The sequence below is a fragment of the Oryzias latipes genome, chromosome 18 (genome assembly GCF_002234675.1).
Source record: "Oryzias latipes chromosome 18, ASM223467v1".
Classification (NCBI taxonomy): Eukaryota; Metazoa; Chordata; class Actinopteri; order Beloniformes; family Adrianichthyidae; genus Oryzias; species Oryzias latipes.
Genome location: NC_019876.2, coordinates 24234694 through 24306266, shown reverse-complemented (window position 1 = coordinate 24306266; position 71573 = coordinate 24234694). Strand labels below are relative to the sequence as shown.

At 41.6% G+C, this 71573-nt stretch overlaps 3 protein-coding genes, 3 long non-coding RNA genes and 2 pseudogenes across 10 annotated transcripts in view; 5 read left to right on the top strand and 3 right to left on the bottom strand.

Moving 5' to 3' along the window:
* Positions 1 to 1097, top strand: part of LOC101164291 (immunoglobulin kappa light chain-like) — a 1923-nt gene extending 826 nt beyond the window's left edge. Inside the window, exons 2-5 of one of the 2 annotated variants that reach the window (XM_020701957.2) lie at positions 1 to 147; positions 246 to 368; positions 438 to 475; positions 564 to 1097. The exon at positions 1 to 147 is cut by the window's left edge and continues 561 nt beyond it. In XM_020701957.2, the coding sequence (XP_020557616.1) occupies positions 1 to 147; positions 246 to 368; positions 438 to 475; positions 564 to 692 (437 nt within the window). In that variant the 3' untranslated portion in view covers positions 693 to 1097. Of the gene's footprint in view, positions 148 to 236; positions 369 to 437; positions 476 to 563 lie in introns of both variants that reach the window. The other variant, XM_004086751.4, reaches the window with a different exon arrangement.
* Positions 1098 to 1192: 95 nt separating this feature from the next.
* On the top strand, positions 1193 to 2441 carry LOC110014851. The gene is made up of 2 exons (XR_002289854.1): positions 1193 to 2047; positions 2125 to 2441. It is a non-coding gene; the product is annotated as an uncharacterized LOC110014851 (long non-coding RNA).
* Positions 2442 to 9574: 7133 nt separating this feature from the next.
* LOC111949287 lies at positions 9575 to 10434 on the top strand. The gene is made up of 3 exons (XR_002875299.1): positions 9575 to 9679; positions 9823 to 9971; positions 10185 to 10434. It is a non-coding gene; the product is annotated as an uncharacterized LOC111949287 (long non-coding RNA).
* Positions 10435 to 19949: 9515 nt separating this feature from the next.
* On the top strand, positions 19950 to 52995 carry LOC101164541 (uncharacterized). 4 transcript variants are annotated; one of them, XM_020701939.2, is made up of 5 exons: positions 19955 to 20211; positions 20316 to 21023; positions 21111 to 21242; positions 21312 to 21349; positions 52786 to 52995. In XM_020701939.2, exons 1-5 carry the CDS (start codon positions 20088 to 20090, stop codon positions 52912 to 52914), a joined length of 1131 nt encoding a protein of 376 aa, XP_020557598.1. In that variant the 5' UTR covers positions 19955 to 20087; the 3' UTR covers positions 52915 to 52995.
* Positions 26860 to 28414, bottom strand: LOC101164787. The gene is made up of 5 exons (XM_004086753.3): positions 28315 to 28414; positions 27496 to 28200; positions 27275 to 27406; positions 27168 to 27205; positions 26860 to 27079 (listed from the first exon to the last, which is right to left on the bottom strand). Exons 1-5 carry the CDS (start codon positions 28361 to 28363, stop codon positions 26951 to 26953), a joined length of 1053 nt encoding a protein of 350 aa, XP_004086801.1. The 5' UTR covers positions 28364 to 28414; the 3' UTR covers positions 26860 to 26950.
* On the bottom strand, positions 52177 to 67114 carry LOC111949290. The gene is made up of 2 exons (XR_002875304.1): positions 67068 to 67114; positions 52177 to 52301 (listed from the first exon to the last, which is right to left on the bottom strand). It is a non-coding gene; the product is annotated as an uncharacterized LOC111949290 (long non-coding RNA).
* Positions 60246 to 63496, bottom strand: LOC101169278 (annotated as a pseudogene).
* LOC101165291 lies at positions 66071 to 68213 on the top strand (annotated as a pseudogene).
* The last annotated feature ends 3360 nt before the right edge of the window (positions 68214 to 71573 follow it).

The window sequence follows — 71573 nt, the reverse complement described above, 5'->3', positions numbered from 1 at the left end:
AGAGAAAGAACAACACACAAACACACAGCTGTGTCTACAAGCTGCACATGAAGAACCTGACAGAGTCTCATGCTGGGATCTACTACTGTGCTGTTGTCTCATGTGGACACATACTGTTTGGAAACGGGACCAAGCTGGACCTCACAGGTGAGTTTTACTATTGAGGAATAAAGTCAGTGGATGAAACAATAGTCTAGGGAATTTAAAGTTAAATCATTATTTTTATCTGGTTCCAGACTCTGCAGCTCCTCTGAACTCTGTGATTCTGAACACTTTGGTTGGATTATTGACGGTCATGAGCGTCCTCGTTGCTTTTCTGCTTTTTCTGCTGTCGAAAATCAACAAGAGCAACAACTGCACCTCCACAGGTACACATACTTCTCTCACTGTTTAACAAATGTGTTCTTGAATTAAACTTTTCTGTGTTTAATAACCAGAGGAAAGATCACCTGCTGCCCCCTTAAGAAGCACAGAGGTGAGACTCAACTCTCTTCAGTTATCATGTTAATCTTGGATTCCCACAAAGTTCACACTGTGATTCTCTTCTGTTAATTTGGTTTCAGGCTGAGAACAAAGACGCAGAAAGCCTCCATTATGCTGCTGTTAATGTTAAGAAGTCCAACAGATCAAGAAGACAGAATGATAACTCCAACAACGACTGTCTGTATGCGAGTGTGAGACAGCAGAACTGAAGCTTTAAATCACTGAACAGATTTCAATTATCTTTTTGCTCTATAGATTTTTAAAAAGTAAAATCACCATCACAAGGAATTCCTACATTCCATCAGTTTATCACTCTTTTTATTATGGTGTGTGTATGTGTGCATGTTGTTGGCATTGTGCGGTTTTTAGACAAAATATTTGTTGGTCTTGTCCTTTTGTTGTTAAATTTAATTATGTTTTTGTGTGAAGCACTTTGAGTGACTGAGTTGTAAAAGTTTTATACAAATAAAGGTTTGATTGACAATATCTTGTCATATAATGCTGATAATATCATGTTAGCAAAGATTTTTTTTTCAAATAGCTGTTTATAATGCTGTAATTTTGAATTTTGTGTTTCTGTGAAATGAAGACTGTGTCTATTTCAGTCAGACAACTCATGCAGTAGAGAATGCTTTATTTTTTCTATTTTTCTTTTAGTTTGGCATAAGGCTCCGTTCAGATACAATAAAACAAGATCTCCATAGAAAAACTTCAGGTATAAAACTACCCCTAACGGAGCTCACAGGTGGAAGCTGGGGAGGAGGGTGGGGCGACAAACGCAGCGCTCACGGAAATGAATGACTGAAGGCGTGGAGTGCACACCTGGTTCTTCAGTAGGACGTGGAACAGGTGAGTTAATTGGGCTGATCCGCCCGTGGGGAAGTTGTAAACAGGTAAACGCACTGCTGAGCTGCCTTGCCAAAATTCTCCCAGGATCGTTCATTTTGTCAACAGGAAACAAAAAGAACAGATGTTTCTGGGATTTTGTGTTTGTTCCTTTAATTCCTGTTTTCCATTTGGTGCTGTTACTAACCTACATGTTTGCCTTTCTCCACATCTTCCTGTAATTTGCATTTGTGTCTTATGGTGGAAATGTGGTGTTAAGAATACAACAATCAATGGTTGTGTTATTTTAAAGATTCATAAAAAATTTCAATCAGATAATAGATTTTATTTATAATGCACCTTTCATTAAATGAAACCTCATAGTGCTAGCACAAGATGTGAAAAATAAAAAAATATAAAAGAAAAAACTCAATAAAAATGTGCACATTATAATACAAAGCCACGACAGAGTTTCAGGGCCAGTTTACAAACAATTTATTTTTCTTAATTACGACTTTTAAATCGTAAATTTATGAGAAAAAAATCCTGTAAATTTCCAAGTTTTTTTCTCTTACATTTTTGAGTTTTTATCTCTTAAAATTGTCATGGTGGCCTGTCAGACTCCTCCCCCTCCCAGCTCTGCTCCAGATTCACAGCTGTGCCCACTCATCTCTTCGCCTCACCTGCTTCTTAAGGAGACTCACCTCTAGCATTCTTCGCCAGTTCGTTAACACTGATGGTGCTTAACTCCGCTTTGAGCTACGTCTGGCCCCTTTGTCTTGTTCCCTCGCTCACCTTGTTTTGCTGCGCTCTCAGGTCTTACCTTCCACGAGTGTCACCAGAGTCCTCCATCCTCTTGAGCAGAAGCTGCACGCCTGACGTCTCTCAAAAACTCCAGCCACGCCACAGCTAAGATCCTCGGCGCTGCCATCATCGAGCCTATCCTCCTTCCTGCTGACTGTCCACTCCTACACCTCCCTGAAGTTGGTTCCAGCGTTCCGGCTCACCCAAGTCCCTCCCTTGAACTCTGAAAATCCTGAGCCTTGTTCAAGTCCGCTATATCAAGTCCCATGACGCATCTCACTACAAGATCCGCTGGCTCCTACAAAATAAAGCCACTTACTTACCTTTCACTTACCTGCCTCTTCCTTCCGGGTAACAGCATCTGGGTTTGTCACATGATCAGATCATGACAAAAATCATAGATTGGGCCGTCATAGATTGATGAGGTTATCTGTTTATCGGAACCTAGCTTGAATATGAAAGATGTGGAGTATGACTCAAAATCAGATCATTGTTCGTGTAGCCGTCTTTCTGGGTTTGTTGTCGGTAAAGTGGAGTTTCGTAAAATACGGAGCTCAGAGACACGTTTGGGTGTAAAGGATTGCTACTTTATTTTCCTTTTCATTAACGTACCCGTCCATTTGTCTCATTACGTCATGAACCTGTCATGCGCAGAACATCAATGTGTAAACAGTTCCATATGCCCCCTCCTCCTGATGAAACGTCCCGTTTCAATATAAAACAAAGATGAATGAAAATAGTCTGTTATATTAGCAGAAGAACTTTGAAAATGCCAAAAAGTGCTCCTCCTCTGACCAAAGCGTCACACAGACTTAGAGATATTGGTTTCATGGAGGAAGAAAGGATTGAAGTGGACAGCTGCAGGGACACCGACGTCTTCATCAACAGCTGCAGAGATCCTGCAAAACACCCATCAATGAATAAAACATTGATAATCAAAAAACAAATGAGCTTCCAAACATTTTTAACGTTATCAATGAACATTCAGCTCACCTGTTCAATTGAGTTTAGTCGCTCTGCTCTGCTGTACTGTTGCTCACTTTCACTTTAATCTCTTAAATTTACGAGTTTTTTTCTCATAAATTTATGAGAAAAAAACTTGTACATTTACGAGTTTAAATCTCGTAATTTTACTTTTTTTTTGGTGGCCCTAAAACTCCGTTGTACAAAGCTAACTTAAAACTATAAAAACTATAAAACTAGCACTTAACAAGCACGCAATAAAAACCATCAGCAATCATAGGCTTTTTTAAAAAAAAGAAATGTCTTTAAAAGAGCTTTAAAAGTGTCCAGGGTCTGGAATTTTCTGAGATGGATAAGAAGGGAGTTCCAAATACTTGGCGTAGCAGAGCCAAATGCTCTGTCTCCCATCGTGCAGAGCCTGGTGGGGGGCCCTGAAGAAGGAAGCTGTCTAAAGAACGGAGGGGAACAGGTATGTTTCTGGGGAATGAGGAGTTCCTGGAGGTATGGTGGTGCATGACCAGCCATGCATTTCTAGGTGATGATGAGAAGTTTGGATTCAATCTGGGATGAAACAGGAAGCCAGTGCAGCGATTCAAGATAGGGGTGATGTGCTCATATATTTCCTGGCTCCATTTAGGATTCTGGCTGCACTGTTTGGGAATGCCAAAAAAAGGGAGTTGCAGTAGTCCAGGCTTGAGTAGATAAAGACATGTACAATTGTTTCTGCATCAGGAAATGATAGAGGGGGCCGTAGTTACGAGATGTTTCATAGGTGGTGAAACGAGGTCTTGTATAGATCCTTTATGTGGTTGCTGAAGTTTAGCTGAGGGTCATACTGTACTACTAGATTGGTGATTGAGGAGGAGACAGTGATGATCTGACTTTTTAATGTGAACTGGGATATTGAGGAGGAATGAATCTGATGGGGGGTGCAAACAAGGAGTGCCTCGGTTTTGCTGCTGTTTAGCTGTAGGAAATTGCTGTTCATCCATGCCTTTATCTCCTCAAGGCATGCAGTGAGATGGGATGGAGCTGCAGTGGAGTTTGAAACGTTTTTTTATGTAGATCTGTGTGTCATCAGCATAACATTGGAAGGACAACCCATGTTTACAGATGACACGTCCAAGGGGAAGCATGAAGCAAATTATGAAGAGAATAGGGCCGAGAACTGACCCCTGCGGGACACCACATGTCACACGGAGCGGTCTGGACTTGCATCCTCCCATGAGCACATATTCAGTTCTGTCAGTCAGATATGATTGGAACCACTGCAGCACATTTGCTGACAGTCCTACAGAGTTTTGGAGGCGATGCAGAACAACGGTGTGGTCCACTGTATCAAAAGCTGCTGTTAGCTCCAGAAGAACAAGCAGAGATGGTGATCCTGAAAAAGCTGCCATCAGCAGATCATTCGTCACTCTGAGCAGAGCAGTTTTCATGCTATGGGCTGATCGAAGACTAGACTGGAACTTTTCAAAATGGTTGTTTTGCTTTAGATGGTTTTGCCGCTGTGAAGTGACTATCTACTCCAGTACCTTTGATAGAAAAAGGAGGTTGGAAATAGGCCTGTAACTGGCAAGCGCTTCTGCGTCCAGCGAGGCCTTCTTGAGAGCAGGATGGATGACAGCAGTTTTTTAAGGAGGGTGGGATGTAGCCAGTTTGTAGTGAGAGATTTACAAGCTTGGTGATAATTGGGCTCACAGTAGGGAAAACAGACTTGGCAAGAGCTGTCGGAAGGAGATTCACAGTACAAGTGGATGAATTCTTCCAGCAGAGTTTTCTCAATGCGGGATCTTGAAACCACAGGGAAAAATAGAAAGGGTGGTGAGCTTTCAGACAATGGGACAGAGAAACAGACACAGGGAGGCAGGGTCTGGCATGGAGGAGCAGATGTTGAGAACCTTGGATCTAGCTTCAATTTGAGCAGACAGTAGGGGTTTCAGAAAATGGCCTACAGTGGAAGAAAGCTGCTTTGAGTTTCCAGAGTTTTTGTTGATTTCGCTAGAATAGAATTTACAGCGTGCATCCTTCAGGGCCTGGCAGTAGGCCTTTTGATGGTTATGGTAGGCGCATTTGTGAACGGTAAGATTTTCCAAAATGGTGTTCCAGAGCACAACCAGCTGTTTTCATTTGGCGTAATGCTGGTGTGGAGCAGAGCATACAAAACTGACTTCACGTTTCCTAATAGGGGAATGGAGGTTGAAAACACTGATCAGGGATGCATTGTAATGTTCCACCAGTTCATCTGCAGTTTTGAGGTCAGGGCAGATGATCTGCTGAAGGCAGCTATAGAAGTTGGGTCAATTTTTTTTCCAGTTCCAGAGGGACATTTGGCGCTTAGGTCTAATTTTGGGTAGTGGAAACATAAAGTCCATGGAAACCTGAACATCTGATCACCAAGAAAGTGATCAGATGTTTAGCCCATCAACAACCTGTAGGTTGTGAATGGGGGCTGAGTCAGTTATGACTAGATCTAGGGTGTGACCCCTGGTGTGTGTGGGCGCCTCCACACGCTGCTGGAGACCAAGACAGTCTAGCATGCTCAGAAATTCTGTTCCATAATGACTGGAGGGGTTGTCAACATGAATATTTACATCACCAACAATAACAATGCTGGTTGACATGGAGCAGAGTGATGTAAGTAGACCTAGTATTTCAGGAAGAAATAATGAATTTGGTTTGGGGGGCCAATATTTAAGAAGCATTGTTATGAAAGATGGGGGTTTGCATTAAAAGTCCATGGCAGTGGTAGTGGGGAAAGTTTTAGATCAGCCCGATGAATGGCGGCTAAACCTCCCCCACGTCCAGAACTGCAGGCTTTCTCCATGTGGCTGTAAGAACTGAGAGGTCCCATGTTCTGTGCCAAGTTTCAACCAGGCACATAAAGTCCAGTTTCTTATCCAAAATATGATCATGGATAAGGAGGGTTTTATTTGAAAGAGATTGTGCATTAAATAATTCCATTTTGGCATGAGACAGATCTGATGGTTGATGCCGCTGTAGACTGCTTAGCACAGTGTAGTCCACTCCATGATTTCTGTTCTGCTCAGAGCTTCTTGAAGAGGGGGGGACGAATGGCTGCTACGTAATGCAGGTGCGCCAGTGTTCTGATGATTGTAGGCCAGGGACCAAATGGAAGGTATTTTTGTGCCATCATGCTCGAGATAGTTTAGAGCCAATAGTTGAGAAACGGAGTACGTGAACATAACGCCTGTTGCTGTTTGGAGTTTGCCCGCTTCCAGATGAAGTCGCTCAGCTAGTGTTCGTCTCCAGGTGAAGTTGCTCAGCCGGTCTTCGTCTCTCCAGCTGAGTGTGAAAAAATAAAAAATAAAGAAAATAAACCTCAGAAAGAGGAAACCTAGTGCATCCTCTCCGCACCTGGAGAGTGATTGCAAACAAGCTGCTTGATCCAGGGTAAAAACAAAGTCCAAAAGTTTGCTATATATGAGGAATTAAAAAAGACACAGCATTTTGATAGGAAAAAACAATATAGCTCATGCGAACCTAATACTGGATGAAGTCATAACACCCCTGCCCCTTGTATAGAGGTTATAAAAGCAGGTGACACAGCGTCAGCAGGTGACACAGCGTCAGCAGGTGACACAGCGTCAGCAGGTGACACAGCGTCAGCAGGTGACACAGCACTCATGGCGGTTTCTACGGTTTGTCAAAACTGCTGCTGTGACCAAATGAATGAAACTGTCACTAAGCTTAAGGATGAACTAGTAAAACTCGCTGATGCACTCACCGAGAAAGAGACTCTCCTCTCCAGCGCCTATCAACTCGCTGCTAAGCAGTCGCAGGTGATCACCCGTTTGACGGTCGCCCAGGACACGCTTCCGTGAGACGCCGAATGTGTGCGGCCTTCCTCCTGCTCCACTCCGAGAGACCATCCATCGTGGGCTGAGGTTGTTGTTCGGGGTGCAAGAAGACCCCAGACGAGGCCGACACCACCATCAACGCCTCCCCAGCTCACCCTCTCCAATCGGTTCACCGTTCTGGGAAACGAAGACGTGGTCGTAGCTGGAGCGGGCAGTGTACCAGGACTATTTCCCGCCCCATCGGCACGGTTGCCCAGCGGAGCGAAATGCTCTCCCACAGCTTCAAGTGGCAACCACACTGGGGGATCTGGTGCAGACAGCCCGGCCGCCGTTTCCTTCACCGGGGCCCAAGCGAGGAAGCGAACGCCGGAAGCGGCTCAGACTCGGCGCCCGGCGCGCGGAGTAGCAGCTTTAGACAGGAGGATAAAACTCCTCCGGGACGCGGTGACTGAACGGTGCACCGGCCGCGATCCATCACAATCCGTGCGGCCCCAAAAACGCCCCCCCGCCACAGGAGCAGTCCCAAGAACAGCGGCGGAGGAGCGGGGTGGCTCTGCTGCCACACCTGTCGAGTCCCACAACCCCCCGCCTCTACCACTCTTTGATCAACTTTGATCATCGGAGACTCCATCACGAGGAATATAAGATCCTTTAATGCAGTCACCAGATGCTTTCCAGGAGCCAAAGTGATGGACATTCTTCAAAAACTTCCAGACCTTCTGCATTTCCTCCCATCCACCATTACCCGGATTATTGTCCACGTTGGGACTAATGACACCACACTGCAGCAGTCAGAGGTAACAAAACTGGACTTTCTGGACCTCTTTGTCTATTTAAAAAATACTGGGAAAACTGTTTTAATTTCTGGACCCATCCCCACACTCTCTAGAGGATCCTCTAGATTCAGCAGAATCCTCTCCCTGAACACCTGGCTGCAGTCCGCTTGTTGCAAATTCAGGTTTGGTTTTATTGATAATTTTAATCTCTTTTGGAATCGGCCCTCTTTTTATCGACCTTGACGGTTTTCACCCCAGCTCTCTCGGAGCCAATATTTTAAAGTGTGGATGCCATGCTTTGAACAACTTTGTCAAATAAAAAAGCCTTTTAAACGCTGATTCTATTGATACCAATATTTCGCGTCGAAAAAAATCCGAAGCATATGAATAATAGACATCTTTCGAAGGAATCAGAGATTTTAATTTGCCGCTAAGAGCGCAGGCTGGAAGTGACCCCGATATGACCTGTGACGTCAAGAAAGGCATTGACTTTCGTAGTTCCGCTTCGGACAGCATGTAAACAAAACAGGTAGTCTTCGTTTCTCTCGTTAATCATCGTTAATTCGTTAATTCTCGTTAATTCTCTGTTAATCATCAACATGCCAAGTCGTTGTGTGGCAGCTGGATGTAGCAATACATCTAGTGAAAGTGTATCTGTGTATAAATTCCCAAAACGAGAAACGCTGCTGAAACAATGGACAAAACAAGTTCAGCGAACGAGGGCGAATTGGGCCAACTGCTTCGTCAACTTTATGCAGCGAACATTTTGAGGCAGACTGTTTTGAAGAAACACCACAGCTCATGAAAGATATTGGAATGCATGTCAGATATAAAAAAGTATTGAAACCGAACGCAATCCCCACCATTTTCAAGAGATCGCTAGTGGCAACGTCCGAAACAGAAACGCCCAGTACCAGCACTGGCAGGAGTCAGTACAAAAAGAGAAAATCTGTGACCGAAAAGCTGGCACAAAAGAGAGTGAGTTTAACGTTTATTACATAATGTATTTATTACAAAAGAGAGTGAGTTTAACGTTTAATATATATACGGTATATATATTGATATAAAAATTTCCCTATTATACATTTCCTATTATACAGAGTAACAGATCTTTATACTGAATAATCCTTCATTTAAATTAAATGTTGCCTGTACACATTTCACACAATTAATTAGCAATGAAGTTAATTATGAGCAATGAAGTTGGTGGTGCCTCGCATATGAAAAAGGAGGGCTTCATAAGATCAGTTAATTTCTTGGGAACACAACAGGGTCTAGATATAGATGTGATAATAACAGACAGGCATGTCCAGTTACGGAAATGGATCAGAGAGAATTTGCCAGATGTTCAACACCTTTTGGACGTTTGGCATGTTGCGAAGGGTATTATTCATTTCCTCAAGTCTTTTTTCTTTATCAGAAGTTGTTCCAGTTGTAAAATATCCAATATATTTATTATTATTTCCAGGTCTCAGAAAAAAACTTGTGGCACTTTCCAAAGAAAAAGACTGCACAGACTTGAAAGAGTGGATTGACAGCATAATCAATCACCTTTATTGGTCAGTCATGTCAACAGATTCAGCAGAGCCAAACCTAGTTGAAGCCAAGTGGACGTCTGTGCTGAATCATATTGTAAATATTCATATGCACAACAATGAGTTATTCCCTAAATGTGAGCATAAAAGGCTGAGAGGAAGAGCAGCTAGAAAGAAGTGGTTGAAACCATGTAAGTATGTTTTGTATATTTTACACAGCCGTATCTTTTTTTTTATTGGAGTCATCTGTAGAAGTAGAAGTAAGTTTGGATGATGTACATCCAATTTGCTTGCTTACAGGTTCTACCTTGATGGTGAAATTAGAAACACTGGCAACAACAACATACCTCATCAGAGATCTAAAAAAGGCATCAAACCGGGAGCAGACCTCCTCTCTGGAGGCGTTCCACAGCCTCTTGAACCACTACGCTCCGAAAATGTATGCCTTTTCTTATGAGGGCCAGCTTTGCAGGTACATACATGTTATATGCTGGTACTTGAAACATTGCTTTATCAGCTTATCAAAGAAAAAATAGTTGTCTTTAGCGTAACATATTTTCAAGATGTTAGTATTTTCAGGTGAATGTTTATGTCAATACATATTTTTTTTAATAGAGGACTGTTAGCAGTGATGCATTTCAATGAAAATAGTGGGCGGACTCAACAAAGTACCAGATCAGGTGAACTCCAGTATGCAGTGTCCCTGCCAAAGTGGAAGAAAGGGGGACACACAGTGAGGAAAGTTTTAGAAGAACCTACATTTGGTAAGTTGTATTTTTTCCATTTTTCAATAAACCTATGTTCATATTATTTATATGAAAAAACACGATTCTTTATTTATAATATATTGCTTTATTTCTATATGTATTGGCTCACTCCAATGAACAGGCATGTAAATTTTTAGAATACACGTACATTTGTTTGGTATAGGTAAAAATATACATATACATTTATATGTGTTCCACAATACATTTCAGACTATGTCAATGAGATCATCAAGGATGTCCTGGACAGACTCGTACACCCCAGAGAAGATGTGGATGTCAGAGATGTGCCTCCTCCATTGAGTGGTGAATACCAAAGACCAACCAAAGAAACTGCTGTCTCACAGTTCAAATCCAGATACAAGTCCACTTGAATCAGTCTAATGCAGGATACAAAAATCCAACATACTGTCCAGTTGGTGCGGAAAAAGTTGACCGTATTTTTTTCACAGCACAGGATGGCAGGGTAACACGAACCGCTCTCCCAAGATGTCCCCAGCACAGCCTCACAAACTGCCTGTATGCGATATATAGATATCTTCTGAAAATAGAATAAAGACTTGATTACATGTCTGTCAGTGTTTGAAATATATTGACGTGTTTACATACAAGTGTTTTTATTGTTGATGGAAGTAAATAAATATATCATATCCTAGGCCTGACCGAGAGTCTGTTTTTACCAGCTACTAAATTAACTTTAACTCAATTGCTATGCTACCAATGTATACCCTGGTAATTAGATCTATTCTGTGTCAACCTTCGACATGTAGAGTATACTCACTCATGTGATGTAGCTTCTTCCATTCTACCATGATGATCAACATAAGCATAGTATGCTACCCTCAAAACATCAGGATTCAGGCAGCAGGTCTGGAAACTATCCACTTCAGTGATGCAGGATGCATTTACCCCTCTGCGCAGCATTTCTCCTTGGACTTCATCTATTTCACGGCAGCAAATACACTCCATCACTAGAGGCATGACAGCACAACATTGACACTGGCACCTATGACAAAAACTTAGTTTTAGTTCATCTAATTCATTTGTAACTTACAAACTGAATCCAGCTGTCCTACATATATACTGTTAGGAATCACTGAAAAAATTTCACCATTAGGCCCTATTAGATTGACTTTTCAATTCTGCGTGTACTTTTACAGATGTATACACAAGGCCTAGTCTACGTAGGTTCCAAAATCACGAAAGGCAACTAACCATGCCGTGTTCTGGAGTCTAGCAGAATCTTCATGCTGGCTATCGTCATCGGCATCACTAGACCTACTACTTTCTGCTATATCCTCCTCACTTTCGCAAAAGGGTTCGAATCGATACGGTTGCAAAAGTGACTCATCATCATGATAATCTCCGCAACTTTCCTCTTCATCTTTCTGTTCATCTGATGATAAATCGCTAATAGAGACGGTAGCATCACTCTGTGCTTCGCTATCGGTGCTAGCCATGTTGTCTGCCTTTCGTTACGTCACAAACAGGGCGGCGCGAATTCGGCGGAAGCGTGAAGCCGGCGGCCGTCCTCGTTGTTTATATCGCGTTTTTCGCTATTTATTCTTTTTCGAAAAATATTAAAAACAATCGCAACATGAAATAGAGACTATTTACTATATTTTGGCTTATTAAAATAGGCCATGTCACCCACACTTTAACTGCTAATATCCAACACACTGTGCATTGTTTTAAAGAGGACTGACTAGTAACTCCGAATACTCCCTCAGAACCAACATCTGCAGTGCCACAGCAAAACTCTGTCCCCTCCCTCAGACCCCCCCTGCCAGATATCCCTCAAGCCATCAACACCACATGTCACCTTCACCATACCCTCTGTTATATCCACACGAGCTATCTACCCTAAGAAACGTATCAAGAACTATAATAACCTTAAAGTGTGGATGCCATGCTTTGAACAACTTTGTCAAATAAAAAAGCCCTTTAAACGCTGATTCTATTGATACCAATAGTTAGCGTCGAAAAAAATCCGAAGCATATGAATAATAGACATCTTTTGAAGGAATCAGAGATTTGAATTTGCCGCTAAGAGCGTAGGCTGGAAGTGACATCGATATGACCTGTGACGTCACGAAAGGCGTTGACTTTCGCAGTTCCGCTTCGGACAGCATGTAAACAAAACAGGTAGTCTTCGTTTCTCTCGTGTTTAAATCTGTTAATCATCAACATGCCAAGTCGTTGTGTGGCAGCTGGATGTAGCAATACATCTAGTGAAAGTGTATCTGTGTATAAATTCCCAAAACAAGAAACGCTGCTGAAAAGGGGAAAGTTCAAGAAGGTGGACGGCGAAGGATTTTTCCCTCCAGATCTGCAGGAGAGAAGTCTGCGTTTTCGAAGGGACAAAAACCGGGACACAAACGAAGAATTTTGAACGGAGAGTTGGGAGGAGGATCTTGGCTTCTGAGTCGAGGAAAGGCGGGTGAGCTGGAAGCGAGCGAGCCGTTTTCTGGGTCGGAGAGGACGGCGCTGGAGTCGGGAGCGGAGGCTGCTAAGCTAGTGTGCATCACGATGGATCACATTGAGGCGAAGTAGTCGTGTTTTCTGTTGTCCTTGGATCCAACTGGAGTATTTCAACGCACTCAATGTTTTGCAAGAGAAGCAACAGGCCTGCAACGTTTTTTTTTTCTTTTGCTTTTGAGGTGCCGGTACCGTGAGTAAACTGAACTGTGTGTGTGTGTGTGTGTGTGTGTGTGAGCGCGCGCGCGCACGAGAAAAGATTTCAAACTGGTTCAAACAGGTAAAACTGTTAATGTTCCACAGTTGTTAATGGTATACAGTGACTTTGTTAACTAAAGAGTAGTAATATCTGGGAAACTTTTATTTTGTGACATTTATTTTGTAAATTGGGTTGAAAACCAGTGTTTACCTTTGTTTAGATTAGGCCAAAAGGGGACATTTTGAGTATATTTTAGGGTAAGTGGAGTAATTTAATTTTATACATTTTTTAGACTTACTGGAGTCTAGCCGAATCTTCATGCTGGCTATCGTCATCGGCATCACTAGACCTACTACTTTCTGCTATATCCTCCTCACTTTCGCAAAAGGGTTCGAATCGATACGGTTGCAAAAGTGACTCATCATCATGATAATCTCCGCAACTTTCCTCTTCATCTTTCTGTTCATCTGATGATAAATCGCTAATAGGTAGCATCACTCTGTGCTTCGCTATCGGTGCTAGCCATGTTGTCTGCCTTTCGTTACGTCACAAACATGGCGGCGCGAAGTCGGCGGAATGCGTGAAGCCGGCGGCCGTCCTCGTTGTTTATATCGCGTTTTTCGCTATTTATTCTTTTTCGAAAAATATTAAATACAATCGCAACATGAAATAGAGACTATTTATTATATTTTGGCTTATTAAAATAGGCCATGTCACCCACACTTTAAAACAGTACACATCCAGAACTCAACCAATCACCATCAATCCAGTCACAGCAATAAATCAACCGATCTGAATTTGGCACTCCTAAATGTTCAATCACTTTCAAACAAATCATTTCTTATACATGACTTTATTTTAGATAACAATCTTAATGGCCTGTTTTTAACAGAAACCTGGAACTCTGGTCCACCAATCTCTCTGTCAGAGGCAACACCCCCCCTTTTTAACTTCACAAATAAGGACAGAAAACATGGCAGAGGTGGTGGGACTGCTGTAATTTTATTGGGCGACAGTGGCTCAGGTGGTTGAGCAGGTCGTCCAATGACCGAAGGGTTGGCGGTTCGATCCCCGCTCCCACCAGCCAAAAATGTCATTGTGTCCTTGGGCAAGACACTTCACTCTCCTTGCCTCCAGTGTGGCTCCACTGGCGTGTGCATATGTATGAATGATCCCGGTGATGGTCAGAGGCACCGTAGCCGCAAAATGGCAGCCACGCCTCTGTCAGTCTGCCCCAGGGCAGCTGTGGCTCCAACCGTAGCTTACTGTCACCAAGTATGAATGAGGAGTGAATGAATAATGGGCACACTGTAAGCGCTTTGAGTGTCTTGAAAAGTGCAGAGAAATCCAATCCATTATTATTATCTGCAGGTATTGGTTTTAAAGACATCATATTTAATGAATATTCTACTTTTGAATATCAGGCCATTGTACTCAATATTCCCGTCATGTTGTGTTTGATCGTGTACAGACCTCCTAAATATAATTCATCTTTTATTTCTGATTTCTCTGATCTGCTTTCCTCAGTATACATGGATTTTAGGAAAATAATGGTTCTTGGGGATTTTAACTTACACATCGATGACCCTTCAGAAATGTATTGATTTTGTGAATATTTTAACAGTTATGGACTTTGTTCAGCATGTGAATGTGCCCACCCACAACAGAGGTCACACTCAGGATCTTATCATTACTCACAGGCCACAGTGACCTCTGTTGTGGATGTGGGCATTACAGACCATTCATGTCTGTTTTTTAAGGTGCATGACTGCATAATTGAGAAGCTCCCTGAGAGAACCATTAGAAGGCGCCGTCTACACCCTGAAGTGGCTGCAAACTTCATCTCACATTTGGAAAATCAGCAACCAACTTTTTCATATCCATCTATGGACTCATCAATTGAACATTTTAATAATAACCTCACAACAATTCTGGACAAAGTTGCCCCATTAAGGTTGCATACAGTTAAGGAGAAAGCTCCACCTCCCTGGAGAACAGAAGATATTAGGAAACTCAAAAGAATGACGAGGAGGGCAGAATGGCATTGGCGGAAAACAAAACTCACCATACATCACCAAATCTTTAGAAACACCTTAATGCATTACAATAATTCCATTAAAAAGGCAAGGCAAGACTATTTCTCAAAGTTCATCGCAGAAAAGCAGTCAAAGCCAAAAATCCTCTTTGCCACAATAGACAAAATAATAAACCCAACCTCTGGCCCACCATCCACCTTTGGCAGTAAAACCTGTGAGGAGTTTGCAGTCCACTTTACTAAGATAGATGGCATTAGATCATCTATCTTACAGGGGAGGGATCAACAACCCCCTGTTGACCTTTCCACTGTACGTCCTCCTATCAGTGAGAAAACGCTCGACAGTTTTGTCTTGATTGACACTGCAGGACTCAGAAAAGTGATGTCCCAAATGAAACCCAAAACTTGTTCTCTTGATCCCATCCCCACCTCACTTTTTAAGTCAGTTTTCACATCATGTGAGGAAGAGCTACTAAACATTTTGAATTGCTCTCTTCAGACTGGAGTCTTCCCTGCATCCCTAAAGACTGCTCTGGTGAGGCCCAGTCTGAAGAAGAGTGGTTTAGATGTGTTCAATTTAAATAACTACCGGCCGGTATCCAACCTGTCATTTTTAAGTAAAATTTTAGAAAAGCTTGTTTTTACTCAGCTGAATGATTTTATTAATGAAAATAACATTTTAGAAAAGTTTCAGTCTGGTTTTAGATCTCATCACTCAACAGAGATGGCACTTGTCAGGGTCTTAATGATCTCAGGTCCAATGCGGACATGAAGAAAGTATCTGTACTAGTTTTACTGGACCTGAGTTCAGCCTTTGACACAGTTGACCATTCAATCCTTTTAAATAGACTTCATGACATGGTTGGAATTACTGGCACAGCTTTTAGTTGGTTTGAATCTTACCTCACAAACAGAGATTTTATTATTAATCTAAATGATTTTTCATCTGAAAGGCACAAACTGACTTGTGGGGTGCCTCAAGGCTCCATCCTGGGTCCCACACTTTTTAATCTTTACATGCTTCCACTTGGTGATGTCATCAGGAGACACGGCATTAACTTTCATGGCTATGCTGATGACACTCAACTGTATGTAGCTGTGTCTCCTGATGACAATGGACCCCTGGATAGCCTTTTAAACTGTATTTTAGATATTAAAATGTGGATGGGAGAGAACTTTTTGCGGCTCAATCAGGACAAAACTGAAGTCTTGGTAATCGGTTCTGAAGCTGAGAGAGATAGGGTCCAATCTTATCTGTCAACCCACTCTATGACTACACGTGACACAGTAAGGAACCTCGGTGTGATTTTAGATGCAGATCTTAGCTTTGACCAACATGTGAATCAACTAACTAAATCTGCATTTTACCATCTAAGGAATATCGCCCGAGTGAGACCCTTTCTCTCTAGAGGCAGTGCTGAAATCCTAATTCATGCTTTTATTACATCAAGAATAGATTATTGTAATGCCCTCCTTTCTGGTGTAAAGAAAGCCACTCTCAATCGCGTGCAGCTAGTCCAGAACTCTGCTGCACGCCTTTTAACGAGAACCAGGAAGAGGGAGCACATTACATCAATCTTAAAATCTCTGCACTGGCTCCCCGTCAGCTTCAGGATTGATCTTAAGATTCTTTTAATAGTTTTTAAGAGTGTCCATGGTGTTTTATATCCGACTTGCTTTTAACGTATAAACCTCCTGAGCCCTTAGGTCCTCAGGTGCAGGCCTGCTGAAGGTCCCCATGGTCAGGACAAAAAACCAGGGCGAGGCCTCGTTTAGAAACTACGGGCCTCGTCTGTGGAATAGTCTACCTGAAGATGTGAGGGCTTCATCAACTGTGGAGGTTTTTAAAAAGAAACTAAAGACACACCTTTTTAAATTAGCTTTTAATTAGATTTTATGCCTTTTTATGTTTTATGATGTTTTACTACATGAGTTTTAGCATTTTACTGTTTAATCCACTATTTTATATTCTTATATTTTCTGATATTTTATCACATATATATTTATTCTTCATTCTTTTTTACATTTTATGATGTTTTTGCTCATCATTTTATTATTTTATTTGCTTAATCAAGATTTATGATATTTTACCACACATTCTTTTTATTTCAAATTAGACTGTTTTCGAGTGTTTTCTCACCCTCGGCTGGGGTGTTTGGGTCTATACTGACACCCCTGCCGAGAGGAGGACAGGGCAGACGGCGCTTGCTGGTTTCTCTTTATTTTGGTTTCTCTTAATTCTGGTTTCTCTTTATTTTAATCACTTATTTATTATCCACTGGTGTTGTCTTTGTGTATTTTATTGCGCGGGGCTAATTGAATGTATTTTATTGTATTTTATTGCATTTGTTTTTGTTTTTATGTACAGCACCTTGTGCTTCTTCTCGTCATGAAAGGTTCTATATAAATAAAATTAATTTAATTTAATTTAATTTAAAATATAAAATGTAATACTATGGCATCCTGGGCATCCCGAAATCTAGCCCCAAACATTTTTGAATCAATCCCCAAATGTTTTTTCATTCCAGAACTACCCTATAACTTTAATGATGAAGTCAGTCCTGTATTTTCCTGGCTTTAGTGAATGCAACACATGCAGAGTGGTCTCACCAATCAGAGAAAAGCTTTTTATCCATTGACAACCCCCAGGGTCCAGGGTTGGCCATCCCTGTTCTAGAATGTCAGCAAGGTTAGACTTCTTTCCAGTGTGGAGGCTATCTGTGTCACTCAGTGTTCCAGGGAAGGACTCGAATTGCACCAACATCACCGTTAACAACAGCATTGGCCTGTGCATGTGCCTGATCAATTGCTATGCCTGAGAATTCCCTGTGTTTATTGTGGACAATAAACTTTTCCAATCGTTCATCAAGCTTTTATTAATTCCTATGTGATTTTTAGGCCATCCGGGTTACTAAAAGCCCCTTAACCCTTGGCTTGACGTGCTGGCACACCCTGTCAAGTCAGGCGCGCCTATCTAACTAACACTACTCTAGAATTAATAACTAAACATTGTGCATGCGGGGCATACTAGATAGCCTTTCGGACACTTATATAAAATAACACCGTCTGGAAGTAGCACTACTACAATAGTCGTATCAGTACCTACAACTACAGCTAGTACGCTAGTACATTACAAGCCAATGCTGAAACCCATGCTGAGTTACACAGCAGTGATGTCATCAGTGTGCCCTGATTGTGCTTTAACATTACTCTATCGAAGAAATAAAACAACTACATACATGAATACAAGAAGCAATAGTAGACATTTTTACGGCAGTTATCAAAAGTCTAAAAAAACATGTTTTTATTGAAGAGAAGTGATTGCAATTTCAGCAACGTAGCAGCCGCCATTTGGAAAACTGGTGGCCTTTTAAATTTGTGGACGCACCACTGGGTATTATATATAAGAATACATTCATAATAATGTTGAGATACATGATTAAATTGTATAGGTTGAAGTTCTATGTCGATAATAGCATTTACCAGGATTGACAAGTTGTTCACCTTGAAAAATGGCAGCTATCTTGGATTTGTAGCTATTTAAAATACTTTTCTTCAAACTTACGTCCTGAATGTCATTGGTGTCAATTTTGGTGCACAAAGTAAAGGATTTTCATGAAAAATGTGTGTAATGTTCCTCACTATTTCTAGCAACCCCGACTCCCAATAAAAAATGGACAACAGACATTTTTTGTAAAAATAAAAATAAAATGGGCATTCTTCTCTTGTGGTAGCTGCAGGGGGTGGCAGGACTCTGTCCCAACACATGAAACAGATAAACACACTAGAAATATGAAAGTCGTGTGAACATCTGGGAGGTTAGTTCTTTAAGCTTAAGTCTTATTCTACACTATACTAAATTCTACTAGGAAATTCAGTGTAGTACCTATGTGACATGGTGATATACTCACTAGCAAATCTCCCGAATTTCTCTGTAATTATGAAACAAATGTCCTGTGTTTTCTTTAATATTATTCATATAAGAAAAAAAATTTTAAACACTTTTAAGACCTGCCCAAGACGTTTTCTGCAGCTGTTGATTATTTTTGTAGTTAGCCTGCAGTTTGCATTTTTTTATGTTGAGATTATATGGTAACTGTTTAAAATTATGAATGCTGCACATTTCCTTAGACTAAACCACTATATTTGGATGTTATCAAAAACAGATGTGTTGCATGGAGGAATAAAGTCCAAATATCCAGAAAGGAGAAAGTTTACACGGTATAATTTTTGAGTGTCATCTATGATATTTCATAATTAAAAGTTTACAATTCCAAACATTTGTCTATAATTTAAATGCTAATCTTTTTACAAAGGCCAGTTTTCTATTATGTTTACCTTTGTTTACATCTATTATGAAAAGAAACAAATCTGATGTTATAGTCTGTTTACAGATGACGTCGATAGAAGATAGGTTGAGGAGAAGAGAGCAACAGACAGCAAACAGAGACAGATGGAGAAGGTGACGAAGAGTTCAATGAGGAAGATGACAACAGGTAGCGTTCTGACTTCACTGTCACCCTCCTTTTTCCCTTCACTCTGATTTTACTCACCTGTAATGGGTGATAACTCATTTTGCTCCAGTATTTAATAGGCTCAGTTTCCCTCCTTCACTGTCAGTTCATTGACTCAGTTCACATCCCAGCACGTCCTAGTTAATGTCTACTTTCACGTTTATGACCCTGTTTCTGGTTTAAGTTAAGTGTTCTCCCTGTTCCGTTTGGAATTTTTTTGCTTGTGTTTTACCCCTTTGCTTTGGCCTCGGAGTTGAAGGAATGTTGGGTTCTTTGCCTCACTATTCTGTTGAGAAGCATTGCTCCACACCTTCAATCATTGGTTCTAAGAATTCCAGCCCTGTCTTTTAGGTCTGAAGGAATTTCCTGCTCATCCAATTGACGTCATCTGCTCTGTGCTAAAGGATTATTCTGTAGCCTCTGTAGTATCAGGAAACATTTGCTGTAACCTATCATCTTGCAACTTGGATCTGAACTCAACAATAACATTGACTTCAGTTGATCTGACTTTCAGGCTCACCTGTGCATCTGGCCGCAATCAAACTTCCTCCCAAATTTACTAAAAAACACTATAAACTTAGCTTGCAGTTGGTAAAAAAGACAACAACTTGGCATGTCTGTGAAAATTTGAACCTTTTCCTAAATTAACCTGAATAGTTGATGGATTTGCTAAGATTAATTTAAATGTTACGAAAATAAATGTCATTTACTTTTATAATCTAACAATATGTTTGACTTTACTTCTAGAACTTGAACCAAAGGTTCCTCATCTTTCTTTCCATCCCTGCACTGATCTTGTTTAGATAAAATCTTGACATGGTTTGTTTCTGTGAACATGTGATCATATTTCCTAAGAAGGGAAAGCGTGTGACTTCAGACGGACCAATCAGATGCAGTCTCTCGTCTATAAAGTAGAGAGAGTCAAGCTTTTTGTCATTCAGCGCCAGAATCCAAACATGGGGACACCTGCTCAGTTTGTGGTCATTCTGACATGTTTGCTTTCAGGGAACACTGGTGAGTTATGATATTTCATGTTTAAAAAAAGTACAATATTTTTATTTGTGCCAAGAGAGTGAAAAAAATTGAAGAAAAGTTTGATTTTTAACTCTTTCTTTCAGCACAGAGCCCTCCACTGGGATCATCTTCATCTGATCACCAAAAAAGTGTTTTTCTATCAGCTCACATTGGAGAAACTGTGACTTTACAATGTTTCTATGACGGAGTTTATTTGCAATATATTCTATGGTACAAACATATCCTGGGACGCAAACCAAAGCCTATCTCTCTTTTCAGTAAATATAGTGCAGAGTTAATTTATTACAATAATTATAAGAACAATCCACGCTTTACTTTAACAACATCAGACCAAAGCATCAGTTTGATCATTTCAAATCTGAAACAATCAGACTCAGCAATTTACTTCTGTGTGGCTGGTTATCAAACACACATGAATTTCTCTGCAGTTCTTACAGTCAATGTAAAAGGTTCAGGTTTAACCATCCAGGCTTCAGTGGATCAGTCGTCCTCTGAGAACATCCATGCAGGAGACTCTGTGACTCTGAACTGTACAGTCCACACTGGGAGCTGTGATGAAGAACACAGAGTTTACTGGTTCAAAGACTCTGAAGACTCTCATCCAGGACTCATTTACACTCATGGAGGCAGGAATGATCAGTGTGAGAGAAAGAACAACACACAAACACACAGCTGTGTCTTCAAGCTGCACATAAAGAACCTGACAGAGTCTCATGCTGGGATCTACTACTGTGCTGTTGTCTCATGTGGACACATACTGTTTGGAAACGGGACCAAGCTGGACCTCACAGGTGAGATTACCTTTGAAGAATAAAGTTGTTCATGAAACAATTGTCAAGTGAATTTAAAGTTAAATCATTATTTTTATCTGGTTCCAGGCTCTGCAGTTCCTGTGAACTCTGTGATTCTGAACACTTTGGTTGGATTATTGACGGTCATGAGCGTCCTCGTTGTTTTTCTGCTTTTTCTGCTGTGGAAAATCAACAAGAGCAACAACTGCACCTCCACAGGTACACAATCTTCTTTCACTGTTTTACAAATGTGTTCTTAAATTAAACTTTTCTGCCTTCAAAAACCAGAGGAAAGATCACCTGCTGCCCCCTTAAGAAGCACAGAGGTGAGACTCAACTCTCTTCAGTCATAATGTTAATCTTGGATTGCCTCAAAGTTCACACTGTGATTCTCTTCTGTTAATTTGGTTTCAGGCTGAGACAAAAGACACAGAAAGCCTCCATTATGCTGCTGTTAATGTTAAGAAGTCCAACAGATCAAGAAGACAGAAGAACGACTCCAACACCGTCTGTGTTTATGCGAGTGTGAGACAGCAGAACTGAACCTGTTTTTCCTTAAAATTAGCGGAATTTATCTTTAATAAAACTTTAATGTACTTTTGGCCCGTTCTTTATTAATACACATCCTATTGTTTGGATAGTCGCAACCCAGTCTTTGTGTTGGTTTATCATTTTTTTACAGTGTTCTGATTTGTTTTAATTTTTTACAAACAGTACATAATAAATGTAATTTAATATCATTCTCCAGCACCAGTCAGGATATGAAAAGCTATTTACAAAGTAAATGGTAAGTAAACTACAAGACCAAAAAATTTAAAATTCTCCCTTTAAAAATATTGACCTAGCCTTCATGTAAGAAATTTAAGGTTTAAGGAATGAAAGCTTTATTCAAAACACATTTATGATTTAACTATTAAACTGATTTAATTCAGACGGAAACCATCAAACTTCCAACATTTAAGCTAACTAAATAATCTTCTTTTCTGGTTTTGTATTAAAGCTTTTTGGATAAAAGGCTTTTCAGTTTATGAGCTTTAAACTAGTAGCTATTTGGACACCTTTGGTCTGTTTATCTATGGTTTAGGAGTGTGTTTGCAATTCTGTGCATTTTTAAACATGTTTATTTTCTAAAATATGTGTCACTGTGATGGACCAGTCATGATTGAGTCACAGGTTTGATTAACCGGAATGTGGATTTTATTTACCCTCCAAAAATATATAATTCTAAACATTACAAAAATGGACTCACCACAAATATGTCTGCCAAACAATTAAAGCTACCAGAACTGATTCAGTCAAAGAACATCCGTCTCTCTGTATTCTTAGCCTACTGTATCCCTGTCGGGGTCACGGGGTTGCTGGAGCCTGTCCTGGCTACAGTTAGGTGAAGGCGGGTACACCATGAACTGGTCATCAGACTGTTGTAGGGCCTCAAAATCACATATTCACTCATAGAGGCAATTTAGAGTCATTATATATCCAAGAAGCATTATTTTTGGACAGTGGGAGGAAACCGGAGTACCTGGAAAAAACCCACACATGCATGAGGAGGACATGCAAACACCACATAGAAAGATCCCAGCCGGGATTTGACATGGTCAATTTTTGTTATTTAGGGCCACATTTATCATTAATTGTCTATTTTTTGGGATAGTGAATAACTAAATAATGAAAATGATGTTTCTTTTCATTCACTACCAGCAGAGGTACTTGTGTAAAAACTAAAATCTTAATGTGAGCAGTGAATGCTTTCTCATGAGGTGGAGAAGACTGCTGTGCATTTATCCACCACTTAGGGCACCACTGCATTAAACTCAACACAAATCAAAGGATTCCCATAGGTTCTCTGTTGTGTTTCAATTTGCTCTTTGTCATGTTTCAAAGTTGTTCATCAAGAGCACTTTCTGCCACCAAAGGATTCTTCTGAATTTGAATTCTTCACAGATAGGATTTCGTGACTAAAAGATCTGGCATCTCTGTTGGAAATTCTTTGCACTGCAGTTCATGTCATGCCACCCAAGTGTTATGAGAAGCCACATCTTAAGCCTTAGTCAAATGAACACGTGCGGAGGTCGTCCTTTGGGTGCTACAGGTTTCAGAGTTGTTTAGGCCCGTAGATGGTCGTAGACAGGAGCGGCTGCATCCTAAAGGGAGAGCAGATGTGTCTTCCTTGTGGCCAATGCATCCATGTCAAGCATGTGGTAAGTATAATGTGAAGTAATAGTAAGGATAATGTAAGTTACACACTTATGACGTACAGGTGATGCTTATGGCGCCCTTTACGCAGCACTCCAGTCGCTAGTAAAGTGTGCGCACTGGCTTCTCACTGACTGTGTGCAAATGCTGCATGCACGAGGTGTGCATAAGTGCCCTTAAGATGCCCAAACTTTGCTCTGCCTAATTTCCTCCTTTCTAACAGCAAGGCTGCACGCAATGAGAGAGCAACAGACACTCAAAGAGGGCAGACCCATCACTGGAATGCCACAAAATGTCCCCTTGTGCAATCCACAGGGTTTGGGGGGTAAAAAAGGTTTCAAAAAATCCAATAAACATGCTTGCATTTAACGTACTTAACCCTTACTTATTCTAAAGTGTTGCCTATGTGTTTTGCTACAGGTTGTCGCCTGCAACACGACGGTAGTAAAAAAAATTGCATGAACATTTTAGCCATGGGGTTTCAGCGAGTGGTTTATGATCTTGATGTTTTGCTTGGACCGCCTGTGTGCCCTGTTCAGATTTGACCCTTTTTTCAAATCCTTTTTCTGAAGAGATTGCTGGGCCAAGTCTGTTTCATGTAAAACTGCACACTTGCACACAAAACTTCGCTTGCACATTGAACATTTTGTTTTTGTTCTGGATATAAATGTTTCATTTTACACAAAGATAGTACATTTTGCAGTGGCCCGTTGTTCCTCTCCTTTCCAGAGCAAACCTCCAACTCTAGATGTTCCTCCATTTGCTCCCTGCTCTCACTATAGATCACAATGTCATCTGCAAACATCATGGTCCACAGAGATTCCTGTCTAACCTCAATTGTTAGTCTGTCCACAGAACCAAGAGGGAGTTTAAAGTTGATCCTTGATGTAATCCCACCTCCACTTTGAACACCTTTTACACAACCACCGGTCATCTCAACACTGTCATCCAGCTCTTACTCATGTCCTGCACAGCTCAGAAAGGTGTATGTTTCTCCTAGACTTGATATTTGTGACACACCTCCTCCTAACTCCTGCGACTTTCGATTGACAGCTACCCCTCTCGTGATTCCTCTGAGAAGACCCGGATGTGGTTTGTCATTTGTTCTTAGCATTCATTTGTCCTTTCGTGGGGCATTGTCTTCTCATTTCTCTGCTCAGACTGTTGAACTTGAGGCTTTGACAGAAAATGTTAAGTGGTAAACGGTGTATATTTATATGGTGCTTTCCTACCTTCTCAAAAGGCCCAAAGCACTTTACACTCATAGTCCCAGTCACCCATTCACACACACATTCACAACACTGCAGAACACTGGCAACTTATAACCACCAGCACCAATGTGGGTTTAAGGGGGTTTTAGTCAAAGACACTATGACACGGGGCACATGACATGGGTGCATCACACAGAACGGGAACTGAACCTGCGATCTTGCTCTACCTCTGCTCCATGACCGCCCCATGAAATCAATAAAATGAACGACCGTGGGAGAATTTCTGGCAGTGTGTTTACCTGGTTATTCCCCGTGGACGGTTCAGCCCAATTAACTCAGCTGTTCTGTGACCTACTTGAAGAACCAGGTGTGCGCCCTACGCCCTCTGTCATCTATGAGTGCTGCGTTTGTCGACGGTTCTCCATGCTCGCTGTTAACCTTCTCGCTTTTCTCAGCATCATGATGTCCCTCGTCCTTTTCAGACAGCGATCATCTCTCCTCTTCCGGTGTGGAGGCGTTAGTGATTTTAGTGTTCTTAACACCATATTTCCACCACGAGAACATAGGAACAAAACACTGGAGCACGTGCAGAGAGGCAAACATGCAGTAACAGCAAGAAATGGAAAAAAGGAAGTAAAGGAACAAACAAAGCATCTGTTCTTCTTGTTTTATGTTATTAGAATAAATACAGTCTCCATATCACAGAAACACACAATAATTAAAAATTAGAGCATTATCAGTAGCCAATAAATAAAATCTTGACTAACATCCTATGTTTTATCAGTGGCCTTTCATAGTTATTCCACCAATATTCTGTATACTTGCTAATTTCAGTTCAAGGTGAAGCGTGGAGATTCTGTTGGAATGAAAGCACACAGACGGGGGTTTCCAATTCAAGCCAAAGATTTATTACCCTAACAATATTTCTAGTACAGATAAACGGGCTCATTCAATTTCCCTGAATGCCTTTTATTAAAACAGGGCTCACAGCAGGAATACAAAGAATGAGCACTGATTTATACAATGTATGTATGGATATGTAAATGCAGAAAATGAGGGTGCAGAATCCGCCTGGTCAGTGGTCTCCACGGGTCCCAGGGCCATTAGCTGTCAGGTAACCATCTGCACAGAGAGAATCCAGAACACAACCTACAAAGAGCCTTCCCCCCACCGTGAGTGCCTGGCACCCACCTCCCCAATCTGACCTCCCATGTGTCTGCTCCTCAGCGGCTGTACTTTCTGAGGAGGCTGAGGAGGTTCGGCATGTCCCCAAAGATCCTCAGCAAGTTCTACAGCTGCATGGTTGAGACCATTCTGACCAGCTGCATCACAGTGTGGCACGGCAGCACTACCGCCATGGACCGCAAACGCCTGCAGAGAGTAGTGAAGTGCGTCCAAGATCACCAGGACTCCTCTTCCCTCGCTGCAGAGCATCTACAAATGCAGGGTCTCCAGGAGAGCTGCCTCCATCATCAAGGACCCCACCCATCCACAACAAGGTCTGTTCACTCTCCTCCCCTCAGGACGGAGGTACAGGAGTGTGAAGTGCAGGACCACCAGACTCAGGAACTCTTTCCCTCTGCCATCAGACTCCTTAACAGCTGACAGGAGTCTGAAACAACAAACTGCACCTTTGCACATCCTCATTGTTCGCTACTGTTATTATCACTTTTTGCAAATTTGCACTTTTAGAATTGCCATTCGACATTTTGTGCTTTGTGTGTATGTTGTGTGTGAATTGTTTCAGTTTCCTCTATACTTTTGGCATTCGGAGCAGACAACAAAGAAAGAATTTCATTGTCCAGGGAAACCCGTTTCTTACTGTGTATATGATAATGAACCCTTTGAATCTTGAATCTAAACTGCAGTGGAGCCTCTCACATGTATAGCATGCATGATGTGCTGCAAATGATTCTGAACCAGTTCTATGGGTTACATATTGTTTAAGTTCTATGTGTTATGTATTTTTCAGAGGCCATGATTGCTGGAGCCTGCGCTTCTAAATGGCAAAGGTGAGGTAAAATTTAGATAAGGCATTATTCTAAATTCATTTTTCATACACAGTGTTTAATCTCTCAATGTTTCTTCCTATTCTGCAGATTTCTCCCTCAGAAAAGTTGAATTGCTCTAGCTTTAACACAGCATGTAGTTGGTCGGCTCAAAAGAAACATAAAAAAAAAACTCATTCTGATGTGGAACAACCATTTAGAAAAAATCAAAACGTGTGAAAGCACAAAACAGTGGATCCTAAAAATCTTTGTTTGCCCTCTAAATAATTTGTCACAGACAGATATGTCATATCTAAAAAAAAAGATCTTTTACATTTAAATAATGAGCAAAAGGACCATAATTCACTATATAAAACACAACTATCAAAATTTTTCAAATTTACAAAAGACATTTATTCAGAAAAAATCCAGTATTTCTATTTGAATGATAAAAACTTAGAAAAAAATACAGTTTAACATTTTTTGTTTTTAAGAGAAAAAAATAATTTAAGCTCTTCAGTGACCTAAAGGTTCAGTTCTGCTGTCTCACACTGGCATAAACACAGTCTGTGTTTATGTCGTTCTTCTGACTTCTTGATCTGTTGGACTTCTTAACATTAACAGCAGCATAATGGAGGCTTTCTGTGTCTTTGTTCTCAGCCTGAAACCAAATTGACAGAAGAGAATCACAGTGTGAACTTTGTGAGAATCCAAGATTAACATGATAACTGAAGAGAGTTGAGTCTCACCTCTGTGCTTCTTAAGGGGGCAGCAGGCGATCTTTCCTCTGGTTATTGAAGACAGAAAAGTTTAATTCAAGAACACATTTGTAAAACAGTGAAAGAAGATTGTGTACCTGTGGAGGTGCAGTTGTTGCTCTTGTTGATTTTCCAAAGCAGAAAAAGCAGAAAAACAACGAGGACGCTCATGACCGTCAATAATCCAACCAAAGTGTTCAGAATCACAGAGTTCAGAGGAGCTGCAGAGTCTGGAACCAGATAAAAATAATGATTTAACTTTAAATTCCCTGGAATATTGTTTCATCCACAAAATTTATTATTTAAAGGTAAAACTCACCTATGAGATCCAGCTTGGTCCCGTTTCCAAACAGTATGTGTCCACATGAGACAACAGCACAGTAGTAGATCCCAGCATGAGACTCTGTCAGGTTCTTCATGTGCAGCTCATAGACACAACTGTGTGTTTGTGTGTTCTTTCTCTCACACTGATCATTCCTGCCTCCATGAGTGTAAATGAGTCCTGGATGAGAGTCTTCAGAGTCTTTGAACCAGTAAACTCTGTGTTCTTCATCACAGCTCCCAGTGTGGACTGTACAGTTCAGAATCACAGAGTCTCCTGCATGGATGTTCTCAGAGGACGACGGACTCACTGAAGTCTGGATGGTTAAACCTGAACCTTTTACATCGATGGTAAAAGCTGATGAGAAATTCAGATCTTTTCCAAAGTTTGCTACACATAGGTAAGTAGCAGAATCTGAATATTGTAGATCTAAAATTGTCAGGTGATTATTTTGGTTTTCTGTATGCAGTAAGAAGCGTGGATTGTCATTAAAGTCATGGAAGAAATTGGGTTGTTTTCTATATCTGAAAAATCTTGAGACCAGCTTTGGTTTCTGTCCCAAAGCTTGTTTGTACCACGAGACCCATATTAGATCATCCACTTCATAGATACATGGTAAAAACACAGTTTCACCTTTGTGAGCTGATTTGAAATCAGTCTGTTGATGCAACAACGAGGACGATGTCAGAAGAATCTTTCCAACTAAAGTGAAATGCAGAAGAAACATTAACAACTAAGTTTGCAGCCAACATTTCTATCAAACTTTAGTGAAAAGCATCTAACATTTGTATCAAAAGTTTTTTAAAAGAAACTCACCTGAGAGCAACACCGTCAGGAATAAGACAAACTGAGCAGATGTCTTCATGTTTGCATTCTTGCGCTAAATTGCAGACAGTTGGACTCTTTCTCCTCTTTGGCTGAGAAGAGAAAGTGTCTGATTGGCTCATTTCATGTCACAACCTACCCACCTCTTATGACAGGAAGAAATGATCAAAGTGACAGGAGCTTATATTAAAAAGGTGAATTTAGTTCAAGAAATATTGGAAACATTGACAACATTTGAATTCCTTTATGCTTTACTAGCTTTTGCAAATTCTTTTCAAATTATATTACATGCAATATCTTGAAGTCCCAATGTGCAGGCTTGGACACAAATGGTCAACTAACAGCTCTGGGAGCTCTGTATCTAGCTGTATCTACCTGTTTTTTGTGTCCTCCTCATTGAGGTCTGCAGTGCTCAAGTTTCCACCTCAATGTCCCCTCTCATGCCTGCAGCAGAGCTGAAATCAAGAACCAGCATTCTGTCTGAGCTTGAGCCAACATTCATGCCACTCTGTACAACAAAATTCGATTAAGAGGTTTTTTTTGGTTTGTTTAGCAGAATCTTTTCTTTGCCACATATTATTATTGTATTCCTTGTTGGGGTGTATGATAATTCTTTAACTTGTTTTGTTCAGCAGTTGAGCAAACAGAAAAGAGCTGAAGGCCTCTTGTGTTGGACACATTTTACTGTTACAATCGAGGTTCATGAATCTTCTGACACACAAGGTTTATACAGGGGGCAAAAAAGCATTTAGTCAGCCACCAATCGTGCAAGTGCTCATACTTAACTCTTGTGCTACCCAACTCCCACTTTAACATTGGGAGTTGGGTCATCTAGACCCACTAGACAGTGCGCTGAACCTTTTTTCTTCAATGATTTGTGATCTTCACTGGTGTCCATGGATTACATGAAATCTTTCCACCTTTATCCACCTTTTTCATGGTAGGGAGAACACGTCAATGTAAGGGTGGGGTCATCTAAGATAGGACAAGGGTTAAACAGATGATAGAGGCCTGTTATCATAGGCATAATTATGAGAGACAAAATGAAATCTAGAAAATCACATTGTCTTATTTTTTAAGATTCTATTTGTGACATTTTGGGTAAGAGTGCTTTAGTGCCGCTGCAAAGACCCTCCTGGAAGGCAGAAATAAAAAGATGAACTCACTGACAAAATTATACAAATCCTAACATCGTCCACCTCCACAATCAGAAGATTGGAAATATTAGCAGCTATTGTGCTTTCATTAGCCATTGATGAGTCTACAGATGTCATATATAAGGCCCAGCCTTTGGTCTATGTGAGATTTTTTCAGAAACAGACCAAAGAGATTTGGGAAGACTTGCTGGGTGTAAGGCCGCTTGGGATGCACGCAGTAAGGGAAGACATTTAGGAAACTATTAAGGAGATGCAGATCAAGATAATCCACCTTCCGGGCAAGCCAACGTCAGCCACCCAACCAGGGCCAGAATGATTGCCACAGGGCCTCCCAGCACCAGAGAGCAGGAGGGCACAGGGGACAATGAGCTAGAACCTAGCCCAGCCAGAGAACAGACATTTGGCCATGGCAGACAGCACCCCCAGCCCCAGGAAAGCAGCCCACCACCACCAGGGAGTTCTGAGCATCCGGCCACCGCAACCTCAGGCATGAATTAGGGCGCCCAAGGGAGACACGCTTCAGGCAACCACCGTAGCCCTGAGTGAAGTCTGGCATTGAGTGAGGATGGGCCTCTCCCCCCGTGCCCAAGAGTGGAAGAGGTCCCCGACTAGAGTGGTAAACATGGGCCCACCAGTCTCCCCCAGTGTTGGGATTTAACCTTTTTTTTTAATTAAATCCAGACTTTTTTTCTTCTAAAGGCTTTAGGTTCGTTTTTAGAAATGATTAAACAGTGAGAAATTTTTACCAAAAACAAATGTAAACGCGATAGTAGGCAGCACTTTGTTTCAGTTCAATTGAATTGATTAATAACACGGCATTTCACAACTGAAGCCTTATACACAACTGTCCTTACGGGTGGATAAAGGCTGTCTGCAAGTGAAAAAAGGGCAAAGGGGCTCGCAGGTGGCCCTCACGGAAAATATTAAGATTGCAGAGAGCTTGGAGAGCCGTTGAAGACAAAATGTTCATGCACATTTATTTATGGGCATGCTGGGGGGTCGGGTCATAGTGAATAATTGAACAACACATAACATTTAGTAAGGGTGAAGTAGGTGAAAAACAGACAGACATACAGATTTTAAAAAAGCTTTTGAACTCTGCGCACTGTGCAAAGGGCCAGTGAGGGTTCATGTGACAAGTATTCAAACTCTCTTGCCTGAAAACCCTCATTAGCAAGTACAGAGGTGAGACGTTTCTTGTATTTGATAAGGAGATTTCTGCACACATCAGGAGGACTTTTGGTCCCCTCTTCTTTGTAAATGACATCTAAATCTTAAAGATTTGGTGGCTGATGCTGAGCTTCAGGTTGATGTTATATCAAGGGCACTCCATAACCTTGATACACGTCTTCAGCCACTCCTTGGTTGTCTTGGCTGTTTGTTTTAGGTCATTAACCTGTTAGAAGACCCATCCACAACCTGATTTTACCCTCCTGGCTTAAGGAGGGAAGGAGGTTCATACTCAGGATTTGGTGGTACATGACTGTCCATCTTCACATCCACATATTGAAGTAACCTTGTGCAGAAATACACCCCCAAAGCATAATGCTTCCAAGTCCATGCTTGAAAGTGAGGATGGTGGTCTTGAGGTCAACTGGCTTGGAGCCCCAGACCTATAGGTATACTGATGGTCAGGTTCTTCTATTTTGGTACAATTGCACCAAAAGTTGTCACCTTAACCCCCAGCTTGTTGCTGATGGTTTTGTACCCGATTCCGGTCTTGTCCAGGTCTAATCTTGAAAGCTTTTTAGTCTTTCCCATGTTGGAGAGTTTGCAGTCTGACTGATTCTGTGGACAGGTGTCTTTTCTACAGGTGATTAGTTCAAACAGGTGTCTTCAATTAAGGTTGATTAGCAGAGTCTAACTGTCTGTGAGCCAGAACTCTAAATGGTTACAATGGGATCAAATACTTAATTTGCTCAATGAAATGCAAAACATTATATAAATTCTTTAATGTAATTTTTTAAATTGTCTTTGTGATTTTCTATCTGTCATTGTTCAAATGAACCCACCATTAGGATGACAGAAGGTTAGTTTCTTGTAACCCTTGTGCTATCCTAGGCACTTTAACATTGGGAGTTGGCTCATCTAGACCCACTAGACAGTGCGCTGAACCTTTTTCTCCAAACAGAACAAGGGTTAAAGTGAACAAATTCACAAAATCAGCAAGGGGTCAATTACTTATTCCCTCAACTATGAGGGAAGTCAAGTCAGATGTTCCGGTCTCTTTCATGTCCTCTGTGAAAGAACATTTATTCCAAAGCTACGGTCACATATACAACTGTCACCACGCAGTGGAAAGTCATTGGCAGAATCTTCAACGTTAGCCCAATTTTTCTAACAATTGTTGGGGTGGTCATAGATGCACCCTGCAGCAGTCAGGTGGGGATGACGTCATTACAAAAACTGACAGCTGGGCGGTCCCAGCCGGGTGCAGCTCTGTCTGGACGATGTATAAATGTCCCTGGACGGCGGCCGTCAACATTAAGCGCCCCCTGCTGCCAGCAGCCCTGGGCAATGTTCCCTACTTGCTTGCGCAATCAGCACTGCTTGCACTTTCTCAGTGCACAAAAAATATGAATAAAATATATATATATGTATATGTATATATATATATGTATATGTATATATATATATATATATATATATATATATATATATGTATATATATATATATATATATATATATATATATGTATGTATAAATATATATAAATAAAATTTCACACTACTTACATACACAATTATACTATTTACATCAAAAAGCAAAGTTACAAAATCAAGTTCACTAGAGATGTGGCGTTCACGAACAAACCAAACGGATCATTAATGTGACCGATGGGAAGGGACTTGAGGTCAAGTGGGAACTGTTCTGTATTTCTGTTTTTACCTACTTCCACTGAGTTTCACATGGTCACTTAAATGCTTAAACAACCTCATTCTTCTTATCTCTTATCTCCAGTGCACACCCCAAAAAAAGGAGAAAAGGTAAGCCTCAGAGTTGCAGTGCGTACAGCGCCGGGGGGGGGCAGAGGCCACAGTGCATTTAGCTTGTGTGTATGCACAGACTCATGAACAATTGGAGGGAACATTCTTGCATCCAGACTACCACCCCGCTACCTCCAAATGTGTCGGGGGGGTTGTTGACAGATGAAAAAAATCGTCCGGTCATCGTTGATTTCTTTTTCCTATTCTTTTTTTAACTTGTCCTGTCCAACAGCTGAGCAGATAGATGAGAGCAGAAAGCCTATAGTGTTGGACATATTTTACTGTTACAATAGGGGTTATAAATCTTCTGACACACTAGGTGTGACTCTTCTCATGACAACACAGGTCGGTTTACAACGGGCGTTTATTTGTACTTCTGCAGGTCATCACACTTCTTGTGGGACATTGCGTGCCTTCGCTTTCATTGCGCCTTCATTACGCCGTGAAAACTATAACAAAACATTATACATGTTTGAGGAGAAAATAAACAATACAAAATAACACAAAACAAGCATAACAAATACCTCGTTTCCGCTTGTCAAGTAAAAGAGTCTCTTTGAGTCCAAGGTATTTCTTTTTGCAGCTCTTTCTCCCAGCTTGAACTCCTAATTGTTGCAACCTCGTGAGCAAAAGACCGTGCTCACCTGCGGCCAACATAAAAGGCTCAAATTCTCCTGAACAAAATCAAACAAAATTCACTGTACACTCCAAAGGAATAAAAATTAAATCACCAATTATTAAACGTTTCACAACCCATGAACTTCAATAAAATATATAAATTTCAGCTGCATTTACACTCCCACCAAAATCACTCCTATGAAGAATAAATGGGATTTTCATGTCAAACCACTACTGCTTTGGTTACTCACTCTGCTTCTACAAGCGTTACAACCTTATGAACAGGTCTATCTAAATGCAGTAGTCTAGTGTGTGAATTTCCTTTATTCTGTGTAGTCTCACTGACAAGTAGAGTTAACTTTCGTACGATGCCATCTTGACTAGGATAGGTTTGTAAGACTCTAGCAAGCTTCCACTCATTTCTTGGTGTGCTTTCATCTTGTAGAATCACAATATCATTCACTTTCAGGTTTCGTGTTGAGTTTTGCCATTTCTGACGTTGTTGAAGGTTTAGCAAATACTCTCGCTTCCATCTTTGCCAAAATTCATTGGCCAGGAATTGCACTCTTCTCCATCTTTTATGCAGATATAAATCTTCTTTGCAAAACTGTCCAGGAGGAGGCAGTATGACTGAAGATTTCATAGTCAGTATATGGTTTGGTGTAAGAGGCTCTGGTCCGGTGGGATCATTCAGGTGCTCCACAGTTAATGGTCTGCTGTTGATTATAGCCATTGTTTCATAGAGAAAAGTTCTCAGAGATGTAGTGTCAAGTCTGGTTCCTGTCTTGTCAAGCATGACTGCAAGAATACTTCGGATCGTTCTTATTTGGCGCTCCCAAACTCCACCCATGTGACTTGAAGATGGGAAATTTGCCACAAACTCACAACCAAGAGCCCTTTGACGTTCTGGGTCCACTTTCTTGAGCAACTCAGAAAACTCCTTTCTGGCTCCCATGAAATTGGTGCCTTGATCACACCTTAGTTGGCGAACTGGTCCTCTGATTGCCACAAAGGTTCGAAATGCATTTATGAAAGCATCAGTCGTCATATCATCCAGTGTCTCAATATGAACAGCTCTCGAGCACAAGCAAGTAAACAAGAGGCCATATCTTTTTAATTCTTTCCTTCCATCCTTTACTATAAATGGACCAAAACAGTCAAGGCCACAATATGTAAAAGGAGGGGTTGTTTCCGTCCGCTCTCTTGGCAGATCAGCCATCTTCTGAACTTCTGTATTTCTCCTGTATCTCCTACATTTCACACATTTGTAAATATGTGAGGAGACCATGTTTCCACATCCAATTATCCATATCCCATTTGCTCGCAGTTCATTCATGGTCATTCCTCTGCCCTGGTGACAAACACGCTCATGATAGTGTTTCACAAGCAAGGATGATACATGAGACCTTTTGGGAAGTATAGCTGTATGTTTTACACTAAAGTCCAGGGTTGATCTGCAAAGCCTTCCTCCAACTCTGAGGACTCCGTCGTCATCAAGAAAAACATTTAAACGGTATAACTGATTGTGTTTGTTAAGAGAGTTGACTTTTCCTTGTTTTAATTTCCTTATGTCTTCTGCGAAGGCTTCTCTTTGTTCCAACTTAATTATAAGCAGTTCGGCTTGTCGCCTTTCCTCAAGACTGCTTGTCTCATTTGATCTTGGTTGTACTCCCTTACGTTCTTGGACAAATCTTCTCAGCCTGGCAACAGCTTTCACAACTCTAGACCAGTCTGAAAACTTGGTGAAGCGGCTCAGAACTGAACCCGTTTCTGTTTTCACAGTGTTGACACAAGACTTGCGAAGCTCTGGGTCGGATATTTCCAAAACTCCCACCATCTCCTCTTCACCAACTTGCATTTCAAGTGTCTGTTGCCAGAGATAATCTGGACCCGTTAGCCAGTTAGATTCTCTTAACTGTGATGCAGTTAACCCCCTTGAGGCATGGTCAGCTGGATTGTTTTCTGAACTGACATAATGCCATTGCTTTGGTTCTGAGCTCGACCTTATGCGCTGAATGCGGTTGGCTACAAAGGTGTGGAACCTCTTTGCATCATTGTTCACATATGCAAGAACAACCTTTGAGTCTGTCCAGAAGTACACATCCAAATTTTCAATCTCAAGTTCCTCTTTGACAGTATCACTGTTCCGAACTGAGGTTACTGCCGCTGACAGCTCCAGTCTTGGTATGGTGATCTGCTTGGTGGGGGCCACCCTTGCCTTTCCCATTACAAGTGAACAACACACCTTTCCTGATTCACTTACTGCTCGGAGATATGAACAGGATCCGTATCCATTACAACTTGCATCTGAAAAGTTGTGGAGTTCATACTGTATGAACTTGCCAAAGCTTGAAGATAAGTAGCACCTTGGTATCCTGATTGTTGGCAGTTGGGATAAGTCTCTCAGCCATTACTCCCATCGAGACTTGATTTGCTCTGGGAGGTCTTCGTCCCAGCTCACTTTCTCTTTACAGAGCTCTTGAAGAATTTGCTTCCCAAGCAATATGTAAGGAGCTACAAATCCCAAGGGATCAAAGACTGAAGCAACTGTTGAAAGAACTCCTCTTCTTGTCATGGGCTTGTCCTTGACAATAACTCTGAACTGGAATTCATCAACTTCAACACACCACTGGACACCTAAAGCACGCACGATGTAAAGTTCACCAAGAGCCATGTTTATGTCTTCACTCTGTGCACGTTCTGCAGGTGGTATTGCAGCACAGACTTCTGGATGGTTAGAGACAAACTTGTGGAGACGAAGATTCCCAGTTCTACATAGAGCTCTTGCCTCATTCACCAGATGTATGGCTTCAGCTGGAGTTTCACAGCTTATTAGGCCATCATCAACATAGAAGCTTCGTTGAATGAAATTGATAGCCTCTTTGCTAAAGGTTCCGTGGCCCTGTGATGCCAAATATTTGAGTCCAAAATTAGAACAGCCTGGCGATGAGGCAGCTCCAAACAGGTGTACTCTCATTCTATATACTGCAGGTTCGGAGCTTAGATTTCCATTTTCCCACCACAAGAACCTGAGGTAGTCTTGATGGTCTCTTACAACATGAAATTGATGGAACATCCGTTCAACATCACACATGATAGCTATTGGACCTTTTCTGAACCGGCAAAGCACACCAACTAAGGTGTTTGTGAGATCTGGCCCAGTAAGAAGATGGTCATTTAGAGAGGCATCTTTGTATCTAGCTGAGCAGTCAAACACCACACGGATCTTACTTGGCTTGTGTGGATGGTAAACCCCATGGTGTGGAATGTACCATACAGGCTGGTTATCCAACTCAGAATGTGGAACCTTTTCAGCATCTCCTCTTGATATTATGTCATTCATAAAATGAACATAATCTTTGAAGTACTGTTCATTCTTTCGCAGCCGTCGCTCTAATGAGGCTAACCTGTGCAGTGCATAACTTTTGTTATCTGGAAGCTCAGGCTTGTCCTCCCTGAATGGCAGTGGGAGTTCATAGTGGCCATCTTCTTTCTGCCTGATGCTTGCCTTTACCTTTGACAAGAAGAGAAGGTCATCTTGAGAGACTTGATTAACATCTGATGCTTGATCTGAGAAATCTGACTCTAATGCTCTGATAATTTCTGTTGAAGTGATTTCTCTTATTTGAGTTTGACATGCAAAGCTTACTTCTCTCCTGAGTTCAACTGATGACTGTGCAGACGGTGTTACTTGGCAGACTATTATTCTGTGGCTGACTCCTATAGAGTCAACGCAATCACTTGAGGATTGTGAGCAGCCAACAATGCTCCAGCCCAGATCAGTTCGTTGACCATATGGCTGAGTTTCTTTACCAGGCAGAATCTCCTTTGGTTGAAGGGCTTGGTGGCAGTTATACCCAATAAGAAGGCCGACTTCACAAGACAGCAAAGGTGGGATCTTGTCAGCCAACTTTTCCAGATGAGTCCACTTTAGAGCAGTAGCTGATGTTGGGATGTGTGATCTATTTGCTGGAATATATTCTCGTGTGAAGACTGGTGGCAGTGAGATTCTTCTTTCCAAGTTGTATCCTCTTACTTGTAGGTTTGTTAGCCTTTGACATGAAATACTTGCTAACTTGGATGACATTGTGGACAAACGCAGACTTACATTTTCCTTGTGCGTGTTGAGATCTTGTGCTACTTCATCTAAAATGAAAGTAGTATCACTTTGGGTGTCTAATAATGCGTAAACAAGAATCTCTCGATCTGGTTCCTTTGAGGATGATACCCAAACTGGTACTATGGAGGAGGTTTGTGAAATTTGACTTTCTTGTATCACTCTGTTTGATGTTGCTGCTTCAGTGGTTTTCTTCGTGTTTTCATTTTCTGTTATTTTATCCTTTGGATTTTGAAGTGTTGACCTTTGCTGCTCTTTAAAGTCATCATTGTGCAAACAGGTGGGATGCTTCTTCTGACATTTTCCACATGTACTTCTTTTGTAGCACCTTTTTGACTGGTGGCCAGCCTTCAAACAGCCAAAACAGAGCTTTTCTGCTTGCACAAACTTAACACGGTCTTGCAAATTCTTTTCACAGAACTTTTTACATTCTGCGATGAAATGTCCTGAATGTTTACAAAATGCACATGGTGGGTTACTTCTTTCTGTTGTGTTTGTGAACAGAGTCTTAGCTTGAACTGGTATATATTTTGGTTGTTTGGGTTTTTCTCCTTCCACACTCTTTAATGCTTGTACTGAAAATACAGGATCACAAGCAAGATCTGCTTCTCTTGAGAGGAAGTCCACTAGTTCTTTAAACCTTGGATACGTGTGAAAGGTTTCTCTGGTTTCCATAACCTTGCGGTTCCAACTGGAAACTAACCAATCTGGAAGTTTGAGCAAGATCTTTTGGCACTCATTGCAGTCATTGAGAACTTCCAAGGTCTTTACATGTGACATAGCCTTTTCACAGCTCTGGAGGAAGTCTGCAAATTCTCTAAGTTCATGTGCATCCTTTGAACTTATTTTTGGCCAACTGTAGAGTTTATCACTGAAAGACTTCCCTATGATGAATGGATCACCAAATCGTTTTTCCAAAATCTGCCACGCTGAGTCATATGCAGCCTCTGTTCCGAGCATGAAAAATCCTTCTACAGCCTTTTTTGCAGAACCGCCTACATACCTTTGAAGGTAAAACAGCTTTTCATTCTTTGGTATATTTTTTTTGTCTATTAGTGTCTGAAAAGACACTTGCCAATCTTTGAATTTCAAAGGATTTCCAGTAAAAACTGCGGGCTCAGGTGTTGGAAGACGATTAGCACTTATGCCTTCTGCTAAAATACTAACAAAGTTTGCACTGTCTTGCATATGAGTCGTTGTTGTTAGGGGTGTCGTCATTTGGTATGTGATTGCTTGTGGAATAAATGGAGGACTTGAGGCATCAAGTGTTTGAACAGGGGCTGGAAAAGACTTAGGAATCACAGGAGGTCTTGGTCTTTGAAGCATAGATGATGACTTTGTCAAAGGAAATTTTTGAGAAGTACTTACTCTTTTAGTGTTACCTTGTATGAGGGAAACTTCTGCTTGGTCGTAGACTTCTACTCTAGCTTTAGCAGCATTTAGCCTTTTGACTTCTTCGAGTCGTTCAAGTTTTCTACGTTTGTCTTGTATAGCCTGAAGTCTAGCTTGTTTCTCTGATTCAAACTGAACAAGACGCTCCTTATCTTCAGCCTCCAGCCTTTGAAGTTCAACTGCTTCCTTTTCTTGTTCCTCCAACACTGCCAAAACCTCTTGACATGCAGCAGCTTCTGCAGCAGCTTCTCTTCTTTTAGCTGATTGGACACTTGAGTGAAAAGAATCACACTTTGACCTATCAGACATTGACTGAGATGACGAAACTGTTGAATTTAATATTGATCCAATATCTGGCCAAGGTTCCTCATCTTCATCTGCTGGTGACCCTTGAAGCTGTCTTTTAGCCCTTTGGATAATAAATCTTGACAGTGACATACAGGTATCAACCTTGCGCCGCAGGTCTGACTCAGGCGTACATACTTGGCGCAGCTCATCGTACATTCCCTGTACAGCAGAAGAGGTAACTTGAAGGTCCTCAATTATTTCATTTAGCTCCTCCTTGGAAACTTTATCTGATAACATTTCTTTACTGATTCTTGCATGATATCTCCACTTTTCATATGTCATTTTGTACTTGCGTTCCATTGTTTTCAGTTTTTCTTTTTGGAGTTCTTCTCCTTTTTCAGTCAAGCTTCGAATTCTTTCACTTCTTCGTAGTATTTTTGCTTCTTCTTCAGGAGTAAGGTGAACATTTTCAACTTGGGCAGATGGCTCAGCTTGCTCCTCTTGCTTGTGTGTTTGTGCATGTGACATCTTATCAAGTGAGTAAGTGTGCAAATATTTAGGAATATATATTTTAGACAATATTTTTAACTTGTTTAAATTTTCAAATGTAATAAGCTTATCTAAACATGAAAGTCAAATGATCTGTCACTAAATTAAATAAATGAAATTTAAAAACACTTCAAGCCTAAATTGCAATGGAAAAACATTTAAAATAACAATAATAATACTGATGAACTGTAGTATTAACTTTGCTTTCAAATATTTTAACCCCTTAAATGAACTTTTTTTTTTCTTTTTAAATAAGTCACAAAAACATTTTCTTGATATGTAACAATATAGTAGAAACGCCTTAGAATTCCAAAGATAACAAATAACTTATTTCCTTAGCTGCAACCTTTAAATCCCCTTTTTACACTATTTCTTTACTTTTTGGAAATTAACTTTCTGGGATTCAATGGACCAGCTGCGCTTCCGACAGTCTTTTCATCTGCTTGCCTGCATGCGGTAAGGAAATGGGCGTCGGCTTCCTCGTGCCTCTCGGCTCTGCTTAGCGGGCTTCACGCTGCAGTCTCCTGTCTCCTCCCCGTGTGGAGCAGTCGAGTTTTCACTGTGACTCTTCTCATGACAACACAGGTCGGTTTACAACGGGCGTTTATTTGTACTTCTGCAGGTCATCACACTTCTTGTGGGACATTGCGTGCCTTCGCTTTCATTGCGCCTTCATTGCGCCTTCATTACGCCGTGAAAACTATAACAAAACATTATACATGTTTGAGGAGAAAATAAACAATACAAAATAACACAAAACAAGCATAACAAATACCTCGTTTCCGCTTGTCAAGTAAAAGAGTCTCTTTGAGTCCAAGGTATTTCTTTTTGCAGCTCTTTCTCCCAGCTTGAACTCCTAATTGTTGCAACCTCGTGAGCAAAAGACCGTGCTCACCTGCGGCCAACATAAAAGGCTCAAATTCTCCTGAACAAAATCAAACAAAATTCACTGTACACTCCAAAGGAATAAAAATTAAATCACCAATTATTAAACGTTTCACAACCCATGAACTTCAATAAAATATATAAATTTCAGCTGCATTTACACTAGGTGTATGTTGGAATAAACCCCTTTTTTGCTAGATGTTTACAATTATTACAGTCAGGTTAACAAGTGATATAAACCCTAAAGGGGGCGGGGCCTGTCCACACTCAAATGCCACAAACATAGCTGTTGGCTCCAAAAAAAGCCCACATACAAAACGTGTCAAGATGTACACAGTTCAACTGAAGTACACACGCATGCTTTTGCATTCGGACCTACCCTTGTGAAATATTTCATTCAGTCACACGAACTAGTTGTGCAAAGGTGAGCTAACACCTGTGCTCGAGTGGATCTTTATGTTCTACTAAAGTGAATGATAGAATGTAAAAAGAAGGAGGGAGAGTGCCCAGCCATCCCCACACCAAGACCCCTCCCGTGGCATGACCCCCCAACACCCGCACGATAGCAGATAGAGAACAACCGCCTGCCAGGCGATCACATCCGCCACCCAGGCCAGGGCCAGTAGAACCGCCACGGGGGCCCCCCAGAGCCAGAGAGCAGGGAGGCATGGGGGGACAGAGAGTGGAAGCTCCAGCCCAACCTGGAGAGCAGCCCCCCGGCCACGCCGGTAGGGCCCAACGCAGGTCCCAGCCCCAGATAAGCAGCCCATCACCACCCAGGAGTTCTGGGAATCCCCCCCAAGGTGACCTCCCCCCAAGGCTGCGGCTCTCACTGGGTTTTTAGCGAGCTACCAGAACATTTTCTAAGGCCCCCCAAGGGGCACTCGCCCCACGCCCCAGACAACCACCCACCCAGTCCCCGGTTGGCCCAGGTGAGAGCAAGGCAGGGGCAAGCCACCCCTGCCCAGGAGGAGGACACCCAAGAGGGTCCACAAGGAATGTTGTTACCATGGCCTGACCAGGCTCACCCATAAATGGTATCTGGAGAAGGTCGGCGCTCGAGAGCAAGGACCAGAACCCTCACTGCAGGGACAGGGACAACCCGGGGCTCAGATGTAATGTGAACTCCGGCCCCCAGTCTTGCCAGAGAGACAGGGATTCCTCTCCCCGCGTGGAGAGAGGCCCGCCGGGCCCAGGAAGCCAGCACCCAAGGAACACGGCCATTGTTGCCAAGGGCCTGGTACCCCCTACCAGGGATGGGGTAGGGGACTGTTGGTTGGAGGTCCCACCTTCCTTGTATAATGTATGTGTATTTATGAGCGTGTGTGTGTGTGCGTCCATGTGTTGGGGGGTATATTTTTAAGGGGGTAAAGGGTGCGTGTACTAAAGGGGTGCCATTAAAATTGGCGGGTAGGGCACTGAGGCAAGGCAAGGCAAGGCAAGTTTATTTGTATAGCACAATTCGTACACAAAGTAATTCAAGGTGCTTCACAAAACAGAAAAATGCATTAAAATTAATCACAGTAATATCCAAACACCCCCCCCCCCTTCCAAGGGTCCTACATGTCTAAGGAACTGAAAGGAGGGGGAACCCGCTCCCCTACGATAACCAAGGAAGGGAACCTTCATCGCAGGCTGCCCCCCCCCCCTCACCCTAGTAAGTAATTATATGAGGACGAGGGTAAATAGGGGACAGCTGGTGGACTGTCCCCGGGTGGTGAGACAACCGTCCCCCAGCCACCCCAGCATTGGGCCCATGTCCCGCAGCGCCAGCCCCCCAGGCCCCACACCACACAAGAAGAGAGGGGTCACTGTTGAATTTTAACTTTTTGTTAAAACCGCGCAGCGCAGTATGTATAAATGTGACTGCCGCTGCCCGATTACAAGTGCCACCGTGTGGCCACTGGAATTTAGATGGCATCATCGTTGTTAATCAGCATAGATGCTGCTGGTTACATGAAGTCAAAGAGAGCAGCATCAACCACACGCTGCTGCTCCTGGGGGGGGTTTCAGTGTTCCTCTGTGGTTTTTCACACTGATGCTCCTGTTCAGACACGACTAAAACCTTAATGACTTTAAATGAACCTTAATATTTTTAAAGTTTTAAATTGTTAAGTTTCATATCAAAGTTTATTCTGTTTTTCAGAAAACTGTTTGTGGTCTGGACTGAAATCTTCCTGCAGCAGAAACACACAGAGCAGCTCAGTTTTTGCTGCCTCTTCTTTACTCTTGTAAGAATGCTGCTAAGATTCCCCCCCCCCCCCATCTACCTTTTAGTATGAGTCACCGGTGACAGAACATGCAAATGCTTGCTGATAAAAAGAGTTTTTAAACAACTACTTTACTGAAACATAAGTTGAGGCCCATCTTTTAACAGAACTAAGTGAATCAGCATCCAGGTCTCCATCTTCTGTGCATCTCTTGCTTCTTCTGTCCTTTGGTGGGAAGTCCGGACCGGCAGAGTTCTGGATTACGGAGATGAAACGTTTAGGCTGAAACCAGAACCCAGTCTGTACTCATCTCTGTGTATGAAGGTCTCTGAGGTTTGACAGAAGTTTGTCTCAACAGCCTCCACATCTGTGCTAAAGTCCTGAATGCAGCATTGCCAAACTTCATTTCCAATTGCTAAGGTCATGATTGAGTTATGTCTGTCCTAAAGTACGGCTTTAAATACTCTTCTGTCTGGCATCAAGCTTCAGCCCTTAACTCTGGTTCAGCTTATGACACTAGTTTTCAACATTAATTTATTTCTGATTTGTTGGCCAGCAAGATTAAGACCAAAACACTAATGGGGTCTAAAAAAGTCTCCACCTTCTGATCAAATGATGCAGTTTTTATATTTTTTATTTATAAGAACTGTAGTTTGTGTGTGGGTGGGGAGGGAATAATTATATTTTTAAAATCAACTGTTGTTTGGCTGCTTGTCCCTTTGATTGACAGGTGGACAGGCCCAATGGGTGAACTTTAAACGTCCTATACTTTGTTAAACCCAGTGGCCCATCTTTAAAGAAGCAAAGTTTGTCAGAGTAAAATCCTGCTTTTCTGTTCTGTTTTTGTCTGAGAATCTTCTCATTTTCACCTCAGTGAACTTGCTTTAGTGATAAAATCACTGGCTTCTTTTATTAACATCTGTAACCGTTTAACCCTCTGCATATATTTACCTTCACCTCTCATCTGGTATTAGTGTTATCTAAAATTATCTCTGTGATTCATTAAAGATTTTGCTTAAAAAAACCTTATGACCTCATTAATGTTCTCTTATAACATCTCAGCTCGTTCTTATAGACTTTCATTTTATTTAAACAATATTTTTTAGGATGATGTGTCAAAATGTTTCTACAAATACTTTTATATTTAGACTCTGGTATTTAGAAAAGAAACTTTCAGTTTAGAGGATAAGAGTCATTGGTGTGAAAGGTGAGCAGGATCTGCTAAATGTGGTTTTACTGCAATGAGCTCAAGTGTCAGAGAAAAATACCCCTCACCACTGTATTTTCCATGGGGGTCTGGGGGGGTCAGTGGACCTTTTGTTTGCTCTGTCGTTCAAGCAAACATTTTTATGCACAAAATGCAGTAACTTAATGCGTGTCATAAACTGCCCAGTGACTCATAAATGTTTTAACTTCATCAAATCTTTCAGTGTTTGTTCAGCAAAGACGACAAAGCAAAATGTCTACAACACTGCAATCTAGAGAAAAATATATGGCTTTTCTTAAACTAAATACTCTGTTAAATCATAGCAATTTTAAACTTTTCTAAAGGCTGACTCCAAAATCGAGCCTTGTTTTTCTAAAAGCATAGATGCTGTTGGTTACATGAAGTCAAAGAGCAGCTTCAACCACACTCTGCTGCTCCTGGGGGGGTTTCAGTGTTCCTCTGTGGTTTTTCACACCTCACACTGATGCTTCTGCTAAGACTACAACATCACTGAGCATCAAAGTGTTAAAGACACAACATGAACTTACAGAAAACTGTAACGCAAACGTTGCTTGGAGTTTTCATTTAATCACAAATTCTTTCCAAAAAATGCAAAATGTTTACTGGAGAACTTTTTAACTTCAGCTAGAGTTAAACAAAACTAAAACTTTAAATGAATTTAAATGTTTGTAGAGTTTTAGAATGTTAACTTTCATATAAAAGTTTATTCTGTTTTTCAGAAAACTGTTTGTGGTCTGGACTGAAGTCTTCCTGCAGCAGAAACACACAGAGCAGCTCAGTTCTTGCTGCGTCTTCTTTACTCTTATTCTATTTTTGGATCCTGTTGATGCTGCTCAGACCACACTGTGCTCCTCCCACATCTACCTTTCAGAGTTTTTTTTTGAGTCATTGATGCACAAACGTGCAAATGTTTGCAGATCAAAAGAGTTTTGAACTCAACATTTCTCCTTTATTGAAACATAAATTTAGCATAAATTTATGTTTCGAAACATAAATTTAGGTCCATCTGTTGGAAGAAGGGCTGCACGGTGGCGCAGCGGTTGGCGCTCTTGCCTTACAGCAAGAAGTGGCCTGGTTCAAGTCCCAGCTGGGGCACATGAAAAACAACATCAATGGGGGACCTTTCTGTGTGGAGTTTGCATGTTCTCCCTGTACATGCGTGGGTTCTCTCTGGGATCTCTGGCTTCCTCCCACCGTCCAAAAACATGCTTCATACGTTAATTGGCAACTCCATGAGCCCAAAAGAGACAAAACAGAATAGAAAATGGATGAATGTTGGAAGAACAAACCCCATCAGCATCCAGGTCTCCATCTTCTGCAGGAACCTGCTTCTTCTGCCATTTTGACTGATGTTCAGAGCTGCAGAGTTCTGGATTCTGGAGAAAAAACTTTGGAAGCAGAACCCAGTCTGCACTCATCTCTGTGGATGAAGGTCTCTGGTTTCATTAAACTCTGACAGAAGTTTGTCTCATCAGCTTCCACATCATTGCTAAAGTCCTGAATGCAGCAGCTTCATGGATAATTCAGAGTCTCTGTTTCATGAACACACTGACAGTCTCATCTTTATCAACCAAACACAGCTGCTCTGAGATGGTGAGGTTCATTAAACTGAGCTGCAGTTCCAGCTGCTTCCTGATTGAACCTGGTGGCAGCACACAGCACATGTCTGCAGCTGCTTCTTTGAAGGAGACCTGCTTCCTCTTTGCTAGCAGTTCAGATCATCTGATTCCAGATTCTGACAACCAGAAAATTCCGTCTAAACCTGTGAAAACACAGTTTTTGAATAACACAAACTCCAGGAGGAAAAAGACTAAAAGGGTTATTTAATGAAGGTGTTTTAGCAGCTGACTTTGTTCAATTTGTCAATAAGAAATGTAATTATTAGCTGTGGACTGCTACCCATGCCTAGGTCACAACTCCCCTAACAGGTAGATTCAGGTTGTCTCCAGTCGAAAAACAGGCAAACCTCTATGGGGCACACCGGTGGCCCACGTAAAAATATCAAAGTCATAGACAACTTGGTGAGCCCGTAATGTTTTACAGATTTTTTGTAAAGGCTTGCTGTGGGCGACAGGTCTTGGCAAACACTTACCGTACTGTCACGACCATAGGGTGCACTGGATTATAGGGCGCAGTTTTAGTTACGGCACGTTAAAACCGGTAAAACATGCATGCTAGTGTAGCGGGAGCAAAACTGAATTGGTCGTAATTTATTTTTATTTTTTTTCAGTCATCAATCAGCATCCAAAAATCCATCAATATCCTCATCTTGTGTATCTGAAATGAACAGCTGGGCTAAATTTTTGTCAAACACGCCAGCTTCCCTTTCGTCATAGTCAGAGTCAGCATCAGAGTCAGAGTCCGTCTCGTCGCTCTGCTTGTCGTGCTGGTCCCCTTCTTTTCGACAGCGTGACTCACCGGGAAACCGGGAGCATGTGAGTAAGGCATCAGCAGTGTTTGATCGATGTAGTCAGCTGGGAACCAATTCTTATTAAAAATGAAAGGAAAGAACAAGGGGCAGAAGAAGGCAGGGCAACCATCTTAGGGCCCGTGGTAGATCTATTTGACACCTACTGGGGCTGCGGGGTCGGGGGGGGGGGCTTGTATGGCTTTTTCCTTGGGGGGGGGGGGGGGGGGCTGCCTGGGAGAGATGGAGGGCCCACTTTCGGTATGGGACCTTGGAGGTGTAACCCTTGTGGTATCCTAGGCACTTTAACGTTGGGAGTTGGGTCATCTAGACCCACTAGACAGTGTGCTGAACCTTTTTTCTTCAATGATTTGTGATCTTCACTGGTGTCCATGGATTACATGAAATCTTTCCACCTTTATCCACTTTTGTCATGGTAGGGAGAACACGTCAAAGTAAGGGTGGGGTCATCTAAGATAGCACAAGGGTTAACAGGTCGGGGTCTCCGCTGAGGCAATCGGGGGTCGCCCCGGCTGGTTGGCTTCCTTGGTCCCGTCGAGGCCTCTCCAGAGCTCTCCCAAGGCCAGTGCCTGGGGGCGGCGCTTTCTGGCTCCTCTCTCTCTCTGTGGGGTGGGTGGTGTGGGGCCTGTGGGGTCGGCACCTCGCGGGATGGGACCCCTGGGCTGAGGAGACCTGAGCCCTATGCTGGGGGGGGGGGGGGGGGGGGGGCACTGGCTGTTTGACTTACCCTCTTCCTCATATAAACTCTTATTAGGGCGATAGGGGGGGATGGTTTCAGCCTGCAATGTACATTTGGGGGAGGAGCCACTTGGCAGTGTTCCCCCTTCCATGGTTGCCGTATGGAATAGCCCCCCCCGTTCTTGGTTTTAATTGCACCTTAGACATGTAAGACCCTTGGTGGGGGGGGGTGCTTAGACATCACTGCCAGCAAGCAGGAGATGTCATCTCAGTGCCCTACCTGCCAATTTTAACTGCACCCCCTTAGTACACACACCCTTTACCTCTCAAAATATACAATCCAATACAAACACACATACATACACACAAACACCCTCCCAAACACACACATGCATTTCACAAGGAAGGTGGGACCTATGACCATCTGTCCCCTACCCCATTCCTGGTAGGGGGTACCAGGCCCTTGGTAGCAACGGCCGTGTTCCCTGGGTGCTGGCTTCCTGGGTCCGCAGCCCTCTCTCCACGCAGGGAGAGGGATCCCTGAGTTCTCTGTCAAGACCAAGAGCCAGAAATCACATCACACAAGAGCCGGGGGGCGTCCGTGTCCCTGTGGTGTGGGTTCTGGTCCCTGCCCCTGAGCGCTGGGCCTTGCCAAATTTCCAACTGTTTTACAACACTTCCTGTGAACCCCCTCTTCCCCTGGGTGCCCTCCTGGGTGGTGATGAAGTGCTAGTCTGGGGCTGTGGGTGCTCTTCTAGGGCGGGGTCCCACGGCAGGGGGGCTGCTCTCCAGGTTGGGCTGGAACTTCCACTCTCTGTCCCCCCCATGCCTTCCTGCCCCCGTGGCGGTCCTGCTGGCCCTGGCATCGGTGGCGGATGTGATCGCCCGAGGGGGGCGGTTGTTCTCTATCTGCTGCCGTGCGGGCGTTGGGGGGGTTCTAGCTGCCGCTGCTGCTGCGGCGGGGGTCTTGGTGTGGGGATGGCTGGTCACTCCCCCTCCTTCTTTTCACATTCCACCATCCATTTTAGAAGAACATAACACTCACTTGAGCACAGGTGTTGGCTCACCTTTGCACTAATAGTTTGTGTGATTGAATGAAATGTTTCACAGTAGTTGGTCTGAAGGCATAAGTATGCGTGTGTGAACACTATTTGTATTGTGTACATGTAGACATGTCTGTAGGTGGACATTTTTGGAGCCAACAGGTATGTTTGTGACATTTGTGTTTGTATTACATCTGAATCTCACAGTAACGAGTATAACCATCCAAAAACTTTTTGCTTTGTCCTGCTTCATGGTCCCCCCCCCCCCCATAATCACCCTCCTACCCCCCCTCACATCCCTCTCTCTTCTTCCCTCCTTTCCTTTTCCGTCCGATCCAACACAAAAAAAACAACAACAATGAGATGAATCATTCATTCAGAAAGATCAATGCAACATTTTGTTTAACTTTATTGATTTTTCACAGAAATGTAAGTGATAAAATGACTTGATTTTTAAATAATTTATTTGTAAATTATGGTGGAGAATAAATATTTGGTCAATAACAAAAGTTCAACTCAATAAATTGTTATAAACCCTTTGTTGGTACATTTTCTATCTTCAAAAGGTTTTCACACACTGTTGCTGGTGTTTTGGCCCATTCCTCCATGCAGATCTCCTCTATAGCATTGATGTTTTGGGGCTTTCAATTCCTTCCAAAGATTTTCTAAGGGGTTCAGATTTAGGGACTAACCAGGTCGCTTCAGGACCTTGAAATGCTTCTTACGAAGTGACTCCTTTGTTACCCTGGCAGTGTGTTTGGGATGGTTGTCATGCTGAAAGATCCAGCCACGTTTCATTTTCAATGCCCTTGTGGATGGAAGCAGGTTTACTCAAAATCTGATGATACACGGCCCCATTCATTCTTTCCTTTACACAGATCAATCAACCTGGTTGTTTTGCTGATAAACAGCCCCAAAGCATGATGTTTCCACCCCCATGCTTTACAGTAGGTATGGTGTTGTTTGGATGCAGCTCAGCATTCTTCCTCCTCCAAACATGATGAGTAGAGTTCTTACCAAAAAGTTACATTTTGGTTTTATCCAACCATAGGACATTCTCTCAATCCTCTTCTGGATCATCCAAATGCTCTCTACTAAACTTCTGACTCCTGCACATGTACTGGCTTTAACAGGGGGACACATCTGGCACTGCAGGATTTGAGTCCCTGGCGGTGTAGTGTGTTACTGATTGTAGCCTTTGTTACTTTGGTCCCAGCTCTCTGCAGGTCATTCACCAGGTCTTCTAGTTCAGGGATATTGGCTCACCGTTCTTGTGATCATTTTGACCCCACAGGGTAAGATCTTGTGGGGAGCCCCAGATGGAGGGAGATCATCAGTGGTCTTGTATGTCTTCCATTTCTAAATAATTACTCCCACAGTTGATTTCTTCACACCAAACTACTTACCTGTTGACCTGCATCAGTCTTTCCAGCCTGATGCAGGTCAACAGTTTGCTTTCTGGTGTCCTTAGACAGCTCTTTGGTCTTGGTCATAGTGGAGTTTGGATGGTGACTGTTTGAGATAGAGTACAGATGTCTTTTATATAGATAACCAGTTCAAACAGGTGCTATTAATACAGGTAACGAGTGGAGGACAGAGGATCCTCTTACAGATGACGTTACAGGTGTCATGGTGCCTTTTGCAGGCTTCTCCTCCCCCCTCCCTTCTCTGCCCTACCTTCCAGATTGGACCCAGCTGTTGGCACTCATCTCATCACCTGCCTGCTCTTTTTAAGAAGATCCATCTCCAGCATTTGTCGCCAGTTTGTTGCCCCACTAGTGCATTACCTGGTCTCAAGCTTTTGTCTGTTGCTCTCGTTGCTCATGCTTTATATTAACCGCTCTTCTCCGCCTCGTCTACAGGACGAAGTACCACGAGTGTCAACCTGGGTCCTTTCTTCTCACGAGCAGTCTGATCCTCATCAGAATCCAAAGCCTCCAGCCACGCCACGACTTTGAACCACATTGAAACTCACCTCAAGTCTCGGTTCCTCTCCATGCCTTGACCACAAATCCACGCCACATCACTGGGCACAGTCGCTTCACAAGAATCATTATACCGTCGGAAAAACCTCAACAATACTCACCCGCTGGTCCTCATCTAGAAAAATAAATCTGTTAGTTCTCCATAATTCTCCTGTGCTCCTTCCGGGTTCCAGCGTCTGGGTCTGTTCAGGCTAAGCCGATCATGACAACAGATCTGTGAGAGACAAAAAATTGCGCTTGTTTGTAGGTAATCAAATACTTCTTCTCCACCATAATTTGCAAATAAATTCCTTAAAAAAAGAGTTCAGAGTTCTAAAAAACAAATTAAAAAAACAAGTGAGGTTAGTGAGGCTAGGCCCCACCTCTCATTGTGATAAAATAGAAAATAGTACATTAAGTAAATATTATTTTCAAGTGATCCGTGTTAAAGATGCATTTTCAGTTGATCAAACATGTTTTCCACAGTTTCTGAGGTTAAAATCTGCAAATTTGAGTGTTGTGCGATCACATACGAAGCAGAAACTCCGGGTGAGGCTCTGGAGCGTTTCGCCTCATGTCTGAATGTTGGACTCAGTTTTTACAGAGACGTGCACTCAGAGCGCTGATGTAAGGGTGGAGAAAAGGCTGCCGGTTAGGCGAGCCTCGCCAGCAAGGGGCAGACGTGAGCTGACAGCTGCTTCGTAGCTACACTGGTGCAGTAGAAACAGAACAGACTGAGGACGTCTTTCTCCATTGAGAGGGAGAGACTCATTAAAATAAAGGAAAATAAGGAAGACTTTTCCAACAGATCATAGAGCTTTTTGTTGAGAAGGATCGGAGGACAGACTCAAAAAGTAAAGCCAAACATGGTTTTCAATTTTGTTATTTAAAATAATGTCATGGGAGTAAGTGGAAAAAAATGTAAGTATTTGAAAACTAAATATTAGGCGTAAAGTAATTATAATTATTCATTATCATAGACAACATTTGATAACACTGATTAAAGCTCCAGAATTTGAAGTTGGAAAAATACCAGAAATAGTTACTGAGGGTCAGAATTAATGTGCTGAACACATCTGTATACTTTAATTTGTTTACAGTATATATGAATAATTTATACACAAGAAGAGTGCTCTATCCATGTCTATAAAATAAATATTCTCTTTAGGACAAATGTGTTCTTGTGTGCATCTTATATACTGTTACCCTGTTGGATGAATGAGGACATATTCAGTTCTTGCAATTGTAAATCAGTGCCTCACCAGCCATCAACCTCACCGCACGTCACTGGTCAAAGGGGTTGCTGGAGCCTATCAAATAGTACTGGGCAAAGGCTTGGTAAACCCTGGACAGTCCATCACAAGACCAAACAGAGGCAGACAACTACACATACTCACATCTAAGAAACATCTCTAGAAACAACACTTAAACCATCAAGCATGTCTTTGAAATATGTGAAGAAGGCGGAACAAAATACAAAAACCCACATTGTCAGGGACTGATGGTGAAAGACTGTAACTATGTCTTGATGACTGCTCTACTGTGAAATAAAAGATGTTATAGAGCATGTGATTGTTCAGTCACTTCTGATTGGTCGATCACATCCAGTCCTGACACTTAAAAGTAGAGAACTAACTAGCCTCTCTCAGTGAGACTCAGCAGGTTCAGAAAAATGACTCTTCTGGTGTTTGCTGGCTGTGTGACATGTCTGCTCCTGGGAACCGTGGGTGAGTTTCATCCTTTTAAGAGTTACGATAAATATTTGTTATGCTGAACTCCAAAAGTTGAAAGATTAAATATAAAAACGCATGTTTGTTCATTTTCTCATCAGCTAATTCTTGGGCTCAGAAATCGTCTGCTTCTTTACATTTTGAATCAGTTTTTGTTGGACAAGAAGTGACTTTAAAATGTTTTCATGGAGGCACTGTGGCAGATTTCTTTTTTTGGTATAAACAACCTCTGGGACAAAAACCACAGCGCATGTCTACATTTTTGGATTATAACAAAAATGGAACTTTTTTGGATGATTTCAAGAAGGATCTACGGTTTGAACTACAGACAAATAAAGACACACACCACTTGAAGATCTCAAATGTAAAAATGTCAGATTCTGCTACCTACTACTGCATCAGTTCTTATTCTTATGCATTTACATTTTTGGAGGCCTATAGTCTCCATGTGAAGGACCATTCTTACATCCAGACTTCAATGGATCAGTCGTCCTCTCAGAACATCCATGCAGGAGACTCTGTGACTCTGAACTGTACAGTACACACTGGGAGCTGTGATGAAGAACACAGAGTTTACTGGTTCAAAGACTCTGAAGACTCTCATCCAGGACTCATTTACACTCATGGAGGCAGGAATGATCAGTGTGAGAGAAAGAACAACACACAAACACACAGCTGTGTCTATGAGCTGCCCATAAAGAACCTGACAGAGTCTCATGCTGGGATCTACTACTGTGCTGTTGTCTCATGTGGACACATACTGTTTGGAAACGGGACCAAACTGGAACTCACAGGTGAGTTACAGTGATATTTGTGGAGAGTTAACATAGAGTTGTTGTAAAAAAGTTAACATCAGAAATGTGTTTGTGTGACTCTCTGCAGGTCAGACAAACTCTTTGTTGGTGTATTTCTTAACTGGAACTTTGACCTTCATGAGCATCCTTGTTGTTTTTCTGGTTTACAAGATTAAAAAACACATTTGCTTCCAGTCTAAAGGTACAGAAACTATGAATCTCAGTTTTCTCACAGTTCTCTGAACATACTGTTTGCAAATGAACATTTTGTGTTTTAAAACCAGATGAGGGGTCAGCAGCTGCCTCTACACCAAATACAGAGGTTTGATATCATTTCATTATTAATAACAAATGTTATTGTTTCAAAGGTTGAAGTTTTTGTTTCATCTTCAGGCTGAGAACAAAGACACAGAAAGCCTCCATTATGCTGCTGTTAATGTTAAGAAGTCCAACAGATCAAGAAGACAGAAGAACGACTTAAACACAGTCTGTGTTTATGCCAGTGTGACACAACAGAACTGAACTGAATGGGATCTTCAACTGAAGGGGATGTTCTGTTGTTTGTTTTGAATGATAGGATTTTAAATAAATTATAAAATGACATCTCTCTCCATTGTCATGAATTTAACAACATTTTATTGTTGTTCAAAATGTTTTTCTGTTTAAATGTTTCACCAGAGGTTTTTGCACGGAGTTTCAAAGTAGCCCTGTAACATCCCACCCCATGGGAGGGAGAACATAGGTCACATAAAGAATACATTTAAAGCCGGTAGGGTTTAGACTGCCAGGGCAGCTGTTTATTTGATGGACAAACAAAACCTAAAGTGGAATTTAAACCAGAGGAACATTACCAAGACAAGACCATAAATGAAAAGAAAGACCACACGCAAGAAGGAAAAACCAGGCCTTTCCCACAGGGAAAGCTAAGTCCAACAGCAAGGGCAAGGTGAGAAACGCAGTTCTCTCAGGGAATTCAGCTTCTACTGGAACAAGGGCTGCTGAGGCTTTTAAGTTTCCCGCCCAGCCTGGTTATTGGACAAAGGAAGGAAGCCACAATCATCTCCTGCAGGAGGTGGAGTCTAACAGTGTGGTGGAGTAAGGATTAGACACACACACCCATTCACACAAACAAAATACACCGAAAACGCCTGAGGGCATAACACCGCTCCCTTTAAGTTTCAAACCCATAGGCCTAAGGGTTTTTAACCAGAACCACCAAACAAATTCAGGTGTGTGTGTTACATTACCGAAGATGGAAGCAGAATTATCCGGACTTGGAGAGGACATCTGCTAACAAGTTCTCTGTACCATTTTTGTGAGGGATTTGCAGATAATAGTCCTGCACCAATTAAACCCAATGCATGGGAGGCTGATTGTGGTTATACATCCAAGAAAGAGAAACAAGTGGGTTGTGATCAGGAAGACAACAACTGGCAGAGGACTGGATCCAACATACACATCAGGGTTGAAGTGAGAGCAACAACGCCAACGTTTCCTGTTCTATGGTGGAATAGTTCTGCTGCTGTCTGTTAAACTTTTTTGAAAAGTAACAGACCGGATGTTTCACGTCATCTGCATCCTTCTGCGGAAGAACCTTACCAGCACCCTTTTGGATGGCATTGACTTCCAGCACAAAAGGCTGAGAGGGGTCTGGTGCAGCTAGAACAGGGGCATGACATAACATATACTTCACACTATCAAAAGCATGCTGGCATTTGGGGCTCCAAGTAAACTTTGGACTAACCAAAGCTGTAAGAGGACAGACGACAGACGGAAAGTTACTGCAGAAGTTCCTGTAGTATCCTACGACACCAAGGGACCCATAACCTACGCAAGTCACGATAAGTGGTAGGAGTGTGGAAGCTGATTGATTCAACCTTGAACTCCAAGGGTCAAACTTTCCCCTGCCCTACTTGTCTTCCCAGATAAGTGACTGTAGCCTGTGTAACCCCTGTGCTAACCTTAGCATTTTAATGTTGGGAGTTGGGTCATCTAGACCCACTGGACAGTGCTCTGAACGTTTTTTCTTCAATGATTTGTGAACTTCACTGGTGTCCATGGATTACTTGAAATCTTTCCACCTTTATCCACTTTTGTCATGGTAGGGAGAACACATCAATGTGAGGGTAGGGTCATCTAAGATAGCACAAGGGTTAAATCAGCATTTTGCCAAATTTAATGCAAGCGGTGCGTTTGCCAAATGGGAAAATGCTGTGTGCAGCGTCTCAACATGCTCCTCCCAGGTTGAGGAGTAGACGACTACGTCATCCAGAGAGGCACTCCAGTTTGGAAGGCCAGCAAGCACGATATTTATCAATGAAGATTGAAGATTGGCCGGCGCGTTACACAAACCAAATGACATTACGGTATATTGTAAGAAGATGTCAGGTGTAACGATGCTGAAATTTCTAAGGCACGCTCTGTCAAAGGGACCTGCCAATATCCTTTCAGAAGATCCAGAAATCCTAGAAAGAGGATAGGAATCAAGGACTGTGACCGAGTTAACTCATCTAAAAATCTGTGATGAACTGAGGGATTCCATGGGGTTTCTTTTCCACCAAACACGGGGAGCTCCAGGAACTGACACCAGGCTTAGCAGGACCATTTTTCACTAAATAGTCCGTTTCCTGTTTCATGAGAGTTCTCTTCTCAGGATTAACATGGTATGGATGTTGTTTTATTGGTTTATTTATTTTCACAGCAATATCGTTTTTGAAAACAGTAGTTAAAGTTGGCACATCATTGAAAAGGCACGTGTATTTTGAAACACATACTCGTGCATCATGTAGATGGTCAGGTTCTGCTGGGAGAACTTTGGCATCTCAGAGTTGGACAGTCTAGCACAGCAGCGAGGTGATGAAGTAAGGCGCAGACCGTCATCCTTCACAGAGTCATCAGGGTTATCTGGCTGAACAGTGACTGCGGCAGAGACCCGTGGAGTTGGAGTCACAATGGACTCTGAAGCTTCACGCTAGTGAAATGGCTTTAACATGTTTATGAGACAAACGTGAACTGGACCTCTGGATCGAGGAGTGTGGCCAAAAACTAGTTCAGCTGGACTGAATCCAAGTGACTCCTGTACAGACTCACATGCAGCAAACAAAACAAAAGGGACACCCGCATCCCAATTGTACATTAACTCAAAACAATATTTTGAAGCCTGGATTTTAGAGTTTGATGCCAACTTCTAGTGGACCCTGAGACTATGGATGGTACGCATTAGAGGTTCTATGAGTTATGCCGAGGTTTTGGATGACCTGTTTAAACAAGCTGGATTTGAAATTGGTTCCTTGATCCGTTTGAAGTGTTTTAGGTAAACCAAAGGTATAGAAGAAGTTTGAAGTTTAATGACAGTGTGAGCGGTTATTTTTTGCAGAGGTACAGCCTCAGAAAAATGTATGGCTGCGCACATTATAGTAAATAGGTACTGGTAACCGTTTTGGGTACGAGGCAAAGGGCCAACACAGTCACTAATTATGCGATCAAAAGGGTTTTCAATTACGAGAATTGGTTGTAACCGCACGAGCTGGCTACAACTTGCGCTGTATGATTTGGTACACTATCATAGACATGAACGTGAAAATCTGCAAGGGTTTTTTGTAAGACTTCGAGATGTGGCACACCTTACCACTGGCTACATTGTTTGCAAACAAAAAAGCCACCCCTTTCATGGGTAATGTCGGACAAAATGCCATGGGGAAGACATCAGATATGAATTCAGACCTCAAATGGACTCGATGTCGGGGCGAGGAGTAAACTTCACGCCAATTCCACATAGTATGATGTCATATACACAAGAAGAACAGGCTGTGAAGTTTAGTCGCCAGATTTGACATGCAAATTTTAGCCAATCAGTTCAACCAGAAAGGTTTCCTCTCCCAACTGACAAAAAGCCCCCTTAACTGTGCGCGCAAACACAGCGAGCGCGCAAAGGGGAAGTGAGCATGCAGGATCACGGCTCAGTTGGGATTGTAGGCGTGCAGTTGTAAAACGCGGGGTCGCTCGGTTAGAATTGCTTATGCGCGCTTGTAAGGTTCGCTCACTCAGTTCCTGAATACACCCGCTCAGTTGTCTTTGCTCTCGTTCAATTTATGGCAGCGGTGAAGCGCCATACTAAAATCACAGTTAGTGATCCATCTGTATCTCTCAATAAGCACACAGGATGCCTAACTGTGCATTCACCACTCAGTGAGTCAAATCCTTCAAGAACCAACGGCTTAAAACAGAAGTCGAGAGTTTGATCGCATTTAACTGACGGAGGGTCGGGATGAGTCCATGGGCCACGTACAGTTTCATTTTTCTATGCAAATATTATTATTATATTTATTGCAAATATTTCAAAGCCACACGTTACAAATGAATGCTTAATGTAGTGTATTTTTATAGACAGTTTAGGGAAGGAGGAAGTACCCAGGCGCAGAGAGGAGAAAGAGGCAGAAGGTTTCAGGGAAAACAGGGGCTTTAATAACTAAACAAACCAAATTACGACTGCATCAGGCAGGCAAACTCGAAAAAACGAAATAGACAAGAAATACACATAAACAGGGGAGACCTAATACTATGGATCAGCACAGGAGGAAGGGAAAGACGAGACTTAAATACACACAGACAAATGAGACACAGGTGAACACAATCAGGACAGATGGGGACCCAAAGTGAAACTCACTACTACAACAAAATAATTTACAACTACAAAATACAACTACAGAATAAAACAGGAAGTTAACTCAAAACATCACAGAACAAAAAACAACTAGGACACAAAAGCAAAGAACCTAAAACCATGACATAACCCCCCTCAAGGAACCGGTCTGGAGGACGACCGGGAGGCCGTGCTGTCCGGCGAGGCAGGTCTGGCCAGCAAACGGCTGGTGAGTCAAGATCAGAGTCTCGGGCACGTATGGAGTGATATTTCTGCCACCACGTTGCACACAAAACTTTCTAAGTTGAACACAAAAGTTTCTAAGTTTTTTGCTCAATTGTTTTTTTTGCTTTCAAAAACTTTTTTTTGCTTTCAAAAAGGTTTTTTGCGTTTGCAAAACACATTTTTTCGCGTGCGTTGTGTCAAATCTTGCTTTTGTCCTATCTTTGATTTTGCTGACCAGTTTGAGTGCGACTTAGTGTGTTATGACTGCCACTGGCATCGCCAAAAAGAAATTTGCATGCGTTGTGTGTCATCTCACTTTTTTCCTATCTTTACTGAGTTAAGTTTCAGTTTGACGTGACCAAGCTGCAATCAAACAGCTGCTGATTGGTCCAGATTCTAACCAATCACATTGCCATATGAATCTATCATGGTGTCTGTTGCCGAGGCTCAGAGGCTGAACCAGCTCTTTTTACCCTCATTTTTGTATTTTTGGATGAAGACGTTTTCATTTTTTTAAATATAGTTTTGACAATAATTCACATTTTCTTTTTTTAGCATTAGTTCATTTTTATTAAGTCAGATTTGTGAATTTATGGCTGAGGATCTCCTGAAACTGTCATGTTTATCTGCTGACATTAAATCAACAGGCCTGTGTGTGATCTGTGAATCCTGCAGAGCAAATTATTAGTGAAAAGTGTGATTTTCTTTAAGGTCTTTTTGTTAAAATAAAACAATAAAAGATTCAAAACACATATTATTTAATGCTGCACACATGTTTGGGATCAGATGAACAGCAGTAATAAGCAGAAGAATGATGGCTCACCACAGTAAACTCAATGTATATAACACAGAAGAGGCATTTTTTGACTTTTATTATCATTTATGTTTTAGAACTTGTAAGCGTTTGTCTAAAGTTAAAAAATATTAGTCATAAAAAATGCTATTTTCTCTTAAAATTTCAACCATTTTTGACTAAAATAAAATAATTGTTCAGATACAAATCTTAAAAAGTGTTGCTTCCCTGCTGGACAGAGTCAGAGCTCGGACGTTTTTTTTCTGCTGCAGATATTTTAAACACGTTCATCACTACACTGACATGAATAAATACTAAACTCTGTTTGATTTTAGCTGCTTTGCTGCTCCTTCTGGGTTTTACTCTGAGAGAAACGGGCCAGAATCATTGAAAACGGCAGAACCCCGTACGAACAGAACCGACACAAAGTCCATGTCTGCCTCGGCGTACCGTCAATATCCGTGATTGGTTAGAATCTGGACCAATCAGCAGCTGTTTGATGGCAGCTTGGTCACGTCAAACCGAAACTTAACTCAGCAAAGATAGGAAAAAAGTGAGGTGACACACAACGCATGTGAATTTCTTTTTGGCGATCTCAGTGGCAGTCATATCACGCTAAGTCGCGCTCAAAGTAGTCAGGAAAATCAAAGATAGGACAAAAGCGAGATTTGACACAACGCACACGAAAAAATGTGTTTTGGAAACGCAAAAAACGCTTTTGAAAGAGAAAAAAAGTTTTTGAAAACAAAAAAAGTTTTTAAAAGCAAAAAAAATTTTTTGGGAGCAAAAAACTTAGAAAGTTTTGTGTTCAACTTAGAAAGTTTTGTGTGCAACGTGGTGGCAGAAATATCACTGCATAGGCAGGTGGCTCGAGCTCAGAGTCTGGGGCAGGAGGCTCGAGCCAGCAGTCTGAAGCCGGCAGCACATATCCACAAAAAATCCTTGTCAGCCTTTAAAATCCTGCCCAAGATGTCAAATGAAGCTATAATTAATGTTAAAAAAAGAATCCAAACTCAGTTATAAGTGGAAAATCTTAATTTGAATTATTCTGATCTCCCAGATCTCATCCCATCACCCCTCCCTGTGATTATTTCTAGGATTAAATTACTTAAATTAAGGCTGGCTTCCTAAAAGTAAATACAATTACAAAGAGACAAATGAGCCATACGCAAAGGTAAGTTAGGGAGACATAGGTGAGACACAGGTGTCTTGTATGGATTTCTCCTTTTTTTCCACATAATAAGCGTGTGCGCCCTGCTTACACCCAATTTTCCCCTGCAGACAGCCCATATCCATATGGGCAGTTGTGACAAATGCTGTACTCGTGATTAGAGTTTGCCATAAGTGCATGCAACTTACATTAGCCTTGCAAATATTTTATGATTTACTTACCACACACACAACAATTCTACATTCCATTTTGAATGAGCTTCTTGGGAACTGCCAGACACACCTCTACTCCCCTTAAGATGGGCCTTGAGTCAGCTGCTCCGCTGTACAACCACAGGCCTGAACAACTCCAGAAACCAGCAGCACCCATACAAGTAAACCCCCATACAGATGCATGTGACCATAGATTCAACATTATAGACTTAATAAGACATGCAGCAAAACATAATACTTTTTGTGTTCTAAAGTTTGAAGAAAGCTGAGCTGAGCTGAAGGCAGACAGCAGCAGAGCTCTATTCTTGAGGACTGAAAGGCCACACAAATATTAATAAGCTGTTGTCCAATCGCTATGAACACCTGTCCAGCAACACAACTGGAAACACCGCAACTTAAACACAAATTGATCTGGTCTTTGCTACAACCAGCCACAAATAAAACGCCCTGCTAAAAACGCAGTGCTGCATGTAAACAGCCTGATCTTAACCTAATTTAGCATCTAGTTAAATAAAAAAACTTTTTTTTTTCATAATTGGAAATAAATTGAGGTATCATTGAGTTAAAACGTTCTTTATGTTTCCTGGTCAAAATGTGTAATTCTGATTCCTGCCTTAGCATTATTTTTTTCAGTTATTTTACTAAAACCAGAAAGAACATGACAATAATCAATCATTGTCACAGTTAGTGCGTTAGTGTAAATGTCTTTGGGAATATTGTGTGGTAAAAATTTGAGTTAAGGTTTACAATCAAGATCATTTGTTTAAATCTTTAATACAGGAAGACAAACATTTTTATGACATACAACAGACATCTTTAGGAATATATGGCTATCATAATCTAAAATGCAAAGTTATTTATTCCAACAGATAAACATTCTGCCATGTGCTAAGACGCACAAAGCTACATTCAGCTCTGCTGCTTTGCTCTGAAATACACACACACACTCCAGGTGTTCTCCATCTCCTTTATCTTGATTCCCCTGAATGCAGAGTAACAGGGATCTTCATCCTAGAAAATGTGAATTTCTAATCAAAAAAGGTATTTAGATTATGCTAATAAACATTTTTCTCTGTGTAACCTTCACAGAACAGTGGCTTTTAGTTACCAAACCAAGTCTTACCTTTGTTCTTGTCAAGACTGAAGCTGCAGAACAGAAATGTTTTTGTTAAACAGGCCATTTAAAATAATTAATGCACATAAAAAAAAAAAAAATTCAAGAAAAAGAATTGTATCAACTGCAAAATAATCTTATTGTAAAAAACATGTCTTAGTGACTAGAATTGTTATCTAAAATAAATAGGAATTCTTGTTAGGAAATTCTTTTTTTTACCCTTTTGACATATTTTTTCATTTATTTAAAGACGTTTTTCAGACTTTTTTTTAACTTCTCATAGGTGGCCTGTTTTGCAGTAAAAAAAACACAGTGAAGATAAGAATGATCTTAAACACCATCTTTTAAGCAAAATCCTTTTTTTTGTGGCATAAATTATACATGTATACATGTAATTATACATTGAAGTTCACCCACCCTTGGCTTTGCAGCTTGTTGTCTTCAGTATTATGTAAGATGTGATCAAGATCAGCGACGCTGCCAGAGCTCCACTCATAAAATACATGAATAGAGGAAATTTTGATTCTTGCGCTGAGAAAATTTCAAAGAAAACATAAATAAAGCGAAATGGAGTTTACAAGAAATACAAACTTTTGTCAAAAGCATTTCGCTTACAAAGAGATTCTCACCTCTAAGGTCCAGCTTGGTCCCGTTTCCAAACAGTATGTGTCCACATGAGACAACAGCACAGAAGTAGATCCCAGCATGAGGCTCTGTCAGGTTCTTTATGGACAGCTTGTAGACACAGCTGTGTGTTTGTGTGTTGTTCTTTCTCTCACACTGATCATTCCTGGCTCCATGGGTGTAAATGAGTCCTGGATGAGAGTCTTCAGAGTCTTTGAACCAGTAAACTCTGTGTTCTTCATCACAGCTCCCAGTGTGTACTGTACAGTTCAGAGTCACAGAGTCTCCTGCATGGATGTTCTCAGAGGACGACTGATCCACTGAAGTCTGGATGGTTAAACCTGAACCTTTTACATCAACTGTAAAAGCTGCTTTAAAAAACAAATATGTTTGATGATCTGAAATGCAGAAGTAAGAAGCGGAGTCTGATAGGTTCAGATCTGAAATTGTCAAATTACTACTTTGCTCTGATGATTTTAGCGTAAAGTGTGGATTGTTCTGGTATTCATGGGAAATTTGTAATGGTGTTTCATATTTGGTAAAATATGCTATAAGTTTTGGTTTTCGTCCCAGAATATGTTTGTACCATAAAATATATTTCAGAAAAACTCCGTCATAGAAACATGGTAAAGTCACAGTTTCTCCAATGTGAGCTGATAGAAAAACACTTTCTTGGTGATCAGATGAAGATGATCCCAGAGGAGGGCTCTGTGCTGAAATAAAGAATTAAAAATCAAACTTTTTCCATTTATTTCTCAATCTCAACACAGTTTAAAATATTAATTATTTTTAAACCTGAAATATCATAACTCACCAGTGTTCCCTGAAAGCAAACATGTCAGAATAACGACAAACTGAGCAGGTGTCACCATGTTTGGATTCTGGCGCTGAATGACAAAAAGCTTGACTCTCTCTACTTTATAGACGAGAGACTGCATCTGATTGGTCCGTCTGAAGTCACACACTTTCCCTTCTTAGGAAATATGATGTCATGTTCACAGAAACAAACCATGTCAAGATTTTATCTAGACAAGATCAGTGCAGGGAAGGAAAGAAAGATGAGGAACTTGTGGTTTGAATTAGATACAGTCTTAGATAAGAAAATACATTTTAATCATGCTACATGTAATTTAATTTTGTAATCTTAAATTTGTAGCAGCAGTCCATCAACTTTTTTTCAAGTAAATGTTAAAATCGATTTAAGAAAAGTAATCTATTGTTTCTTTCTCTTCAGTTTTATTGAATATAAAAGAAACATTTTCTCCAGGTAAAGACTTGTTCACATGTTGATCCAGGCTCCTTAGCTAAACACCACTATACTAGACATGTGTAGTGACATGTGCAGGGGTTGACCCAAATGGATGCTGCAGGTTTCTAGGTTGTTTGGTCTTAAAGAGTCCTCACAATGACTCTGTCTTGGATTCCTGATTCCCATGACCTTTCATTTTGCATTTAGCTTCATCTGCCTTCATCCTTAAACTGTGTTCACACTGAACAGGATTCATGTGTCATTGATGTAGAGTTTCAATGTTAAGTCAATGTACAGACGCAATTTGAGCGTTGGGGCGCAGTGCGTTGGTCCGGCAGCTGTGCATTTTGAGTGTCGCGGCGCAGCGCATCCAGAGTTGAAATAATTGAACTTTGGCGAGGTTTACGCATTGCGTCAACCAATCAGGGACTTCTTCTTTACAGCTCCCAGTGTGTACTGTACAGTTCAGAGTCACAGAGTCTCCTGCATGGATGTTCTCAGAGGACGACTGATCCACTGAAGTCTGGATGTCAGACGACGTGTCCCTCACATGCAGACTATACGCCTCCAAAAATGCGAATGCATAAGAAGAACTAATGCAGTAGAATCTGACATTTTCACATTTGAGATCTTCAAGTGGTGTGTGTCTTTATTTGTCTGTAGTTCAACCCGTGGATCCTTCTTGAAATCATCCAAAAAAGTTACATTTTTCTTATAATCCAAAAATGTAAACATGTGCTGTGGTTTCTGTCCCAGAGGTTGTTTATACCAAAAATAGAAATCTGCCAGAGTGCCTCCATGAAAACATTTTAAAGTCACTTCTTGTCCAACAGAAACTGATTCAAAATGTAAAGAAGCAGACGATTTCTGAGCCCAAGAATTAGCTGAGAAAAAAATTAACCAACAAGCATTTTTATATTTAATCTTTCAACTTTTGGAGTTCAGCATAACAAATATTTATCGTAGCTCTAAAAAGGATGAAACTCACCCACTGTTCCCAGGAGCAGACATGTCACACAGCCAGCAAACACCAGAAGAGTCATTTTTCTGAACCTGCTGAGTCTCACTGAGAGAGGCTAGTTAGTTCTCTACTTTTAACTGTCATGACTGGTTCATAACGTCTATAACATCTTTAGTTATTATGTTACAGTAGAATATCAGAGAAGTGAAAAGTGAGTTGTTATTACAGATATAAAAATATGAACACAAAGTTTGCAGCGTTGAAAGATCTGATTGAATATAAGACCTGAATCTTTTTCACAATAACTTTGGGCTGCAGTTTAGCTCAGGTGGTAGAGCAGGTCGTCCAACAACCAAATGCGTGGCGGATAAATTGCCGCTCTCCTTAGCTGGCCGTCACCCCCCGAGCATGGCTCATCTGCAGCTCACCGTTCCCCCCAGGGGATGTGTCAAAATGCAGAGAACAATTTGTGGGATAAATAAAATTAAATTAAAAAAAAAGATACTTGTAGAAGTAACGTTTCTTTGGAACTATTATCATCAACAACTGTAATACAATGGTTTTAAAAAACACTTGTTTTTTTTTAAGTAATGGTAGTTTCACATACAGCATGTTTGAGAAAAATGGATTTGTGAAGTCAAGTCACACCATAAACACCCCTCCTCCATGATGTTCTGACATGCCAACCTCAATTCTGTAAGACAGGGTTGGGTAACCCCATATCTGGCTCTTTTGATGGCTACTTCTGGCTCACAGACAAAACTTTAGTTATAAAAATAAATTTTCCATTAGACCAATAATAAAAAAGAAAGTAACATAAGGTAGATATAGGAACAAATAAACATAACAGTAGCAGTAGTTCCTGTGTGACAGTTTCTGTGGTTTTTTTCCATTTTCTTGAGTGGTCAGGAGTTCATCAGAGTGACAGCTTGGGGGAAGAAGCTCTCCTTGTGGCGAGTGGTTTTGGTGCGCATTGTCCTAAAGCGCCACCCTGACGGGAAAAAGGCTGAAAAGGCAGTGTCCAGGATGAAAGGGGTCTTTTACGATTCTGCCAGCCTGCTTCAGATCCTGGATCGGTTTTTATGGAGGGGAGGCTAGAACCAATAATCCTCTCAGAAGATCTAATGATTCTCATAAAGATGAGTCTGTGTATGTCGTGTCTGGTTGCTGATTCCAAACCAGACCGTGATGGATGTGGTCAGAACAGAGTGGATTATTGCCGTGTAGAAGATGGTCAGCAGCTCCTGAGGCAGGTTGAACTTCTTGAGTTGTCGCAGGAAGTACAACCTCTGCTGAGCCTTTATCTGGAGTGAGTCAATGTGAGAGGTCCACTTAAGGTTCCGTGAGATGGAGGACCCCAGGAACCTGTGGAGTCTGTTGAGGGGACAGTGCTGTTGAGAATTGTGTGTGGGGGGGTGTGGTATGGGGGATTCCTCCTGAAGTTCACTGTCATCTCCATCATTTCTCCACTTAGTGGGTTCAACTCCAGGTGGTTCTGGCTGCATCAGAGGACTAGCCGCTCCACTTCTCCTCTGTATGCAGTCTCATCACCATCTTAGATGAGCCCAATGACTGTGGTGTCATCTGCAATTTCAAGAGTTTTACAGAGGGGGGCTCCTGATGTGCAGTCATTGGTGTAGAGGGAGAAGAGCAGAGGGGAGAGAACACACACATAGATGTCTGCAGGGTCCAGGTGATGCAGGATGTAGTGGAGAGCCATGTTGACTGTGTCATCCCCTGACCTGTTTGCTCTGTAGGCAAACTGCAGGGGGTCTAGCAGAGGGTCAGGGATGACCTTCAGATGGTTCAGCACCAGTCGTGCAAAGAATTTCATGACTACCTAGGTCAGGGCAACTGGTCTGTAGTCATTAAATCTTGTGACTGGGGACTTCGTGGGAACTGGGATGATGGTGGAGAGTTTGAAACAAGCAGGGACCATGCACATCTCCAGGGAGCTGTTGAAGATCCCGGTGATGTAAACTCTGGATGTGCTGCGCCGCGACACTTAAAATGAACTGCTGCAGATGCACGCTCAAATTGCGTTTGTACATTGACTTAACATTGAAATTCTACACCGCTGACACATGAAACCTGTTCAGTGTGAACACAGTGTAACCCTTGTGCTATCCTAGGCACTTTAACATTGTGAGTTGGGTCATCTAGACCCACTAGACAGTGCGCTGAAACTTTTTTCTTCAATGATTTGTGATCTTCACTGGTGTCCATGGATTACATGAAATCTTTCCACCTTTATCCACCTTTGTCATGGTAGGAATAACACATCAATGTAAGGGTGGGGTCATCTAAGATAGCGCAAGGGTTAAGGATGAAGGCAGATGAAGCTAAATGCAAAAAGGTCATGGGAATCAGGAACCCAAGACAGAGTCATTGTGAGGACTCTTTAAGACCAAACAACCTAGAAACCTGCAGCATCCATTTGGGTCAACCCCTGCACATGTCACTACACATGTCTAGTATAGTGGTGTTTAGCTAAGGAGCCTGGATCAACATGTGAACAAGTCTTTACCTGGAGAAAATGTTTCTTTTCTATTCAATAAAACTTAAGAGGAAGAAACAATAGATTACTTCTCTTAAATCGATTTTAACATTTACTTGAAAAAAAGTTGATGGACTGCTGCTACAAATTTAGGATTACAAAATTAAATTACATGTAGCATGATTAAAATGTATTTTCTTATCTAAGACTGTATCTAATTCAAACTAAAGGTTCCTCATCTTTCTTTCCATCCCTGCACTGATCTTGTCTAGATAAAATCTTGACATGGTTTGTTTCTGTGAACATGACATCATATTTCCTAAGAAGGGAAAGTGTGTGACTTCAGACGGACCAATCAGACGCAGTCTCTCATCTATAAAGTAGAGAGAGTCAAGCTTTTTGTCATTCAGCGCCAGAATCCAAACATGGGGACACCTGCTCAGTTTGTCGTCATTCTGACATGTTTGCTTTCAGGGAACACTGGTGAGTTATGATATTTCATGTTTAAAAATAATTAATATTTTAAACTGTGTTGAGATTGAGAAATAAATGGAAAAAGTTTGATTTTTTAATCTTTATTGCAGCACAGAGCCCTCCTCTGGGATCATCTTCATCTGATCACCAAGAAAGTGTTTTTCTATCAGCTCACATTGGAGAAACTGTGACTTTACCATGTTTCTATGATGGAGTTTATTTGCAATATATTTTATCGTATAAACATATTCTGGGACAAAAACCAAAGCCTATCTCTCTTTTCAGTAAATATAGTGCAAAATTAATTTATTACAATAATTATAAGAACAATCAACGCTTTACTTTAAAAACATCAGACCAAAGTATCAGTTTGATCATTTCTAATCTGAAACAATCAGACTCAGCAATTTACTTCTGTATAGCTGGTTATCAAACACACATGAATTTCTCAGCAGTTCTTACAGTCAATGTAAAAGGTTCAGGTTTAACCATCCAGACTTCAGTGGATCAGTCGTCCTCTGAGAACATCCATGCAGGAGACTCTGTGACTCTGAACTGTACAGTACACACTGGGAGCTGTGATGAAGAACACAGAGTTTACTGGTTCAAAGACTCTGAAGACTCTCATCCAGGACTCATTTACACTCATGGAGGCAGGAATGAGAAAGAACACACAAACACACAGCTGTGTCTATGAGCTGCACATAAAGAACCTGACAGAGTCTCATGCTGGGATCTACTACTGTGCTGTTGTCTCATGTGGACACATACTGTTTGGAAACGGGACCAAGCTGGACCTCACAGGTGAGTTTTACTATTGAGGAATAAAGTCAGTGGATGAAACAATAGTCAAGGGAATTTAAAGTTAAATAGATTTTTAATCTGGTTCCTGACTCTGCAGCTCCTCTGAACTCTGTGATTCTGAACACTTTGGTTGGATTATTGACGGTCATGAGCGTCCTCGTTGCTTTTCTGCTTTTTCTGCTGTGGAAAATCAACAAGAGCAACAACTGCACCTCCACAGGTACAGAATCTTCTTTCTCTATGTTAACAAATGTGTTCTTGAATTAAACTTTTCTGTCTTCAATAACCAGAGGAAAGATCACCTGCTGCCCCCTTAAGAAGGTCAGAGGTGAGACTCAACTCTCTTCAGTTATCATGTTAATCTTGGATTCCCACAAAGTTCACACTGTGATTCTCTTCTGTCAATTTGGTTTCAGGTTGAGAACAAAGACACAGAAAGCCTCCATTACGCTGCTGTTAATGTTAAGAAGTCCACCAAAACAAGAAGTCAGAAGTACGACTCCAACACCGTCTGTCTCTATGCAAGTGTGAGACAGCAGAACTGATCTTGTTTTTTTATTAAATTATCTGAAGGTATTTTCTACAAAAATAATGTACGTTTGGCTTGTTGTTCATTAATACACATCCTCTTGTTTGGATAACCCAGTCTTTGTGTTAATTCATCAATTTTTGCTTTACAGTGTTATGATTTGTTTTGAGGTTTTTTTTTTGGAAACAGGAAAAATAAATTCAGTTGTATTTCATTCTTCAGCACCAGGCAGGATCTGAAAACCTATTTACAAAGAAAATAGTAAGAAAACTACAAGACAAAAACATTTAAAATACTCCCTTTAAAAAGAACGAACTAGTCTTCCAGTAAGAAATTGTGGGTTTAAGGAATGAAAGCTTTATTCAAAAGACATTAATTAATTTACTGCTAAACTCATTTAACTTAGAAGGAACCCAGCAAATCTTCCAACATTTAAGCTAACTAAACAATCTGTTTTTCTCGTTTTGTGTTCAAGGTTTTATGGATAAAAGACTGTTCAGTTTACGAGCTTTAAACCCGTAGCTATTTGGACACCTTTTGACTGTTTATCTTTGGTTTAGGAGTGTTGGCAATTCTGTGCATTTCCAGAACTGCAATTTTAAACATGTTTATGTCTTGAAATATGTGTCACTGTGATGGACCAGTCATGATTGAGTCACAGATTTGATTAACCGGAATGTGGATTTTATTTACACTCCAAAAATATATAATTCTAAACATTACAAAAATGGACTCACCACAAATATGTCTGCCAGACAATTAAAGCAAAAGTTCAATTATAGACCTAAAGCAAGCAGAACTGATTGAGTCAATAAAGAACATCCGTCTATCTGTATTCTTAGCCTGCTGTATTTCTGTCGGGGTCACAGGGTTGCTGGAGCCTGTCCCAGCTACAGTTAGGTGAAGGCGGGTAAACCATGAACAGGTCACTAGACTGTTGTAGGGCCTCAAAATCACACATTCACACATAGAGGCAATTTACAGTCATCAATTAACCTAAGAAGTTTGATTTTTGGACTGTGGGAGGAAACCACAGTACCTGGAGAAAACCCACGCATGCATGAGGAGGACATGCAAACACCACATAGAAAGATCCCAACCGAGTTTTGACATGGTCAATTTTTGTTATGTGGGGCCACATGTATAATCTTCATTGTATTAATGTTCTGGATAGTGAATAACTAGCTAATAAAAATGATGTTTCTTCTCATTCAGCATTAGCAGTAGTACTCGTGCAAATACTAATATCTTATTGTGAGTAGTGAATGCTTTCTCATGAGGTGGAGAAGACTGCTGTGCATATATCCACCACTTTGGGCACCACTGCATTAAACTCAACACAAATCAAATGATGCCCTATAGGTTCTCTGTTTGTTGTGTTTCATTTTGCTCTTTGTCATGTTTTAAAGTTGTTCATCAAAAGCACTTTCTGCCACTGGACTTTTCTTCACAGACACATTTCCTTGACTAAAAGATCTGGCATCTCTGTTGGAAATTGTTTGCACTGCAGTTCACGTCATGCCACCCAAGTGTTATGAGAAGCCACATCTTAAGCCTTAGTCAAATGAACACGTACGGGGGTTGAGTCGCTTGGGTGCTGCAGGTTTTTGAGTTGTTTAGGCCCGTAGATGGTCGTAGACAGGAGCGGCTGCATCATAAAGGGAGTGCAAATATGTCTTCATTGTGGCTAATGCATCCATGTCAAGCATGTGGTAAGTATAATGTGACGTAATTGTAAGGATAATGTAAGTTACAAACTTATGACGTACAGGTGATGCTTATGGCGCCCTTTACGCAGCACTCCAGTCGCTAGTAAAGTGTGTGCAATGGCTACTCACTGACTGTGTGCAAATTGTGCATGCATGAGGTGTGCATAAGTGCCCTTAAGATGCCCAAACTTTGCTCTGCCTAATTTTCTCCTTTCTAACAGCCAGGCTGCAAAATGTCCCTTTGTGCAATCCACAGGGTTTGGGGGGTAGAAAAAAATTTCAAAAAATCTGATAGACATACTTGCATTTAACCTACTTAACCGCAGAAGAAAACTTGCAGAAGAAACTAAATTCTGTAAAGTGTAAAAAGAATTGCCCCACTTATTTTTTACAAAAATTGTCCGATGTCCATTTTTTGTTGGGAGTCGGGATCGCTAAAAATTTCAGAAGTCGGACTAAACACCAGGAAGGGGGGTGGGAAGTGGGGCAGGCGTCAATGAATAAAAGCTCTTCTCTGGTTGGTCAGACCACTCTGCATGTGTTGCATTCACTAAAGCCAGGAAAGTACAAAAGGGACTTCATCATTAAAGTAACAGGGCAGTTCTGGGATGGAAAAACACTTGGGGATTGATAAAAAATGTTTGGGGCTGGAGCTGGGGATGCCCAGGCCAGGCGACACCACTAGTCTGGCCCCCCAGAGAAGATGTGTTACTCTTATAAGTATAATGTTTTCTTTTCAAATCTCTCTTCAGGAGTAGGAAGTTGACCGATGTTATGACTGTGAAAAAAATGTGTGTTATTTCTCATATATTTGACTGGATTTTGAGTGAGGGATTTTGACGCAGTAGGGGAAGACATTAATGAGGCAATTAAGGAAATGCTGATCAGAGCAGGAGGGCACAGGGGACAGTTAGCTAGAACCCAGCCCAGCCAGAGAACGGACCTTTGGCCACGGCAGACAGCACCCCCAGCCCCAGGCAAGCAGCCCACCACCACCAGGGAGTTCTGAGGATCCGCCCACCCCAACCTCAGGCATGAATTAGGGCGCCCAAGGGAGACACCCTTCAGGCAACCACTGTAGCCCCGTGTGAAGTCCGGCATAGAGTGAGGATGGGCCTCTCCCCCCGTGCCCATGGTAGAAGAGGTCCCCGACTTGAGTGGTAAACATGGGCCCACAAGGCCCCCCCAGTGTTGGGATTTAACCTTTTTTTGTTATTAAATCCAGACTTTTTTTCTTCTAAAGGCTTTAAGTTAGTTTTTAGAAATGATTAAACATTGACAAATTTGTACCAAAAAAAATGTAAACGCGATAGTAAGCAGCACTTTGCTTGAGTTCAATTGAGTTGATTAATAACACGGCATTTCACAACTAAAACCTTATTCACAACTGTCCTAACGAGGGGGTCAGGTCATAGTGAATAATTGAACAACACACAACATTTAGTAAGGGTGAAGTAGGTGAAAAACAGACAGACATACAGATTTTAAAAAAGTTTTCGAACTTTTCTTGCATTTGATGAGCAGATTTCTGCACTCATCAGGAGGACTTTTGGTCCCCTCTTCTTTGTAAATGACTTCTAAATCTTAAAGATTTGGTAGCCGTTGCTGAGCTTCAGGTTGATGTTATATCAAGAGCACTCCATGACCTTGATACAGTTCTTCAGCCACTCCTTGGTTGTCTTGGCTGTATGTTTTAGGTCCTTAACCTGTTAGAAGACCCATCCACGACCTGATTTTACCCTTCTGGCTTAAGGAGGGAAGGAGGTTCATACTCAGGATTTGATGGTACATGACTGTCCATCTTCACATCCACATTGCAAAGTAGCGTTGTGCAGAAATACACCCCCAAAGCATAATGCTTCCAACTCGATGTTTGAAAGTGAGGATGGTGGTCTTGAGGTCAACTGGTTTGGAGCCCCAGACCTATAGGTATACTGATGGTCAGGTTCTTGTATTTTGGTACAATTGCACCAACAGTTGTCACCTTAACCCCCAGCTTTTTGCTGATGGTTTTGTACCCCATTCCGGTCTTGTCCAGGTCTACAATCTTGACTCTTAAATCCACTGAAAGCTCTTTAGTCTTTCCCGTGTGGGAGAGTTTGCATTCTGAGTGATTCTGTGGACACGTGTCTTTTTTACAGGTGATTAGTTCAAACAGGTGTCTTCAATTAAGATTG

What these genes read in the sequence shown, in the direction of transcription:
- LOC101164541 (XM_020701939.2), top strand. Translation starts at nt 20,088, where the DNA reads ATGCAGTCTCTCGTCTATAAAGTAGAGAGAGTCAAGCTTTTTGTCATT. An exon ending in TTTGCTTTCAGGGAACACTG is followed by an intron (nt 20,212 to 20,315) that starts GTGAGTTATGAT and finishes TCTTTCTTTCAG; the next exon opens with CACAGAGCCCTCCACTGGGA. An exon ending in CCCCCTTAAGAAGCACAGAG is followed by an intron (nt 21,350 to 52,785) that starts GTGAGACTCAAC and finishes TTTCATCTTCAG; the next exon opens with GCTGAGAACAAAGACACAGA.
- LOC101164787 (XM_004086753.3), bottom strand. Translation starts at nt 28,363, where the DNA reads ATGAAGACATCTGCTCAGTTTGTCTTATTCCTGACGGTGTTGCTCTCA. An exon ending in GACCAAGCTGGATCTCATAG is followed by an intron (nt 27,407 to 27,495) that starts GTGAGTTTTACC and finishes ATCTGGTTCCAG; the next exon opens with ACTCTGCAGCTCCTCTGAAC. An exon ending in CAACAACTGCACCTCCACAG is followed by an intron (nt 27,206 to 27,274) that starts GTACACAATCTT and finishes TTCAATAACCAG; the next exon opens with AGGAAAGATCGCCTGCTGCC.